The 72089-nt window shown below is 37.4% G+C and overlaps 4 protein-coding genes and 1 long non-coding RNA gene across 9 annotated transcripts in view; 1 reads left to right on the top strand and 4 right to left on the bottom strand.

The window, feature by feature from the left end:
* The window catches only part of LOC149848244 (putative 1-phosphatidylinositol-3-phosphate 5-kinase FAB1D), a 21837-nt gene extending 18822 nt beyond the window's left edge, over positions 1-3015 (bottom strand). Inside the window, exons 1-6 of one of the 2 annotated variants that reach the window (XM_089986230.1) lie at positions 2799-3015; positions 1926-2148; positions 1776-1809; positions 871-1650; positions 636-783; positions 215-553 (exon numbers count right to left, since the gene is read on the bottom strand). In XM_089986230.1, the coding sequence (XP_089842356.1) occupies positions 215-553; positions 636-783; positions 871-1650; positions 1776-1809; positions 1926-1980 (1356 nt within the window). In that variant the 5' untranslated portion in view covers positions 1981-2148; positions 2799-3015. Of the gene's footprint in view, positions 1-214; positions 554-635; positions 784-870; positions 1651-1775; positions 1810-1925; positions 2460-2798 lie in introns of those variants that run through there. The other variant, XM_089986285.1, reaches the window with a different exon arrangement.
* A 20771-nt stretch (positions 3016-23786) lies between these two features.
* Positions 23787-28128, top strand: LOC149848243 (serine hydroxymethyltransferase 7-like). Its single transcript, XM_089984847.1, has 4 exons — positions 23787-25030; positions 26411-26816; positions 27549-27650; positions 27753-28128. The coding sequence occupies exons 1-4, from the start codon at positions 23990-23992 to the stop codon at positions 27974-27976; spliced, it is 1773 nt and encodes a 590-aa protein (XP_089840973.1). The 5' UTR covers positions 23787-23989; the 3' UTR covers positions 27977-28128.
* A 2500-nt stretch (positions 28129-30628) lies between these two features.
* Positions 30629-38619, bottom strand: LOC149848242 (calcium-dependent protein kinase 28-like). 2 transcript variants are annotated; one of them, XM_089985018.1, is made up of 7 exons: positions 37694-38614; positions 37358-37510; positions 37124-37239; positions 31878-32045; positions 31569-31793; positions 31255-31316; positions 30935-31073 (listed from the first exon to the last, which is right to left on the bottom strand). In XM_089985018.1, the coding sequence occupies exons 1-6, from the start codon at positions 38448-38450 to the stop codon at positions 31257-31259; spliced, it is 1479 nt and encodes a 492-aa protein (XP_089841144.1). In that variant the 5' UTR covers positions 38451-38614; the 3' UTR covers positions 30935-31073; positions 31255-31256. The 2 variants fall into 2 exon arrangements, with proteins under 2 accessions (XP_089841076.1, XP_089841144.1); XM_089984950.1 differs by lacking the exon at positions 31255-31316 and having other exon boundaries at positions 30629-31073; positions 37694-38619.
* Positions 38620-40252: 1633 nt separating this feature from the next.
* Positions 40253-67011, bottom strand: LOC149848241 (uncharacterized). Of its 3 annotated transcripts, XR_016427191.1 has the most exons (8): positions 66071-67011; positions 65786-65926; positions 49570-49725; positions 49351-49472; positions 49089-49247; positions 42909-42969; positions 42636-42760; positions 40527-40662 (listed from the first exon to the last, which is right to left on the bottom strand). XR_016427191.1 is itself a non-coding variant. In XM_089984641.1 (7 exons), exons 1-7 carry the CDS (start codon positions 66560-66562, stop codon positions 40477-40479), a joined length of 1317 nt encoding a protein of 438 aa, XP_089840767.1. In that variant the 5' UTR covers positions 66563-67002; the 3' UTR covers positions 40253-40476. The 3 variants fall into 3 exon arrangements, 2 of the variants coding, with proteins under 2 accessions (XP_089840767.1, XP_089840838.1); XM_089984641.1 differs by lacking the exon at positions 42636-42760 and having other exon boundaries at positions 40253-40662; positions 66071-67002; XM_089984712.1 differs by lacking the exons at positions 42636-42760; positions 49570-49725 and having other exon boundaries at positions 40253-40662; positions 66071-67002.
* Positions 67012-70586: 3575 nt separating this feature from the next.
* The window catches only part of LOC149848240 (uncharacterized), a 2132-nt gene continuing 629 nt past the window's right edge, over positions 70587-72089 (bottom strand). The window contains exons 2-3 of the long non-coding RNA XR_016432678.1: positions 71528-71802; positions 70587-70925 (exon numbers count right to left, since the gene is read on the bottom strand). This is a non-coding gene — a long non-coding RNA (uncharacterized LOC149848240). The remainder of the gene's footprint in view (positions 70926-71527; positions 71803-72089) is intronic.

Here is a 72089-nt window from a genome sequence, read left to right as displayed (position 1 = left end):
AGCCTCAAATAACATAGGTACAGAAACAGAAAATGGAGTAGAGAAAAAGCAAAAATGCATACAGGGGGAACCCTCACAGAGCTGACATAGTTTATTGCACACAAAAAATGAACTATATATAACATCTACAGAAACAGAACTGAAATAGAAACATGTATAGATGCAAGAAGAAATTCAGACTACGACTCAGAGAAGATATTCATCTTAGACATACCGTACAGCCCAGGGGTCTTGGACAACCCTCAAAGAACATCAAGGTCTTCTTTGGCGGTTTGCCACCTTCCCCACCAATTTCATGTTCTTCCACAACCTTTTCAATGTGGAATAGATCACAACGCTTGATATCCAAGTTCTTATCAGCAGATGAAAATATCTGTGAGCCAGTACAGCGAGCAATGCGTTCTAGACGTGGAAGCTTCATGTCCAAGACCAATGTTATTCCCTTTTTCACGAGAGACTCCTGCAGATCCCGAGAGACATTCTTCTCCACAAGCACAACATTAGGATGACATAACTCCATCATTTCAGTTACTGACTTAAGATCATCCATATCCTGTTTGTACAAGCAGAAAGTTGTGAGATATCCACTTGGAATATTGGCACCACGGAGCAAGAGAACAAAGAAAGAAACATACCCGTTCCCTAAGGGAATTGAAAGATGATAACCCATTGGCACCTTGTCCAAGCATCCCACGAACCAACAGCAACCTAGGATTTTTTAATGTAGTTGGCATATGTTTATGTGCAGCATTCTTCTTAAAGACGAGGCCCTTGATCAGTTGACTGCACCGAAGGACATGTCATAAATAAGTGACGGACCATATTGGTGATCCAGGCAAATTTGCAGGTAACATGAGCTAGTTTACCTACCTTTGACTCGGAAGGCCTGAGGCAATACATTTCACCTTCACATAGCAACCAGGGTCCATTTCTCTTCCTTCATTTGCATCGGGCTTAACCAGAAATGCAGCCTCCCATGACAGAGAAGTAACTATATCCAACCAGCTGTTGCCTGCACTGTTATTCAATGGAATACCCTCAGATGTAAGAAGTTGGCCTACAAGTGCCCGGAAATGCCCATTCATAACCTCTACCATCACTTTTTGCCTTTCCTCCTTACTTCGGTAGCCGTTACTATATTTCTTGCTAAGCTTGCTTAGGGAGCTACTGTCGTCCCATTTTCCAATAGTACCATTGTAGTTATCATCATCATCATTATTGGCCACACTCATTCCCATCTCATCTTCCTGGTCTTCAGGGTCAGGTGGAATCCAAATGAATTCATCATTTCTAAAATCGAACAATGGAGGAAGCTCTATCCCTTCCCTGACACCAAAAGGCCCAAGGATCCCTCGATTACTACCCTCCGTTCCATCAGACTCCTCCTCAGACCTTACAGATTGTCCTTCAGCAACTGAATGACTACGAGAGAGTGAAGAATTTGCTTCATTACAATCTTCAGCATGTTCCGTGCCTCTTGAAATTGTCACGGAGTCGATCATATCCATAGATGCTGACGAGCTTGCAGCATCAGAGTTTTCACATATAGCATGTCCTTCATCCAGTTGCTCTTCTGAATGCCCCCGATTTGAACTACTGAGGAACTCTTGGTCTGACAACTCCTGAGAGCCTGCTTCTCCATCCTCCATGCTAGATCAATCACCAAGGGAAGGATATATGATCAATCATAAATACAACCAAACAATGAAGGAAGAAAACCAAGTATCGGCACCCCAAAATTCGAAAGACTGCGCTGTTAAAGAACCCCCCTGTACCTGAACCGTGAGATCAGATCCACAGGAAGCTCACCTGAAACAGCAAGAACAAGGAGAGATGAATTTATACACATTTCTCACATGAGGCTATACATATATCCTCATTGTGGATGTACCAATCAGTTGATCTTAAAAGAAAACCTAAATTACCAAGGCTCGATGCACAGCTTGCGTAGCTTGAAAGCGAACTTTCTGAGCTGATCATTGTTGCACAAGGATTTAGATAAATCTCTTCTTCAGTCTTTGACCCTTCTTACTCCATAAAGATTTGGGAAACTTGATTTTTGCCCTTACAATCAAATTCCACACAGATCCTATCAATTCGTTGATCACAGAAACCGGCAACGGTACACACAATCAATCTTTTCTGAATCTGGAACACAAACATGAAATGCTGTAAATATTTCTATCCTAAATAGCCTAGAATCGACTCCAATCAATACAAGGACCAATCCCCACATCCGGCAACACGCTCTCAATTCAAAAAACAATCCGTTTTCCTACTACAGACATCATTTTCAATCTCTTCTCAATAACGTCAGCGAGAAAAGAAAGACAAAAGAAAATCCTTATGGACCCCAAATTTTCAATAATCACATAACCCAGGAATTAAAAAATTTGTGAAACTTTCCCACCAGCAATCAACCAAAACATAAACCCAAAAAAAAAGGAAAAAGAAACACAGTTTTCAGAAATTGCAGATTACGGATCAGAAATTATCAAGAATCCTAAAACTAACAGAAATCTTGGATCCTTAATAATCAAACAGACCAATCTTCTGTATGATTCATATGATTTCAATTCCTAAACATACAGAAGGTCGATGAACTCATGATTTTCAGATAAACCAAAGAGGACAAAAAGGGCGGGGGGGGGGTACAAACCAAAAGTGGGAAACACAACAGATTCTCTTTTCTTTTTTAGAAATGAAAAACCCAACAAAATCTCTGTCCCTTTCTTACAATTTCTTCTTTGATTGGATCACAAGAAACTGGGAGGAAACAATATCCACGGATTGCTTACCAGCAAAGGCAGCCGCAGACCCCACAAACGAACAGACATGAGTCCTCCCTTTTAGGCCTCCGTTCGGTTCATGCAAATCAATCAATAAAGAAAAGAAGAAAAGGAGGGGAGGGGGAGCAGCAGAGTCGAGGTGGAACCGTAGAGGGCAGGCAGAGGGGGTCAATCACCAGTACAAGGACCCACCACCCCCACTCCCTCTTTCTCTCTCTGGAGAGCTCACCAGGATGCATGGTTACTTGTCCATCACCCGTCCATCCACATTCGCATGTATGTATGTATATGCTTATGCATGTGTATGTATGTAAACCACGAAGGAAGCAGACGGCGTAAGATTAACGAGAAAGAGAACAAAATCTGATTTACGCGTTTATGGGGCTGTCAACAAGAGCATATCAGGTGATCTGAAAGTGATTTAACATCTTAACCGTCCATTGCTTCATCCCGTCTTTGTGTACATTGTGGACGGTGAGAATGCCAGATCACTTTTCTAAAAGTGATTTGGCAGATCACTTGATCTGCTCTCGCTGTCAACGGGTCGAGTTTGCATGTACTCCACCATGTACCCGACCTGAACTTGAATTTTCTGGACAGGCTTCCGGTCGGCCCAAATCTGATCCGAGAAATATGTGGGTCAGATTTGGTTCATGATTTTTGCCGAAAAGTCTACCTGGTTTATGGGATTCTGATTTTGTGACCCAACAAAATCCGTACACGGTTATTGGTTATATGGGTAAATCCTAGTCAACCCGGGCCTTGACCCGACCTGTTGACAGCCTTAGGCCCACGGCCATCTATTTCCGGCGGCTCCCTCCCTCCCATATATTTGTTTTTATTTTTATTTTCAAAGGCAAGCTGGGGTTAGGCAGACTCTTACCATTGGGATTCGAACTTACAACGTCCCAATATCCGTATGTCTCTCTTATGTATTACTTACTGTATCAGTCTCCGTCTCTCTCTTATGTATTACTTACTATACCAGTATCCGTATATCTCTCTTCAGTTAAATATGGTGTATACGTACAGTTAAATACTAATTGCGGTTTGAGGAAGGCCAGGCCACCTAGGGATGACAGTGTACCTGGGAGAAACAGGCCCCGCCCCACCTCGCCTCATTTGGACTGGGGATGGAACTTGTTGGAGCAGGTGCAGCAGAACAACTCCTTGAAAGGTAGGCGGTGGATGAAACTCCAAGCTTAAGGGAGAAGAAAAAGAAAAGAAAAGAAGGAGAAGAATATGGGGGTTGTTTGAGGTTTGCTTTGAAGGTCTTTTCTTTTCGCACTTGTATTTTCTGAGTATGTTCATAGGGGTCGAGTCTCTCTCAATTTATAGGCCTCTGAATTTTCTCTTCTCGACTCAACAGTCGGTTGAGAGAATATCGGGGTGTCGAGGTTTTGATAAAGATAAGCTTTGTGCATTTTGAAAAATGGTTATGTGTTTTCAAAAGGGTGATTCTTGCTTATTCATGAGCAGGCATTCTCATGAATAAGCATGAACGTGAGGGCTCATGGCCACACGTGCCAACATCTCTCACTTGGATATGAGGCTGCTCAGTTTGCTTCCACTAGTGTGGGCTTCTTTAAACGGATTACGAATTTTTCGTTAAGAATTTTTTTCGTAATCATATATATCTTAATCTCATACGGGCAACATGCTTGGTAAACAAGTCTTTTGAAACGCCCTTAGTTAAGGGATCAGCTACCATATCCAATGTAGGAAGGTAGTTCACAGATATTTTATTATTTTCAATCATATCATGTATGTAGTACTATTTTACCATTATATGCTTGCTCTTAAAGCTATTAGCTCCATTTTTCATTAGAGCAATAGCAGCTTGATTATCACAGTATATCTATACAGGTTCACATAATAGATCTATCTTTAAGTCTTTAATAAACATGTTGATCCATACTGCAAATGTTGCGGTTGCATTATACGTGATATACTCAGCCTCTTAAGTATGTTGAGTCACACATCCCTATTTCTTACAGGACCAAGCAACAGCTCCTCCTCTAAAGAGAAAGATGTAGTCAGAAGTAGATTTGTTATCATCTTTGCATCCTGCAAAGTCAGCATCAGAGTATCAGATCAAATCAAGGTTGTCAACTTGAAAACTCAACTTTAAGCTTTTAGAACCTTTAAGGTATCGGAATATCCTTTTATCAGCTTGCCAGTGAGACCATCCTGGATTGCTTTGATATCTGCTAACAAGACCTACAATGAAGCTTATGTCAGGTCTTGTATATAGCATCACATACATTAGGCTTCTAACAGCCTGAGCATAAGGTATTTCAAGACTTTGTTGGCCCTCACCAGGGCAATCACTCTTACTTAAGTTTACTCCTTTAGCAACAGAAGTCCTAATGGGTTTGGAGTCATGCATTTTATAGTTTTTCAAAATATAGTCAATATATCGTTCTTGACTTACACAAAGAGTCATTGAATCTCTGTTTCGGGTGATTTTAATTCTCAAGATATAAGAGGCTTCACTTACATCTTTCATTTCAAAGTTGGTATATAATCATTTCTTTGTGTTGACTATCGTTTCATTATCATTACCAGTCAACAGGATATCATCAACATATAATGATAGGATACAAAATAGACTCTCACTTTTTCACATATATACACAGTGGTCTAACTGATTTGGTTCGTATCCAATCTTTGTTATGGCTTTGTGAAAAGTCAAATACTACTGTCTTGGTGATTGCTTTAACCCGTACAAGAATTTTTTAACTTGTACATTTATCATTATTTGTCACATAACCTTCTGGTTAAGTCATGTAAATAACTTCTTTTAAGTTATCATTAAGAAAAATCGTCTTAACATTCATCTGCCATATGTCCAAATCATAATGAGCAGCCATGGATAAAATTATCATGATGGATGTAAATTTAGCAATTGGCGAATAGGTTTTTGTATAATCAATCCCTTCCTTTTGGAAAAAAACTTTTGCAACCAGTCTCGATTTATACTTATCTATAGATCCATGAATGTTATATTTTTTCTTAATAACTCATTTACAACCAACTGGTTTTCTTCCTTCAGGAAGATCAGTTAAATCTCAGACTTGATTTTTTTTTATGGATTCAATTTTTTCATCCATAGACTTTTTTCATTCTGATGTCTTTTTCGAATTAATTGCATCAGCATATGAGAGATTAGCGGTCATTTCATCAAGGTCTACAGAGTAGCAAAGTTCTTCACACAAATACACATAGTAATCATCTAAATAGGATGGAAGAGCTCTAGACCTTTTATGACTACTTAGTCTTTGAGAAGTAGAGGGTTCGAAATCAGTTAGTTTATTGTCTAACTGCTTCATAATTGGTTTGTTACCTAACTGTTTATCTTGATCATCAGAATCATCCAACAAATCAACTGGATCCTCAATTGGATCATTGGATTCATTGTTGAGATTTTCTAGAAACTCAATATATCTACCCTCAATCAATCCCAGTCTTTGGTGATACAACCTGTAGCCTTTTGATCCCTTGGGATAACCAATAAAAATACATCTTGTTGATATGTTATCCAACTTATCCATAGTTGGATATAAGATTTTTACATGAGCTACAAATCCATACCTCCTAAGATGATTTGGATATGGTTTCGTACTAGTCTATCTTTCATATGGAGTTGTTGGGACAGACTTACAGGGCACTCTATTTAAAGTATACATAGTTGTATTTACAGCTTCACCCCAAAAAACTTTGGGTAGTTATGCACCTACCAACATGTATCTAACTATGTTCAAGAGGGTTCTGTTATACCTCTCAGCAACACCATTTTGTAGCGGTGTTCTTGTTATGGTTTTTTACCTATTAATGCCAAGATCTTTACAATAATTACAAAATTTGTTTGAGGTGTATTCACCACCTCTATCAGATCTTATAATTTTAATGTATCTTTCAAGTGTCTTTCAACTTTATTCTTGTATTCTTTAAATTTCTAAAGTGCTTTCGTTTTGTTTCTGATGAGATATAAATATCCATATCTTGAGAAATCATCAATAAATATTATAAAATATAATATGCCACTATGTGTTTAGACTCTAAAAGGTCCATAAATATCTGTATGAATTATTTCTAACAATTCAGTGACTCGTATAACATTAGGTGAAAAGGGTTTTCTTGCCATATTTTCAAAAATACAAAATTCACACTTTTCAAAGTGAGATTCATTAAATGTAGGGATTATTCATTGTTGTACCAGTTTTTTCATTTTCTTTAGGCTTATATGCCCAAGTCTTTTATGTCATTCATTCACATCAATAATTAAGGCACAAACAATATAATAAGAAAAGCTTTCTTTATTATCAAATAACTTGAACATGCCATGTTCCTTGTCAAACTTTCCTTCAAACAGAATTCTACCATGTTTCTCCATTATGACCTTTCTAGGGACAAAACGAACCTCAAAACTTTTTTCAGTCAAAGCTGGTATAGGTACAAGGTTCCTTCTCATTGAAGGGACATGGGGAACATCTTTAAGTAAGATACTAGTTACTCCCACATTGAATCTGTAAGACCCAACTCCCAAAACATCATTGTAGGAGTTATTGCCCATGTAGACTTTGTGCTCTTCTGGTCCCAGCTCTTTGAGATCCACAACTCCATCAGTGGACTTGGCTATGTGGCGTGAAGCCCCAGAGTCCACCCACCATACAGAGAGTTCTTCATTCACGAAGTGACATTCTGATACAACACAGACAAATTCCTTTTCATTGTTCTTCTTGTTTCAGTTGTTGTATCTTCCACTATTCCAATTATTCTTATTGTTGGAAAACTTTGTCCTACAATTCTTCTGTATGTGTTCCATCTTGCCATACTTGAAACACTTGACTTGCGAGCCCTTGTTGCCTTGAGGTTTGAAACCTGCATTTTGCCCTTTATGGAACTTGTCATTACCCTTCTTCTTAAAGTTATTATGTTTAAAGGGTACTCAACTTTGGGATGGTGTGTCTTGAGCCACCATCAACTCAATCTTCTTTTCTTTAGCCATATGTTCTTGCTCTATGGTTGATTGTAAGGGCAGCTCAATCAGGTTTATTTTTTTTTAGTTCAACCCCTATATTACTCGAAATGGTCCCTTATTCTATCATCTTATAGATCTTTGATGTCGTATTGGCTCAAGACAATCTCCTGTATAGTGGATTTCACTAGGATTGTTCCATGATTTTTCTCTTTGATTAGAAGGGTTTTGGGTTTTTCACATAAAATTTAGTCTTGTAGTTGGCTTGATGTTGGTGTATTTTTTTCTATTGTTTTACAACAATTATGTCATTTGTCAACTCAAATGCAAGTCTGAGTGAGTGAAAGAGGTGGTGGTAAATAAACCATAGAAAGCATTGGTCCTTTTGAAAACAAGAGATAAAGATCCAAAATTATAGATTTTTTTCTTTTTACTTGTTAAAAGGGTAGAACAAAATGTAAAATTCTATGAGAAGTCGAGATTTTCTTTATGATTTTTTTTCTTTACTTGTCACGTTTTTTTCTCCATTCTTGATTTTGTAACGAGAGCATAAAACTTTGATGGTTGTTGTATAAAGAACAGGCAAACAAAGGTTTGCTTGCATACCAGAATTAAGCCTCTCTCTCTCTCTCTCTCCTTTGCCCCTCCTTAAGGAAGGGCAGCTTATCTAGTAAGAACTAGATAAATTTATCAATGTTCAACTAATTGAAATAAACAAAATATCCACAAAAGCTAACTTTTACATAGAGGAATTTGTAGGTTTATGCCAATTTAGTCCCCTAATCATCATAACCAATCTTTCAAAACATAATTGTTGGTGTTTCCTTATTTTTTTGAACTTAGAGGTGTATCCTATGTAGTCTACCCAGCAAGAATTACGCATTAGTGGTTTTTGGAGAGGAAAAAAAAAACAATGGCTCATATTGTATTAAACATTTATGATAAAAATCAAGTTTGAGTTAAATAAATTCAACACAAAGCATGTTTTGTAGTAAACATAACTAGATGCTCAGGTCAAGTAGAAAACACCAATAACTAAGCTTTTCAGGATGGTTATGAGAATAAGTTGGATCGACCACATCTCTCTCTCTCACTATATATATATATAGAGAGAGAGAGAGAGAGAGTGTGCAGAAATAGATTATATGCCATCATATAGAGCATTGGATCCATATTGTAACGCTCTAAAATTTTAACCCAAACTTTTAGAGATTATATATATATATATATATATATATATATATATATATATATATATATATATATATATATATATATATATATATAACAGCAGAAACAATCATTTCATCGGGTTAAGCATTCAAGCGCATTATAGGAGTGATCAAGCAACATCATTAAATTTATTTCAAATAGATTTATGACATCAAAGTTTCAAATAATATGAATAATAATAAATTAAAATTTAATCTAAGATGTCCTGAGAACACAATAAATCAATATCTCGATCGACGCCTAACCCGCAATCGCTCATAAACTCTATTCTTCACCTAAAAAATGGTAAATTTATAGGAATTAGACTACAACTGTTTAAGTAGGTAATTACTGTAAATTTGACAAATCTACTGAGTAACAAGTATGCAAGGGTTTTGTTTAATTACAAACAATAAAGCATGACACTAAGCATAGCATGAGAATATGAACATGACTAAACTGCTGCACATTGTCACATTAAGTTTCTAATTAGTATGTATAAACACTAACATGATCAATCAACAATTACAGGAATAAAGAATTTATTTCATGCTAGGTTAACTAATGACAGATGAAAATGCAATGTAAATAATATGAACTTAAGTACTACATCAACAAATTTCTAAGAATCTAACTAACATATGTGAACAATAGCAACCTCAAATCAAATTCACAGATATACTAAATTTATTTTATGCTAATTTAAACAATCACAGGCTAAAAGTAACTATTAACATGTTAAAGTGCAAACTTTCCAACTCCCTGCTCAACTGATGTACATAAGATATTTTTAGTTAGTGTTTTTCTTTAATTATCACGCGGGTACACGCGGGCCAAGACAACCATTTCAGAAGATAATATTTGAAGGTTCATTATTCATTGGTGTTTTATTAACCCAAACACTCTAACCGAAACTGTAATCCTAAAAGAGTGGTCAATGACCGAGAGAACCTCCCAAAGATCCAACACAAATAATATGCATTCCTAACTTCTGCAAAAGAACGTGAAGCTATCGCCTAGGACAAATTTGGTAGTCTGGGTCCCCTAACTCCGAGAACTGGGGACCAATGAGCCGTTGTCGCTCGAAGCCAGAAACACATATCCTCGAAGTTTTGTACCACCTACCCTCTCCAAGGTAAGCCTGAATCTGAGTGAGTTGCTCTTTTATTTATTTATTCTTTATTCTAAAGTACAGGAGTATTTCTTCAAAATTAATTTTCTACTACCATAGTAGTAGATCCCTAACCTTTATTATCTTACAAAAATATACAATCTAAATTTTTTTCTTTTTGATTGCACAGACACACTCAGAGTGCTCTGATACCTTTAAACCAGTCAAGCACGGATGTTTTGGTACCTTTAAACCAGTCAGGCTCACAAATTTTAAATTTAAGTTTCTCACCAGTGTTATTGACATTGAGTGCAAGCTCATCAACCCAAGTACCTGCATCAGGTACCCAACCCATATTGTCCACTTAGGCAGGATTTCCCAAACACTCACTCAGAGTGCTCCAGTGCCTTTAAACTAGTCAAACACGAATGCTTCGGTACCTTTAAACCAGTCAGGCTCGATTACCAGATCATCATTCATTATATATATATATATATATTTCAATAGCAAACTGTCACAACCTACCATTAGGTTTTAAACTTGCAGCGTCCCAACACAGGGTGACATGCACTCACAACTCTTGTCAAATAAACAAAGACCCGTTTGTTTCCTTTAGAGAGTATGCAGTGTAATCTCAAAGATTTAGTAATACAACTATATGATTTTCTCCAAACACACTAACATTTGAACATTCTATGAAATATACAATTTAGTTGGCATTTGATAATTTCAAAAAGAAATTATATGGTTTATTAGGCATTTGCACTTCAGAAAAATATGCAACTTAACATGCATTTGAACAATAGAGAATAAGCAACATAATAGGCATTTGATCAATAGAGAATATGCAGCTTAATAGGCATTTGATCTCCAACAAATATGCAGCTAAATCACAATTGAATATGCGGCTTAGTATGCATTTTGAGCATCAACTTCATATGCAGTTTGAAAATGCATTAGAACCTTCAACTTAATATGCATCTAAATGTTCAATTGAACATTTCAGAGAGTATGCCGCTTCACTTATGTATATCACCTATATACTTCCATAAGCCTACCCTAAACTTTGTAGTAAGAGTATGTCATCACTGGGCGAGAGAGAGACGCAGGAATATAAAGACCTTTAAACATTTAATTGACCCACTGTATATCCTGCACATGCTTATATACTAACCTGTGCAAACTCAAAAAATTTTGTCAATATTCTGAACCCAATCTTTCAAATGGTTATTGTATTTAATAACATCAATAGTATTGGTGTTTGTACCATTTCAAGTTTTATAAATAAGAACATGTAAGGTACACAAGTTTTACAGAATGTTTATTATGAAAACTTCTATCGGCACATAAGCAGTCCGCAGTTGTCATAAAAAAAATATTTTCAAAGAAAAATTAGCAACCACTATCTTATCTATCAGTGCATAGATTAAATATATTTTGACGACAACTCCCAAATAACCATTATGTCCCTAATAAACAGCTTCAGGGGGAAAACCCACAATTTATTGTTGTCACGAAAGAATGATTTTAGAAAAAAAAAATGCAGCCTCGCTCTATCATACAGAATATAATGGTTTATGCTAACGTACAGGCCCCTAACATGTTTTCCATTTAGTGTAGTGCTGAAAATACCTAATAGCAGAACATACAACCTGCTATTTCCACTTCTCTTTTTTTTTTTCATAGACCGTTGATGGCTTCTTTATCATGAATCTTAACATAGGGACCATCTACTGAGCAACAACAACATAGACATCTGTATTGATTAGTGAAGTTTATATAGGGAACCCATATTAAGAAAAAAAAAACACATGCTTGAGACACGGCATAAAAAAAAACAGTAAAATTCTACTATGGGCAATTCGAAAGAGATACAGATAACAAAAGAAAATCAAATGCTAAATCCCCATCAGTTACCGACTCAGAGTCTAACCCCTTAATTATAAATTACAAAAAAAAAAAATCGAAATCCCCTCATTATGTTCTTTGTTTTTCGATTAGGGATTCATAGCAACCGAAATTCACATGACAGTACCAGTTTCAGGGACTTACGCTAATGCTGAAAAAAAAAAACAGTGTTGAATCCTAGTGAAAACCCTTCAACCAATTTTTTTTTTTCGATTTGGGGTTCACGGCCACCTATCCCCAAATTTTTCGATTTGGGGTTTACAACAACCCTAAATCCCAAATTCCTGATTTAGGTTTCACGGCAAATCCAATGCATGCTTAATATTCAATATATATGCTAAAATCATTGTAAAAACCTACCCCTTTTGAAGTTTTTCTCCCTTTTTGCCGAGTTTCCTATTGTTGTGCTCTCGATCAGTCGTGGCTCCGCGTGTTAGGAAAGTTTTAAAATATTAAATGATTTTGTTTACTACCAAAAGTGTTTTGAAAAAGTTTAGTCCCATATCTAAGAGAGAAGTTTTTCAAGAGGTTTAAATAGAGAGTTTGATATCTATTCTTTACTTTGGTAAGACTTGAGTCTTTAGGTGGGTTGCGGACGTTGTTGCGCATCGTTCGTTTTGGATTTTCGGTTTTGAGATATTTGGCCGTTTGAAAGGTTTTAATAGCATTTATATTGAGTTTATGTTGCATTGTGACTGTTGGACGATTTTAAAGGTCTTTGATTGACAATCAAAGGTGGGTGACCGTTCAAGGACCTTTTTGTCCTAATTTTAAACCGTCTGGATTATGGCCATTAATCTCATTTATCTCAAAACGTTTTGGCCTTTCTCACAAGTCTATAAATCTCTTCATTTTCCGTCTTTTGAATTATCGGAATTTCTGACTCTCCAGTTTTCTCCTTTCTTTCTTCTCGGTTTGGCTTGCAGAGTTTATGTGTGGGAGATGTCATCTGTTCTTGCGAAGCAGTGACTCTCTTGAGGTTCAAGCCTAGTTGTATCCTGGGAACTCAGTCGTAACAAAACCCTTTTTCGCATCTTCAAAATTCCCGGAGTGGGGCGATTGAAGTTTGAAAGATAGCAATCTTAAGAACCTGCCTATAGGCTTGAAATCTCTTTTCTGAATTCCATTTTTCACAAGGTTGGAATAACACCGCGGAGTCCCCTTGAATCGTGAACGAGAGAGAGGGAGAGATAAGGAGGTAGTGAGAGAGAATCGGGGAGGAGGTGGTTTTGAAGAGATGAGGGAGAGAGATCATGGGAGGAAAAATCGGGAAAGTCATGGGTCGGTTACCCACCTCACAGCGGCGTGCAACTGCTCTCCTCTCCCTTGCTTAAGAGTGTAAACCCCTCTTAGGGTTTCACGTTCTCTTATATAAGTTTTTTTTTTAACATATGTTTGCTTTCTTACCCTTTTTAACGTGTATTTCTTTTTTTCTTTAATGCATGCCATCTTTCATTTTAACGCACATGTATGCGCGACTTTGGATCGACTGCGACTCGAGACCTGCGACCCATTTAAACTTTGGGTCCAACTTAAAACCATCTGGATCTAAGGATCCAAATCTTTTGATTTGGACCATGCCCTAATGGATGCTATGGGTCCAGGACCCAATACATTCATGGATCCAATTAAGCAAATCTAAATCCGCCCAAGGATCCAAAACATTATAAAATTTTTGGTACGATTTTGAATAAAGTACCATGGATCCAAAAGTAAATATTTATTTGGGCATTATGGTTTCCAATGTGCAATCTCCATTAAAATTTCAAAATATCCAGTATTTGAGATCCATTTAGAATTTTAATTGGACCCTTATCATATTTAAATCTTTGAAGTCCAAGATCCAAATGAAGTAGTGTGGATCCAAATATCGCATAGGCTATTACGGATCTCCATAAGGTGTTATAAATCGAATATAGAAATTTTCTTATTAAGAATCTGATTTAAACTTCATGGATTCACTCTATTCGTCCTAGATCCAATATCAAATTTAATCATGATATTAAGGATCCAATACCAGAGATATGATCCATTTGACCGTAATCTATTATTAAATATCAAATTTAGTGATCCGATATCTAAGATTCGAATGGAATATCGAAGTTCTGAACAGGGTATTATGGATCAAATATTGAAGATCCAAATAGGATATCTGATATCCATTTACGAATAAACAATTAAAATAATAAAATATCCTTGTAACAACCTAAGAACGTAAATTTTAAGTTTATTTATCTGATAAAATTCACGGGTATTATACATATGAAGCCATGCAACAAAGTTATTCCATTTCCCTATATACGAGAATATGCCATAATTTTTTCTCTTTCTTTTTATTTGGACTGCCAACAACAAAGTTATTCCATAATTTCACTGTAAGAAAAAAAAATGTGAAAAGAAATCAACCGTGACTGCAAGTCTGTAAGGGCCCGTTTGTTTCAGTGGGCACAGGGAGAATGCCCCTTTCGTGGGAAAGCGCACTCCGTTCAAAAACATGTCTTTCCTCACAAGGGTGGACTTCCCACCTCTCTTGGCAGAGGACTTTCATGGGAAACAAGTAGGCCCAGCGGGAAAAGGAGAGGCCGACCAACCACCACCATGCCATGCAGAATTTATGCAGCCTTTCCCACTAGGCCCATTTGTTTTGTGTTGGGTAATATGCCTTTGACTTTCTACATGGGACATGGGACCCACTTGGAGTCTCTTTCTCGTGGATTTTTAGGAAAAACACAACTTATCGAGGGTTTCCTTCTTTGTTTTAGAAACTACCCCTACAAACCTATTTTGAGAACCAACAAAAGTGGTGGTAATTGGAAGCCTATAGGAGGGGTGGTTTGAACCTAGGATCTCTTATGAGAGGACTTTGGGGTTCTTGTGTGGAAAAAGAAATCTTGTTGGGACCGACCATTTGGTATGAGTTGATAGTGCACGTCACCATGTGTTGGGATGTTGGAAGTTCAAAACCCAATGGTACATTGTATAACTGGTGGGGGGTTTGTGCCTAACCCCAGCTAAACTATCAAAAAAAGAGAGAGAGAGAGAGAGAGAGAGAGAGAGAGAGAGAGAGATCATGTTAGGGCTTACAACAAGGGAGAAGAAAGAAGGTGCAGTCACGAGTATCACTCGAAGGGTTTTAGTTTGTCAGGTTGAAGGTACTGACTTGTAGGATCAAGGTAATCAGTATTGAGTTGAGCTCCGTTTGTGAAGATCATTGCTGATGTTTTAAAATACTAACTCAGATTAACAGTAAGTTGTAACTGATATACAGTTTTAATTTTGTAGATAGACTCTATAGATTGATCAACAAGTTTTTTTTAGAAGAAGGTGGACTTTTAACCAAGTGGTTCTGATATGTAGGTGGGTTTTTCAAGAGCTTCAAAAATCAACAGCCCACAAAGTTAACAAAATTTCATGACTCAAGAAAAGCATATTTACATAAAAAAAACACCATCCAAGGTTTGATCATTACCAAGCAACCCATACTAGACATGAGATCTATGTGGCCGGATTGAGTCAATATAGCTTGTATGTATGATTTTCAGTTTAACAGTTCTGTGCCTTTATTAATACCAAAAAATAAACCCGATGTGAATCTTTAGCCCACTAGATTGACCTTGTTGATGATTATTTATTTCGACAACACGATTATTTATTAAGACGACATCTAGGGTTCCTTGAACAATGTGATAGCTTACATGCCGCCTCCCCCGGATATGTTTGCGAGAGTGCCTCCAAAAGAAACCTTTCTTATCCTGTTTTTACTTTTCATGACAGAAAATTTGGACTTGAAACAATGAACTGTTAAAGCCTCCAAGAAATTTGATACCTTTCTTTTTCCAGTCAATCAAAGTGCGCATTTTTTGTCAGTATGCCATTAAAAATCTAAATTTTTTGCTTTCTTCCACTATTTCAATCTTGTATTATTCGGGTGTTTGGATGTCCTTTTTGACAGAACATGTCAGGATAAAGTGGGATATTGCACTGTGCTCCATGTTGCAACATCCCAACCTATTGCATATATCAGGATATACGTTGTACATCCAAGGACAGCAATTCGATCAAATATCCAATAATTCAGTTTCTCTTTGTAGCACAAAATTCAAACTTTTGAAGGCCATGAAATTATTATCATTTTCTGGGCATCAAAAGCCAGAGGATTATTCTGTGATTTTTTGGGTAGGTAGGGAGGATTGCAGTTATCTTATAAAATATACTCATCTTGTGATATTTAAAAATGGGATAAGTGGGGCCATCTTGTTGCTTTGATTACAAAAGCAACATGGTTGGTGTATATCTGTTAGGGAAATTTTCATTTAGCGCCCAAGTTTTTGTCCCTAATTTAAAAAACATACCTTACTTTTCTGCAATTCTTAATATGGGAGCCACAAGTTTCCTGAAAACTGCAAATAAAAACCTTAGGTTAACATCCATCATCTCGACAAAATTTTTGGCATTCTCATATTATCTTTCGGAATTGAGAAATACTTGTTTATCCTCCTGAGAAAGAAAAGAGTATGTCTTATTTGATTATGAAGACGATTATTATAATTTGACATTAGACTTAACCTAGGTTATAGATAATAATAAAGGTAGATGTTTGTTTGGCAGTTTAAAGGAAACCAGAGGCCTGTGTCAGGATATTTTGCAATATAAGCCGCATTTTTGAAATTAGAGAAAAATATGTTGGCCTAAATGAAATTTTCCTATTTTTATTCCGATAAGGACCTTATTTGACTAAAAGGAAGGAAAAATAAGGAATGGGTAATGGTTGGTCAACACGCATTACCCAAAGTCATATTCAATGGTTATTAGCAGTTTTTCCTTTTTTTTAGCATGGCACCATTGGCCGGCCTTGGTTGTTAGATGGGCAGTCAAGGTTCGATTCTCATGGGCGTCTCTCCTTTGCCCAAGCCAACACATAGCTTAGGTTCAGGGGTAGGAATCTTAGCTCCAGAGTTTTAGGTTACCGGCACGCTCATCCTAGGCGTGACAGGCTGAGCCAGCGCGGCCAGGTGAGGTTTCTTCAGGTTATATATATATATATATATATATATATATATATATATATATATATATATATATATATATATATATATATATATATATATAAACACCATTGTAGAAAGTTGGAATAATTATTTGAAATTTTAACCTTGTGTGGGGCCCATCAACCGTTTCCATCAGCCTGCCAATTGAAGTCATCCTTGCATTGCTTTCGTTACCAACAAGTTAGTCTTCAGTCAAGTAAAGCCCACATTTCGTGACCCATTGGAAGAAATCTTACTCGTCTAAAATCTAGAAATTAAAATGGAAAACCAATCGGTTGACATGGTGATGATCATACATGCATAGATGGTACATCTTCCATGATTGTGAACACACGAAGAGAGAATTATGGCATTGTGCTTTTGGACATGACAATGCATGCCTATGCAATTTAGGGTTAATGGGTCCGGGATCCAATCCATCAGGGTTTTAACCAAAGCCAACCAAATAACGAGCACTCAGGATTAGGTTATGTCGAGTTGAGAAAATGGCGTTCCAGACCCACAAGGGCTTGGCTCATCTGGTAAGGACAACTCATGAGCATCGCCAAGTTAAAGGAGTGTTACGAGTTCGAAACCCACAAGTGTGCATCCCTTGCGGCGTGCATGGAGGAAGGAAGCTAGGTGCACTTCTTGATAGGCAAGGGGGGCCTAGGGTTCTTGATAGGCAAGGGGGGACCTAAGGAGCCCACAAAAGCTCTGCTCATCTGGTAAGGACAACTCATAAGCATCACCAAGTTAAAGAAGCGTCACGAGTTCGAAACCCACAAGTGTTTGTGCATCCCTTGCAGCATGGACGAAGAAGGCTAGGCGTGTACTCCTTGGTAGACAAGGGGACACCAGTGAGATTGCAAGTAACTGAGGTGGCTTTCTCCAATTATCTTTAAAAAGAAAAACATCCCACATAATTAAAAGGTTCTTAAAATAAATTTTTTCTTAGAACATAAAAAAAAAATCATGTTAGAGAGAACAAATAAGATCTCCAGCAAAAATATAGCTCAAACTCGAACCACATGTTAGTCGTGCGGGTTTCAGATGCATTTTTTATACTCATACATATATGAGGGTTTTGTTTGGGTGAGGTACTCAAGATAAGCCCGACCCATTGACAGCCCTAGCATTGATGATGCCAAAAGATTTGTGCCACACAACTAACTTCTCCAAAAGATAAATAGGATAATCTGGTTTTTAGGAAATAAAATAAGTTTGAGGATTTTGTACAAATTAGTGTGGCTTCAAAATGTTTGTATTCAAAAGAAAGTTTTTTTTTTATATTTACATGGAGAAACCACCTTCAAGATCATAGACCTAATCTTGCCCTACTTACGGTCACTGTCCTGACAGCGTAAAACTCCATGAGCTTACCCCTTGGTCCCTGAGAGTTACCACGCTTCGATGCCCGTAGGATTTGAATCTAGATCACCTGCCTTGCGGCCTAGGTCCCATCCCACTACCCTAAACTTTAGGCGTAAAGCATAAGCTTCAATTTTTTTTTGAAAACTTAAAAACAAAATTTATAAAAAATATCTAAAATTATAAATAAAAAAATATTTATTGATGAAGCAATAACCAACAAGAAATAAAAAATCTTAAATAAATACCAAAAAATATGAGACTAACATGTAAAAATAACATTAATGCAACAACTTGATCTAAGTAAGTATCTAAAAAATAAAATATGAGCATTCATTCAATAAAAAATTACCATTAACAACCAAATGCATAAAAAATTAACATTATATTAACATTATCTAATACAATCTTCTTCTTCTTCTTCGAGTGCCATCTTACATCGTTCTCACTTACCATCCATGATCCAAGTTATTGCTCAGTTAATTGCAGAGAAGACTTCTATGTGAAGCATGCCTCGCCGCACACCTTAAGGCAATTGCACCTCTTCTTGATGCGAGACACACTTTGCAAAAGTGAATCACTGGTGCACTTTTCAGATGTTTTTTAACGGAATATGAATTCCCACCAAACAACAGAACCCACGAGCTGAGCACATTATTCCATGGAAAGTTGAAGTAAACGGCCCATGGTAGAAGGGCGACTCTAAAAATGGGATTAAGTTTCCAAAAAGGGACATAGAAAGGGTAGGTGAAGTTTGAAAATTGACACTGAAAGGGAACATTAATTACCCCAAGCAATATAATGGTAAAAAAATTTGGGATTCAGGTTGCCCAAGCAGCCAGACTGCGGGTCGACTTTATAGCTTTTTTAAGGCCCCGATAGACCCATTGGGTTCAGTGGGGAAGCATGATCCAGTGATAGAACCGAGTACATGGGAAACTGCATGTGCCCACCATTCTCAGCCACACTGTTGAAAGTTAGCTTGACCTCACTAGGACTGGGTTAGGTTAGGTAGGATGCACCCACTCCATTTAGCACACACCTACCCACATTTGACTTAACCCCATCTTTTTGGTCCAAAACGTTGAGGATGCAGGTGGGTTCCACATGCTACGTTTGGTCTACTTTCACAACCTCATCAAGACACTTGAATCAGGGACTGGGCCCGTATTCAACCATGTAGGTTCAGGGTCCATGTCTCTTTGGGCCAATTAAACTGCCAACTTTTTCCCAAATCTAGGTGTGTCAATGGTCCGGGTTTGACACCTGTACCAAACCCTATACGGTCAGGGTTTGGTAATAATAAATGGGAAGGTCCAACTAGAATCGGGATCCGACTGTCAGATTTATATGTGGAGTTGGGTATGGTTTTTGTAATTTCATACCAGACCTCGGCCCGATCCGAGCTTCGACTAAGATCCGCAATTTTTCAATGTAAATATTATTTTACTGGGTATGGTTCATGTCATACTTATAGGTTCCATCAGGGTAGGACCCCAAGTGTCAGATTAATATATGGAGTTGGGTATGGTTTGTGAAATTCCATACCAGACCCAGGCCTGACCCAAGTTCTGACTAAGATCCGCAATTTTTCAATGCAAATATTATTTTACTGGGTATGGTTCAGGTCTGGTTCATGTAATCCTTATAAGTTCTAGGTATGGCTTCTCTTATGATACGTCAGATTGAACCCGGATCCAGACCCGATAGCATAATCTCAAATCAAGCCTGGGTCTGGTTTCACCTGTGTCTAAACCAAACCTGACTCATTGACACCCCTACCCAAATGTAAGCAAGAATTGGGCTAACTGCCATTCTCGCAGCTTTTCCAATAATCTTTTTATTAAAAATATTCTGGTAAGGGGTCCAATGAGATGGTTAGCACCAGGGGTGTCAACGGGTCGGGTTTACCCATACCAAACCTTATAGGGTCTGGGTATGGTGATAAATAAGATGACCCAATTAAGATCCGGGTCCTGACCCAAAGGTCCAATTAATACATAAAGCCGGGTATAGTTTGTGAAATTTTATACCTGACCCGAGGTCTGATTAAGACCCGTAATTTTTCAATGTAAAAATGATAAAAATTATTATTTTACCTGGTATAACCTGAGTCTGATTCATGTAGTTCTTATCAGTTCCGTTCCAATTATGGTTTCTCTTATGATGGGTCTGATTATAATCGGTTCTGGACCCGATATCTCGGGGCCAGGTCTGGTTCCACCTGGGTCCAAACCAAACCCGATGCGTTGACACCCCTAGATATCACTAACACAATGAAGGTTGTTGGGCTAGAATCTGACAAGAGGTTATTCCTTAGCTTCCGTATGAAAAATTGATTACTCGTAAAAGCATTAAAAGCTTTTTTTCTATGATTCTTTTTCATACCCAACAAGTTATATAATTGAAAATAATACCTTATTGTTTTCTGTAATTAGCTGAAGAGTACCTAAGTAATTCCATCAACCGTTCGTTCTCTATATAGACGTCATAAAAAATAATAAAATTACAACCCTAAAAATATTTTTTTAAAAAATTATAATATTAAACCAAATAATTATTTTGTAAAATTAATTTTATACCGAATCGACCGATTCACCACTATTCATAAAACAATGCTGGGCACTATGGGTTCCCATGTATCTAACACCTCTTTGTTTCTGTTCAGGGGAAGATGAGTTGGGCTGTACTGAATGTTGGAATGAAAGGTTTTCGAAAGCAAACCAACAGTTGGATCAGACCATTTGGTAGTACCTGTTTATGCAAAGCCATCATGTGATGGGACGTTGCAAGTTCAAACCCTACTGATAGATGAGTGGTTGAATAACTGCTGTCGCTAAACTGTTTGGGTTCGTTAAAGGTTATTTGTAAAAACAGAGGGTGCCCTAATTCTCTCAGCTCTGTTACGGAAAAAAAGTTTTTTGCGAGCCAAAAATGATCGTGAAGATATAAAGGGTATTTCCTTTTCAGACAGGTAAATGTCTGGTTGACTCAGGTAGCTTGGATAAACTTAAGATAACAAGTATTTTTAAATTACAACAATTTTTGGCCATAATTTGAATTATCAAATAATATTTGGTGTTATTTTGAAAAATAAACTCAAAGAAAAATCTTGCCACAATAACCTTTATGTATTCCAGCCTTTAAAAAAAATGAACAAATGTTGAACTAGTAAAACCTAAGAAGAAAAAAAATAATAACATAATTTTTTGTATTTTATCTGATATTTTGATCTAAGATCCAAACGGATTTCGATATATGAAGAAGCGTTTCATGGGATGAATCCGAATAAGGCTCGAGAAATAGAGTTTTTGGGACTCATGCACTCTGTTTCGACAAAGTCAGTCCAAAAAAAATTTGTGCGCGGCTCGCATGCCTTTCCAACGAATCTGAAATTACCTGATTCAGATCAGAATTGTCGGCTCCACGGACTCGAAACTGGTAGACAAGTCTGTGACAGACTTCTGGGCTCAACGACCAGTCTGTTTGAAGGGGTTTTTGATCTCTCATAGAGCAGAGTTTGCGAAAACTCTCAACGAAAGAAATGTAGGTCAGATTCAGACCTTTTCAACGAGTTATAATATGCAATTTTTGACAAATTTTATGAGCCTCTATAAATTTTTAAACTTTCTGACGAAACTAGTTGGCAACTGTCACAACCTGCGACAGGGGGCTCTATTCGTGCACTCGAACCACTACGGATTCAGGCATTCAAACGTGGGTTTCAGAAGAAACTCTGAACTTCACTAAGGTTCATCCGAGTATTATCTAACCAGACTACCTTTTAGTTTTAAAAAACACGCTACAAATATCTATATATTCATAAATTATGAAACCATATGCAGCATGCTATAACAATAAATATCATGATTCAGCAAAACATGTAAACATGAAAGTTATAGATCTGTATCTTAGCTTTTCACAGGATCAAACAGATCCAATTTTCATGAAGAGAATAGGATGAAATTTCGGAAATACGAAACACTGTTCAGGATATTCTGGACTGAACATTTTCTGAGATTCTTGGTGCAGTTCAAAGTTTGTGTAAAAATTTACTATTTTTCCCCTTTTTTCCACTAAAAACACGTGATTATCTTTTGAAGCACCGAAAAGAACCTATCTCCTATTGACCCAACCTTTGGTGATGATCTTAGGAATGGATCATAGTTACAACTTGAGTCCCAAATGGATCTTACCCATATTCCAGATGGGAACTGAATGAGCATCGGGGTTCCAATATCATAATGCGACGTTATTCTAAAATCGGATATGAGTCGGATCTGTCAGGAACCTGAGAGAGAACTATGATCTGTTAATAAGCTCATCCTCAAAGAGTGGGTCGTAGGATTAGTTTGGTTATTTATATATATTTCAAAAAGGGGTAAGTCTACGGTGGGGATGTGCATATGGTTTCAATGAGTTGAAACAAACAATATCTTATTACTCATATTTTTTTAAACGAATCTATATACTTGGTTTGTTCTATGTAGAACAACTTTTAAATCACCAGAATCAAGCGTGTGTGTGCAAGTCTTTTTGTGATTCAAAAATCAAACAGCCAATAATGTACTGATTTCAATCATAACTTAAAAAATATCATTTTATGTCAAAAAACCGGGTCGATCTCTAACAAATTGACTGTGTTGAACACATCTGCAGGGTCACATTGAGTCAAAACAACTTGCACCTGTGTTTTAATACATCATGACATCTATGACGCCACCTTGTATTGGGACGATGCAGGTTCAAAACCCAATGGTATAGTTGTATAACTGGTCAGGGTCTGCCTAACCCTAGCTGGACTATTAAAAAAAAAAAGTAATCATAAGTTTTTAGTGGGGAAAGACAAAAGCTTCTACCAACATGGCTCCGAGAAGGGAGGTTGCAGGTTCAAAACCCAATGATATAGTTGTATAACTGGTAAAGGTCTGCCTAACCCCAGATTTGCCTTTAAAAAAAAAACTTCCAAAGCTTTGAGGAGTTTCCATAGCTTAAGGCCTATTTGATCAATGTCACCAAAACATTGGACTTTGGAGGGTATCCGGAATTTTAGAAAGAGTGGTGTATGACATGGAATATCAGGTAATGGATGGGTCTTACGAAAAATAATACAAACAAAAAGACCGTGGGGTATTTAAAATCCGATGGTCCAGGTTTATCATCTACTTTGCATCTAATGGGGGGTTTTCTCCATCGCACGGTGGTGATGGTGTCGCATAGAGTGATGTGTAAGTCCGAGCTCGTGCAACATTTTTACTTTAGGGGCAGGTGACCTCCTGGCTCCGGTCTTGTCCGGGATCACATCCAGGTGCATCCTGAAAGTTTCTCGCCTCAGATTCCTTCCTCCTTAAGAAGGGAGTGGAGGAGGAGACCACCGCAAACAACTCTCTCTCTCTTAGGGTTCTGAAGAACCTTATAGATTTTCATGGAAGCCACAGCCACGCTCCGCCGATCCTACTTCCTTCTCGCCCGCTGTTGTCTTTGTTGTCGCCGTTCCGTCTCCTTGAGGCAGAATTAGGGGGAAGCAGGAGAGGGGGAGAAAACAACAGTCGCGATCGAGAAATTTGCTTCCGTTCCGTTGGGGTTTCCGATGGATCTCTCGGATTCGCAGTCGAATCTGTCGCTAGGATTCCAGCAGCTGAGCCCGCCGCCGCAGACACCGGCGGCCGACGAGTCGATGTCGCTGCAGCTCGATTCAAGCGTTTCTGATTCCGGCAGCTCCCGCCGGATTCCGCTTCAGTTGCTCGACCAGCCGGAGAACATCAGGAGCGACGCTGATTCCGATCGGGACCGGGACGGGGAGGAATTCAACATCCTTGGGTACTCGATGTGCCTGAAGCGCCGCAGGGAGGCCGAGCCCTCGCCCCTGATCACGCCGGCTCCGGCCTTGAGGAGGCCGGATTCTGGGTGCTCGATCTCCGCGCCGACGGGCGTGCACGGGATGGAGGCGAGGCGGGCGTCGGTGAGAGCGTGGGCGAACCAGCCGCTCGCGGTTGCGGACCAGGATGTCTGGGAGATCATGGAGAAGGAGAAGCAGCGGCAGTTCAAAGGGATTGAGCTCATTGCATCGGAGAACTTCGTGTGCAGGGGCGTGCTGGAGGCACTCGGGAGCCACCTGACGAATAAGTATTCGGAAGGTTTGCCTGGTGCGAGGTACTACGTGGGCAACGGATTCATCGACCAGATTGAATTGCTCTGCTACGAGCGTGCATTGGCGGCGTTTCATCTCGATCCTGAGAAGTGGGGGGTGAACGTCCAGCCGTACTCGTGCACCTCGGCGAATTTCGCTGTTTACACAGGCCTTCTTCTTCCCAAGGATCGGATCATGGGCTTGGATTCCCCATCTGGTGGGCATTTGAGTCACGGTTACTATACGCCGAGCGGGAAGAAGGTCTCAGGAGCATCGATCTTCTTTGAGAGTCTTCCATATAAGGTGAACCCCCATACAGGATACATCGACTACGAGAAATTGGAAGAGAAGGCGCTCGATTATCGTCCCAAGATACTGATATGTGGTGGAAGCTCATACCCACGAGAATGGGATTACGCCCGTTTCCGGCAAATCGCCGATAAATGCGGAGCTGTATTGATGTGCGACATGGCCCATATTAGTGGTCTTGTGGCTGCCAAGGTATGAACAGAAACTGCAATGCTTATGCAAGCTGTTGGCTTTGTTCTGTTTCTGACACTAGCTCACTGTAACAGTTTCTGAGTGTTCGTGGCATGAAATTAAATGTTAGGATATTCATCTCTGCCATCATATTTTCATTCTGTTGTTCATGGGTTCATTTCTTTGCTGTGTTGACAATTTCTCAAGCTATGCAATTTATGATATGGGATTCAAGAACAATGCGCGATCATATTTTCTGTTGATGATTATTGTTTATTGGATGAATCTGTCATTTGGAGCCAAACGGCTCTGAACTGTGGTGGTAATTGCGACTGCAACAAGATCAGCTCTTGATTCTCATTAGGTTTATTTGTCCCTTTATTATGTTTTTTTTTGTAATATATGTCATTCTTATGTGAACTTCTCCATGAACGCTTACGTTTTTATAATCTGCAATTATTCTATCACTACCGAGCATATTTTACTCTTTTCTTTCATTTCCTGTATATGAGGCAAGTTATTCTATTTCAGTTGTACAGAAAGACAGTTTGCTGCAGAGCAGTGATCCGAGACGTCAAGTTTGCATGTTCCAACTTTTTCCTGTCATTTGTTTGTATTAGCTGCCAACTTTAGCATTGTTGTTTTGCTAGTGCTTTGCATGTGCACTAGCGAACCATAATTCTAGTGCTTTGCATTGGTAATCTTGTTATTTCCGTAATCCAGGATGTCACTGACTGCAGAGCCGTAATCCAGGATGTCAAATTTGCATGTGCCCAAGCATGCTCTCCCACATGCTTGATCACATGTGAGATTCACCTTAATCAGTTTATGATTTAAGGAAAGGAAAATTGAGGAAGTGTCCACTATGTTCCATTTGCTTTTTTGGCATTTTGTTGCCGATGTACTTCACTGGTTATTTAGGATTTTATTGATGATGAAGTCAGTTAGGGCGCGCTGAAAATGCTTGAGAATTTTCTAACGAGCTTTGTCGGAACTGTACATCTTGTTCTTTAATAGTTTGTGATAGTGATAATTATGGAATTGATGAACCCAGTCATAATGATCTTATCTCACTGGCTTTGACCTTTGCAACATCCTTGTTTTTGTCTATTGGTGTTGTACTTGCAAGCATTTTCAGACTGATTGACCTCAAATGTATATAAAGCTAGACTATTGTTTATTTGCATGTCTGTTTTATCTGTGTCCCTTAATAATACTGTATGCTCCTGTGTTGACAACTTGAAGAATCTAATTTTGTATGTAACGTTATAATTTTTAATACGGTTCTATCTGTTTAGTTGCTATGATGACTTCCTTTGGCAGACTTTTTTGCCATTGGCGTTGGCAACCTGCAAGTTGCTTCAGTAGTTTCTGATCTATCCTATATGCCATTGCTTGCAGGAATGCTCAAATCCGTTTGATTACTGTGACATTGTTACTTCAACAACTCACAAAATCCTCCGTGGTCCACGAGGAGGAATAATTTTTTACCGAAAGGGCATGAGACCGAGGAGAAGAGGGTTGTCTCCTTTTCAAGTGGATGAAAATGATCATTTTGATTTTGAGGAGAGGATAAATTTTGCCGTATTCCCATCGTTACAGGGTGGACCTCATAATAACCACATTGCTGCTCTTGCAGTAGCCTTGAAGCAGGTTGCCAGCCCTGCGTACAAGGCATACATGCAACAAGTGAAGAAAAATGCTCAGGTTTTGGTAGCTGCTTTGCTTAGAAGAAAATGCCGACTAGTTACTGGTGGCACAGACAATCACTTGATATTATGGGATTTAAGGCCTTTGGGTTTAACAGGTATTCAAAACCACCAACATAATAAGGCCTTTGGGTTCCGACCCCATAAATGTGTTGGGCGTGGTCGATTTAAGAGGAATTGGATCATGTGTTTTCGATGAAAAAACTGATATTTGGAGCCTTGAAAATTTACAAAGATCTTATAAAAACACACCCATGTGTCAGAAATCAAGTGCATAGATCATATCTGCATGGTCAGAATTTATAAAAAAAATGAAAAAGACTGAAAAACCCATTTAGCACGTTCATTTAGTGAGCAGCTACCAATCACTCTCTCTCTCTCTCTCTCTCTATATATATATATATATATAAACTTCCTTCCGTACAAGCTCTCTAAGAGGTATGGGCGGGGCCACACAATATAGATTCTCTTATAATTTGTGTATTTGAAAGATTGTCCTCACGCTAAGAACTGTCCACATTATCCCCTTGAGGTATCCTTTTAAGTAGTTTCTGCTTTGCCTCATACCGAAGCTTCACCTTCTTTAGGTCATTGCCTTACTGGGTGACCAGATGTGGTGGCCACTCGATGTGATAACAATATTCTTGTGGTCTTCAGTTTACAGAAGTTGCACTGCTTGCTCTAATTATTTGTGCAACTGTGAGATGCATGTATCACTGTGGATAGTGTACTTGGTCAAATTTATTCCATTGATGTCACGTTGATTGGCAGTTGGAGGTTTGTATCTGCCTTGCAGGTTCTGACCTTTCCGCATTTTAACCCTGTTTCAGGTAAGAACTATGAGAAGGTTTGTGAAATCTGCCATATTAGCCTAAACAAAAGCGCTATATTTGGTGATAATGGTGCTGTATCCCCTGGGGGTGTGAGGATTGGTAAGATTATCGTCCTGTGAATTTGAATGTGCTTTTGCATGCTCGTTATGTCATCCAAATGTTAGATGTTTCTTAATTTGTCTTCCCTTCCCCTGTGGTCAGGAACCCCTGCAATGACGTCGAGAGGTTGTTTGGAGAATGATTTTGAGACGATTGCTGAGTTTCTTCTTAAGGCAGCCCAGATTGCAAGCGCGATACAAAGGGAACATGGGAAGTTGCCAAAGGATTTCTTGAAAGGCCTCCAGAAGAACAAGGATGTCCTTGCCCTTAGGATGCGTGTGGAGAATTTTGCAGGGCAGTTTGCAATGCCTGCATTCGACATGTGAAGAGAGTTTCTGTACTGCGCCAAGACTAACAGCATGTATAGAAGTCCCCATGGCCTTGTGCTTTTCCTTGTCATTTGTCTTTGTTTGTATATAACACATGAATTGCATTTGATTATAGTTTCCCATGAGTGATAAATATACATATTGATTGATTCATTTTGGTTTTCTTTGACCACTTTCAAATGTGTACTTTTTAAAAGTCTGTCTTTAGTATGCTCTCAATAAATGAAAATAACTGAAAAGTCTTCAGTAGTAGCTTCCCTCGTCAAGGAGTAATTTAGGAGCATAGACAGGACCCATTCTTAGTGGGTTTCCAATGCAAGCTTTACATTGTCAATCTGACCCCACAGGTGTGTTTGACATGATTCGATAATCAGGAAGTTCAGTGATGTTTACGTAAATTTTCAATTGTAAATTTTTGTTTGCATTGTCTGATTGTTGATTTTTCGACGCTCTTAAAAAATCTGCCTGTTAAACACAACGGCAAATTCTTGCACACCCGAGGTATATGGTATCTGTCAAAAAGCGTGTAACACTCGATATATCAGTTACAAGCTCTACTTCTATGCAGCTCTTAGAGAGATATCCCCAAGTTGATGGGATGCCACAAATTTAAAACCCATGGGTAGCGTCCCTTGCTGCAAGGTCAAATCTGGGTGTTTGGGGGGAGGGGGGTTCTAAAATGTAGCTTACTGGTTTGAACAACACCTTTATCGTAGGCATACTCCCATCTTCACCAAAGGCTACTTTAGAGTCTCCTCTGGTGTAGCAACATTTTGTTTGCTTTGGTGGAGTGATTATGTTGGTGTGGAGAACTTAAAAGCCTGAACGAGCATGAGCAGCCCTCCAACGCACAAAAAGGCAGTGAAAAGAGAAGATAAAAAAAGGAAGACCATAATCAACCCCAACTAACCGGTCTTGCTCATTTCAACCACAAAGACCACCCAGAATCTCATAGCTTCTCGGATGCCTGATTCTTTAATGATTAAAAGAGCAATTTACATAATATGTACCTAATATATGGTATAAAAATTGAATAATCTAACAATCATAAATATAAAATAATATGGTACATATAGCAAATTAAATGAAAAACCGTGGCCCGAATCATGTGGCCAATCCAAGACTGTTCTAAAATTGCCACCCATGGGGAACTCTTCTTAAATCATCCACTCAAATGATTAGATTGTCCAAAAAGCCCAACAGATTTTATACTAAATTTGCTTAACAAACCAACGGGTGTTCCGCTTGTCTGTTAGTAGCAGCTACTACACGTGCAGGTTCAAAACCCAATGGTATAGTTGTGCCCATAAAAAAATGGTTTGCTTAAAAAAACAGGTCTTGGATCCACATTGACAAGGTCATGACCCCGCTCTGTTTCAAATTGTTGCCTTCCATCCCCTCTTTCATCCCGGCATGGGTTTTGATTTTAACCTCCATCCTCGGTTTATTTTTCATTTCATGTCTTCCATCCCCAGTCCAAAATGAGCGAGGCGAGGCAGGACCCCATTTCCCTGGTGCTTTCACCACTGCCCACCATTAGAGGAAGGAGAAGAAAAATGAAAGTTCATGCAGCTTGTTAGAATGAAAGGAAGAAGAAGGGAGATTCAATAAAGGGTTTTATAGGGTTAAGAATATATATATATATATATAATAGCAATTTCTTCAGCAAAGATCAAGGACAGGGCGAGGTGGGGCAAGGCAGGGAAAGAATAAGTCCACCTCTGCACGGGTTTTGATTTTAACCTCCATCCACGAACCATTCTCTGTTTCACGTCCTCCATCCCCAGTCCAAATAGGGTGAGACAGAGAGGGACCCCGTTCCCCCCCACCCACTGCCATCCCTATATAGGGTTAGGGTGAGAGAGAGAACCATCTAACCCATCTTCAAAAACACATTTTTAGAAGCCTTTTCTGATGTGAATTCCATGTTTTTTTTCATGAACAGGGAAACCATCCCCTGAAGCAGAAACCTAGTCACATTAGCTATGCCTATTGTACTGTTTGTACATATGGTCGCTGTCCCAACAGTGTAGACTTGTGGTGCACCCGTCGCCCCCAAGGAGTCACCTTGCTTCGGCATAACACAAGGGGGTGATGCCTGCCGCCCACCTAGCGGCCAAGGCCCCCTCCCACTGCATCAAACCCCTTGGGGTTTGTGAACTCCATGGTTAAAAACCTAAGAATAAGCTTTTAGATCTACTTTATAAAAAAGCTTATTATGCATCAAAATTTTGATCCAAGTACCTAGACAAAAAGATTGCTCTAGGTTTTTGACCATACAGACGTGACCTCAATGGTTAAAAACCTAAAAATAAGCTCTTAGATCAAAATTTTTTATGCATAAATAGGATTTTATAATGTGCTACAGTATAAACAGTTTGAAATTTACTAGATTCTAAACCTTGCTATGTGGCAAAAAAAAATTGATCCAAGTACCTAGTCTTAGGTTTTTAAACACAGATAATATTTGTATGATTAGATTTGCTGAAAACTACCTCTACAAATTATTTTGAAGGTGGTTTGGACGGTATGTAACTTTCTTGGCCTGGCCAGCGTTGTAGTTCAGTGATCAATTCGTTTCTCCATTAAAACAATCATAATCACAACCACAATGGTTCAGAAAGGGGAGAAACATTAAATAAGAAATAAGAGGAAAAGAAAGACCTTTAGTACCAGAACTGTTTGTAAGAGATATAATACATTCTGAGATTAAGATCTTTTATACTTTTCAATAGTGAAGATAAAAAGTTTGTCAGAAGGGAAGAAACGTTAAATAAGAAGTGAGAAAAGGAAAAGAAAGAGCTCTAGTACCAGAAAGTCTGCAAGAAATATAATACATTCTGCAATCGAGATTCTACCTCCTTTCAAATAGTGAAGAAAGATCATGAAGACTGTTGCTTTACCTTGTCATCAATCCATGGCTAAAGTTCAATTTTAATGTAAACGTTTTAGTTGTGCTGGGTTTTCACTACTCTTCAATTTTCAGTGCATCCCGAAAGCTAACATGCAAACTGTTTCTCATGGTTTTCCTCCCAACAACCCCACTGCCTTTTCTCATCATTGCAGCAAATTCAGCATAATCTATACGACCATCCTGCAAGTGCCAACAATCAGGGAAAAAAATCAAAATCAAAATCAAGGAAAAATAATTGGAAACCAGTAGAATTCATGACTTGGTAATCATCCATAAACATCATAAAGGAACATTTAAATCAGTGTCTACAAATTTTGCTTTCAGAGCCCCAGAATTTCCCATTCATGAGGTTTTCAATCACCATCAATTTACAGCAACTTTGAAAACTGTTTGTGTGGATATTGCAACACTGATCGAACAAATCTGTGCACAATAGACAAAGAGAATAGTGACAAAGGCAGAACTATGATGCCTATCCTTGCAACTTCAGTGCATGCATACCAAAGTAAAAGACAACGAGAATCATAACTCTTTACTCAATTTTTCTACTTCACTAAAGGGATAAAACAGTGTTTGATAGCAGAAAAATAAACTGGATCAAGCACTAGTCTGAAAGCAATGATGACACAAAATTATGACACAGAACAGAAATTATAACTTGGAGAGAGAGAGTACATTGTCTTGATCAATTTCTTTAATCATTTCATCAAGGTGAACGTCAGTCAAACCAAATTGACAGCATGCTTGTTGAAGCTCATCGATGGTGATGTAACCACTTCCATCCTTGTCAAAGAATGAAAAAGCTGAGAATAAAGTTTCTTCTCTCTCCATCTTGTTCAAATGCACAGTGGCCGCAAGAAATTCTCCATAATCAATGGTACCATTATTGTCAATATCAGCCTGCCACTCAACAAAAAAGAGTTAATATGGCTTGATGGCAATTATATCTCAGCTGTAATTTTGCCATTTCACAGTTTGGCTCACCGCTTCCATCAGAGACTTTATCTCCGATTCCATAAGTTCAGAACCTACTTTTTTAAGGCCCTCTTTCAATTCATCAAACGTGATGCTGCCACTATGATCAGTATCTATCATTTCAAAGATCTCTTTTAATCCACCAATTTCTTCTTCTGAAAGGCTTTCAGCTATAACCTGGCATACAGCAGCTCATAAATAAGTTGGGAAAACAAGCTACTCTACATAAGAACAGAAACCACCAGTCACCGGAGGTTCTAAACCATTAACAGCACAGTGACATTAAGTAAATATTGAAAAGAATCTATAATAGTTTCTAATACTTAAAAGAATTTCAAAAACCTGACTATAGGTCTTTACAGTAGCATGGAAATCGATGTTGACATTACGTAAAGAAAGAGATAGTCATCTACAAATTATCTAGCATGAGGAAAAAAATTTGTGGTTTGACATCGCTTGGAACTACTTGTTTATCCTTCTCTGATTACTCATTGGTTCTCTTCCAATCAAATGTCTACTTCTGTGGCAAGTGTTAAACTATGTCACAGAGACACATCACTTGGGCTTTGTGCATAGGGGACAAGAATGATTGTAAATTATAAGCATATGTTTTCTCATGTCTCATTTTTAAAAAAATTCACGAACTTGCTTCTCGAACTAGTGTCATGCATCAGGTTGAACCCATATCTTTGTGACGTGTTAAGTTTAGTTTCCTATCTCTTGGTCTCCACCAACGTACTAATACTTTTAAAGAAGTCTTAACAAATTTTTTAACTTATGGCAGTCTTTTGCATACTTCACTAGACTATGATAATCTTATCTCAATATAATTTTATGTTAGCCTTATTATTCATTTCTTCAGATGGTATCAATTTACACCCAATCATCCCAAACATTATCATAGTCCCTTTTATACTAGTCTTTAAATCACATAATCCGGTCATAACCTCAGTCAATTACTTTTATTTTCAATTATTCAGCATGCATCACACCAAATTATGCCCACCTCAAGCATCTCATCTTAATATTATGATTCCTCTCTAGAGGAGAGAAAAGGGATAATAGCAACAATTTGTAACCATCTCTCTCTCTCTCTCTCTCTCTCTCTCACACACACACACACACACACACACATGAAAACATGGATGCTTTTTTCTCAAGAAAATCTAATTTACTTGGGAATATATTGGGAACGTTCTAATTAATAAACAAAACTCTAATTAAAAATAAAACTGTAATTCTCAAAAAAATGTTGTGATATTAATGCAACGATTTCACTTATAGTTTTCTTTTAATTCATCACAATATTTTAAAGTCTACATCCTTTATGAGAAAAGCTTTAAAAACTTGAAAAAATCAAAATCTCAGAAACATTTGGTGACTGGTTTGGATATGGGCAAGGGTGCGACCATGCATGTGTTGGCGAAATCTTCATCCCCCATAGAGTTGTCTTCTACATCCATAAAAGATCATGCCTAGATTCACAAAAAGCTTCCTTGCACAAATGTGAGTTCTATCTATTCATCTAGAGGAATTCATGGTAGGACATCTGTGCAGCAGAGAGACTAGGGTATGAGCTGGAGCTATGTACATAATCAGATCCTACCCAATTGGATGTGAAGAATTATTAGATCTATGTAATCTGGTTGAGGTTTCAACAGATAAATTTTAAAAGCAGATTAGGATTTGAAACAGCCCACATGACAGAACAGACCTAACAGCAGCTATTAATCTGGTAGAGGCTTAGCATTGGTAGAACATATGATCCGAACCTAGATAATTGACATCACTAACTGTGGTAGGTCTTTAACTTTTACAGGAGAAAATGATAATGATGCTCACCTGAAAGCACTATTAGAGAGAGAGAGAGATGATATACATAACCCAAGGTGAACGTATAATAACCACATGACCTAAACCTTACACACTGAGGTCCAATAAATTTCAGATTCACAACTTATGAGCTACGGATAATAACTCAGTAAGCCCTATTTCCAAGTCTGATGCATCATGAGATAAATCCAAAAACGCAAGCAGCAGTCAGTCTATCATAAAAGTCCCGCTAAGTTTGGGGAATGGAGAGAGAGAGAGAGAGAGAGAGAGAGAGAGAGAGAGATCCAAACTTGAACCTAATATGTTGGTTGTGTCCATCCTTTGTCCCAAGTTCTGACGTTTGAATTCCTTCTAGAACATGAAACCTAAAAACCTTATGAAGCATCTAACAATCTATGGCCATTGTTTGAACTGTGCATGCTCATTGTGGCTCCTGTCATGGTTGTATTATCAACATACAAGATTTTTACATTCATCCACTGCAAACTGTGTCTGTGTTGGACAGTTTTATGAAGAGCATTTGCATTGCATTGCCTCTACCATGTTCATTTTGCATATTGATGTCAAAACCCTCAGCCACCAACTGATGCTACATCAATTTAAGATCACCATTATTGCACACTCATGCTTTCAATAAAATAGGCATTGTCATGTCGCAGGAAACAGCAGCAATTGAGCCAGTTCTACACATTACAGTGCTAAGGAATCATTTTGATTTATATGAAAATAGCTCCTGTCTGTCATGTTGAAGCTTCACCAATCTGAATCCCACTTGGCAATTTTTTCTCTTCCATTCATCCCACGTCACCAAAAGTTTAGCTTTCATTCCCTGATCTTCAATACTGCCTATAGTACATACACGGTCCTATATTTTCTTAAAGGACTGCCATGGGACATTTGCAATTGGGAACCACCATAGTTAGCTCGACTGTTTGGAAGATGAGTCCAAGGCAAGTATGAGCTATCCCAAACCCTCATCCAAGAATGTCATGGACCACTTGTTCAATAATGCCATCACCAAATTGTGCATCAATGATTAGGCTACCCTAGTGTTTTTTCTATAAAATTGTTTCTTAGCAATGACAAGTTCATGTTGTACCCTGTAATGCCAAAGAATCAATTGTGCATTTTTTTTTGTAGTACATCACCAAATTGTACATCAATGAATAGGCTATCTTACTTTTCTTTCTACAAAATTTTTTCCTTGATAATGACAACTTCGGTGTTATAACCTGCAATTTCCCATGCCAAAGAATTGTGTATTTTTTTAGTCACCAAGAGCAGGGCTGGGATGTGGAACATTCAAACATGAGATCTAGGAAGAGCAAATTCAAAAAACACATGTGCATACATGCAGTTATGTGTTCATTTGAAGGGCATTAAACTAACATGGTTAACTTCACATTATAAAATGAACATCAGAACACATTTCAAATAAAAGGATAAAGTTAGAAGATTGTCTCCAAAAGCATGAATGCTGATTTTGGACTTTATGATGCAGTGTCACAATTGCACTGCCTTTAACAGCTGCTAATATTGAGTTGCTTTAGTGGCTATCTAGGTTAAGACCTCACATGAAGAAATGAGTGTGGAGTTTACTTGATAGCCACATAAACAAAGAATTTCCTCACAAACCTTCCACAATATAGGAAAAAAAATATAGATATCCCCAAAATAGGAAGAGGACTACTGCGCACAGTAGAGGTTTCACTTTAGCAGCGCATATTGTCCTTGGATGTCCAAATGGAAGTTGTGAACAAGTAATTGGGGAACACACTCAGATGGTTAGTAGGAGGTAAGCCATAGAGATGGAAAGAGGTACTTCCTAACAGACAAAGGCCACTACAACAATTTCCAATTTATAAAGATAATGATACTGAAGTGTTAAACAGTGCACAACAGCTCATTTATCTAATTGTTAGGCAATGTGGGGCGGTCTTGCCCATTTTCTTATATAAATGTCAGAGCCACTAGAATATTATATTGTTCATTAAGCATGGATTAACATAAGTTTATTATTCAAATATAAAATTTAATCTCAAAAAAATATTTTGAAAAGGCATGGGTTGCTCTCTCAATTACATGGAAGCATCCTCCAACTTCCTCATGGACTTATGTCCTTTGTGTTCTTTACTACATGTTCCAACAATTTTAGAAATTAACAACCAGTTCTAGGTAGTGAAAGTCACAACCTAATCTTTATCTAAGAATCAAATTAGTAAATCTCGTCAAATATGTGTTAGGAACCTGCTGGCTTAAGGGCTTGACTTTATGCACTTTAATCACCCCAAGGTTTTTTGGCGTACATTTTCAATTGAGTAGAAGCAGATATGACCTGAGAGCAAGTGTATACTACTTGGTCTTGAGATTATACATGGTATATATTGCCATTCTCCACCAACTGAACCAAGGTCATTCTCTAGATACATGATTATAGTATCATTTCATATAGATTTATTTCATGAAAATATTGCAATGTTTAATATAACTTTTGAAGTTTCTAATTCTTAGTCACTACCCCATCTTTACTCTTCAAAACAAACTTTAGCTGCTTCCATACACAAAATGAGGTATCGGTAAGTGTTGATGATAGTTGCTTTCACACACTGGAATTAAATTGTGTGGATACATGTAGGTGCTAGCCATTCCTAAAATGTCTATATGCAAGACAATGCAAGCAACAGTTCTAATCGATTACAAATAGAAACATATAGAACCATCATTCTCACCATGAACCAATTAACTTTCAAAGTTTGGAATGGCTGCACCTAACAAATACTTTATGGCTAGCCAAAACACTAATAGAAAATGAGAAGTTTTTTAGTTGTAACCATATGTGTATGTCAGCAAAAGGTTGAAGAAAACTTTTAGGGTTGATTCTTTGGCTTACAGTGGCAGGCACAAAGAGATACACTTACTATTCCCTTTCTGCAAAAAATATGATCTTACATGGGCTGGGATGTCTGGTGAAAGGTGTTTCCTCATTAAGTTATACTCCACCATAAAGATGGGACTAACACCTCTTTCAAGGTATCAATAATCACTGGCTGTCACTACCGGAAGATGGAAGTCAACCAAATCAACAACTACCATGCATAAAGCTTCCAGTTATTCCATGTGCACAATTGATGCAACGTAAATGCTGAAAACCAGAATTGAATTGCTAGGTATATGCTCTTGTATCTGAAGTCATGTGTAGCGCCAATTCATTTACATTATATATATGATATATATATTATCCATATAGGACTACCCGGGGCCACAGGAGCTCAGCCAAGATGAAAGGTTCTTGTTCAGTTTTGGCTCATTTGGCCAAATACCAACTTTTTTTTTCTATTTCACAAGCACAAAAGAGCTCGTTTATCAGCAATTCAGGCAAATATTCTGTTTGGCAGGAGAATGGGGCTGATGGGAAAGCTTACCCTTAAAGCCATCTTCTTAAGTTTGTTCATGGCGGAGAATTGCTTGAGTCGCGAAATCACTGTCGAATCAAGAGGCTTATCCAGAGCAACATTATCATCAACGATCCATGGGTGGCCTATTACAAGAACAAGGCAACATAAGAAGAAGAATCCTATAAACCATAAATTGCAACAATCCAAAATGGATTAAGGTGGTCGCATCGCACAGCTGAAAAACAGAGGAAATCTGCTCACATAGCACTTGACGAGCAGTGAATCTCTTCTTCGGGTTTCTATTAAGCATATTCCGAATCAGATCCTTAGAACTTTCAGAAAGGCCGGGCCATGGCTCGGACTGGAAATCTATTTGGCCTTGCAGAATATGTCTGAATATCCCCTGTTCAGTATCTTAAGATACCAACAACAACACAAACACAAGAAAAAAAAAATAATAGCAACAGATGACTATAAGTTGATCAATTCAAAAATCAACAAACAAAACAGGAAAATCCTAACCAAAACTCCTAATTTTTTTCTTCTCTCTTTCTGGTTGCTTGTTAGAAGAAGAAACTGAAACTATTGTGAGAGTACCTGCCCAGAAAGGCGGAACTCCAGAGAGAAGGATGTAAAGGATGACGCCCGCGCTCCACACATCGGACTCCGGCCCGTAATGCTTCCTCAGGACCTCCGGCGCAACGTAGTACGGGCTGCCGACGACGTCGCAGAAGACGTCGCCGGCCCTGTAGAAGACGGAGAGGCCGAAATCGGTGGCCTTGAGCGGCGCGTCCTCGCGGGCGTCGGCGAAGAGAAAGTTCTCCGGCTTGAGGTCGCGGTGCATGACGCCGGATGAGTGGCAGGCGTCGACGACGCCGACGATGGTCCGGATGAGCCCCGCGGCCTTCCTCTCGCTGTAGTGGCCCTTCTGTATGATGCGGTCGAAGAGCTCGCCGCCGGCGCACAGCTCCATGACGAGGTGGACGAACAGCGCGTCCTCGTAGGCGCCCCTGATCCGCACGACGTTGGGGTGGCCGCAGAGGTGGTGCATTATCTGGATCTCACGCCTCACGTCCTCGTAGTCATCGGCGCATATGAGCTTGCGCTTGGGAATGGACTTGCAGGCGTACTCGGCGCCCGTCGACTTCTCAACGCACAGGTACGTCGTCCCGAACTGCCCTTGCCCTAGCTTCTTCCCTATCGCGTACACGTCCCTCACGTTCTCCGTCGCCCGCAGAAGGACGCGGCCCCGGACCAGAGGAGCTGTTGATGGTGCTGGTGCGGTAGTGGTGGCCGTAGCGCCACCCCCGGCGCCGAAGTTGCTGCCACCTGCGGCGGTGGATTTCTTCGTCATTTTTTTGGCCTCTGGCTGGTCTCTCTCTCTCTCTCTCTGATCGATCTGATTGGTTTGGTTGTCTAGTTTTTGGGGTTTCTGTGCGCGTACACAGAAAAAGAGGAGCGTGAAGAGAGAATCAGTGGACCTTTTGGCGTTTCATGGCCCTCGCACACATTCTTTCCTTCCCAGGGAAGCTGCTCAGAAACTTTAGGCCCGCTTTTTATTTTTTTATTTTTTATTTTTCTGAGTAATTTTCTAAAAGCAGCACAAATTTCATCTATTTGCAAAAAAAAAAAAAAAAACTACAGCCTGCTGTATTTGAATGCATTTTCAAAATTTTCAGCATGCGGTTTAAAGTGACGCTTTTGTGCTTACACCAAATTATCGTCGCCGTTGACCGAACAAGGTTCAACAGAATGATCTTAGGATCAAGCTTTCTTTGGAACATGAAATGACAAAATCAGGTTGCTAAATGTAATTGATCAAGTGTTAGATGGCTTTGTAAATAGTAATTAAGCTAAGAGCCTTTTTTGTGAATTACCCTTCTTTCTTTTCCTTTGGTCTTGCATCATCGCTGCTGTGTGCATTCATTCGTACCTTTCCTTTTTTTTTTCACCTTGTCTGTTTTTATTGACAATTGCTGCATTTTTTACCAGTATCCGCATGAAGGAGGCAGCAAGTAGCAGCACCCTATTCAAGTAAGATCGTCAACCGATTTGTATTGTGATGTGTTTTTCTTTGATTTTGCAACATTCTTCTTTGGCCATTCTTTCAGTATGATTGATGGTAATTTATTTTATTTCAGTATTTATCTCTATATTTTGCTCAATTCATACTTTGAAGGGTTAAAAGAAGAGGTAACAAGAGCAGGTCATCTAAAAAAAAATTTTTTTTTATATAATGAGAAGAAACCACCGTTATGGTTTAGACATCCCATTATGGGCCAAGAGGTGTCGCGTTGATCGTGGCCAGATTTTGGAGATTATAGGTAAAAAAAGTTGTTGTTGTTGTTGTTATAGGTAAAAAAAGTCAATGAATATTCGCCGCTACCCCCCCATTGGTGGTAGTTTCACATTGGTTTCTTGCAGCAATGGATGCACACCCTGGGTATCAAACTCGCAACATTCCAACTCAAGGTGACAAAAACCTAAGTTGCCAGCAAGAAAACTAGACCAATTTGTGGCCTAATCCTTCTCCACATCATCTGTTCTATAGAAAAGAGGCCCACTGGATTGCTGAGACAGCGCTAAACAGGATTTCAATATAAAGGACATACCAATATAAAAAAAAATTAATACAAAACTCGAAAGCCACACAACACTGAAGGGCCAATGAAGACCGAGGATTTTTATGATATCATCCAAGATGATGGTCATCTTCCGAGATCGAAGTTGAAAGGAAATGTGGAAGGACTTATACACACGGGTTTAATTTTATAAAACAGAAAAAAAAGAACATGAGGGAGACATTAAAAAAAAATCACACATTCATACCTCTAATCCATATCGCGCATCTGTGTCCCTGTTCATTATCCATGAGACAGACAGATTGTAACGGAAGAGTATCACATAAAGAAAGAAGAAACACCTTCTGAAACTCTCTTGGACTCCAACCCATACATAAAGTCAGGATTCCTTTACCACCTAATCATCTAAGTGATGACCACAATTATTCGCCAGGGAAACCATTTACGGGGTCTCCGACTATGATTTGGGCACTGATTTTGGGTTTGTCCAACAATACTAATGCATTTTGTCCACATGAAATGACAAGCCACTGGGGATGCCATAGAACATATACTAAAGGTATGACAATATTGTTGCATGATAAAAACCTGCAACCAGCATGGGTATCAGGAATTCTACTTTGCAAGTTAATTTAGCCAATGCAACGCTCTGCCAACAGGAAACGAGCAGTCTGCGGCCATGACAATCCTAAAAATGTGCCAAATGGAAGGATAACAACATTGCAAAATAAAAAACATAATTAGCACAATCAACAAAAACCCGCAAAGATTTAGGAAGGATTCTTGACTAGAGACAAGCTAATCTGAATCATTAGCAAGTCCTTTTGTTGCACCATCTAGATGGATGTATCTCCAAATGAGACCTAAACTGCTTCCCATGATGTTCATAATGACGGCAGAAAGAGCAGGAGGTAAGACCACAAACTTGGACGCAAAATGGGAGGTTGCAAGAACAACACCAAGAGATGAATTCTGCATCCCAACCTGCATAATAAATCTCATTGGTCAATTCAACCATGAAACAATTGATTAACTGAAGATAGTAAGACACATCCAAATTGGTAACATATATAACACTAGCAGCATAATTAAGTAATTCAAAATAAAAATAAAAATAAATAATGTTGACATTTACATAATAATTTAAAATTAAACAAATAGAAGGCAAAAATAAATCAGTTTCTTGATAGAAGTTGCATGAAGCAGCAAGCATCAAGATTTTTAGGTTAACCACTTGAAAATTTTAAGTAATTGCTGCTATAGCCTTGTATTTGGTTCAGAATTTTTCTCAATTTGTCTTTTTGTTAAATGGAGTTTAGTGGACTTCAAAAAATGTATGAATAAGAAATTTACTTACTACTACTGTTTATAGATTTTAAGATCAAGATTATATTTAGATAGCACGTGTGACGGTTAACAACTTAAATTTAGTTCAGCATAATAAGATTAGCATATCAAACCAAATAAAAATCTTGTTCAAGTAAAGATGGAATACGAACAGTAATCTAGCATGAAGAACTTCCAGCATTAGCTTCTTGCTAACTCATGGGTTAGAATCATGACTGCTTCAAATTATAGGCTATCCTTGGATGAGAGGACCAGATATCATCATTTTCTTAAGATGAACTGGGCACAAAGCCCAACGTGTTTCCTTGCCCACTGTATCACTTTGGATAACTTAAGAGGCATCAAGTTATCAGCAAGCAGCTATATTTTCCCATATGTACATGCTACGAAGAATACCCAATATGAGATCATTTTCATATTTCTTTTTTGGGTTGTGTTCTTTTACAGTTGGCAGCCATAAATTTGAGCCCAATGTGAATCAATTTCAGGTTCTGCAGTAGGCCTCATGACAGAAAAGCATAGTTAAGGGCAGAAATGAGGACTTCTCTTTTCTTTTTTTGATTTACAAATATGATCTTAAAGTTTTTTTAATTTCTTTTAACTGAAGAAATAAGATAAAGTCAATGTGCTTACCATCATAGTGACAATTAATCAGCAGTGAATTTCATGGGATATTTCCAAAACTTTCATTTATCATGCTTCCATCAAGGAAATTTCAGCAAGAATAAATAAATTTAAGATTTTCCCTAAATGCCAATAACAAGAACAAAACAAAATATCATTCAACCATCCTTTTGAAAATCATTGAAAGGAAAGCATGGGGACTGTTGCACATTTTCCTACAAAGCATTAATATACAGTAATTAATCTCTCTCTCTCTCTCTCTCTCTCTATATATATATATATATATATATATATACAGCAGGCTATTTCTTGCGATATTATAGGTTTGGTGATAAATCTCAGGGCTTAAAAAATATAAAAATAACAAAAATAAGAGAATATCATGTTTAGACAAAAAATACATAAATAATAAATGAAATAAGTAAAAAATGTAAAAGAAATAAGAAAAACATATTTTAGATGTAAAAAATGAACAAAAATAGTAAAACTAATTGATAATATCACGAGAATATCACGATATTATCAAATTAGTGATATTTTCAAAATAACACGATATTTTAACGATCTTATCGTGTGTTGAATTTACAGCAATAATATTGCGATATTTTCAAAATATCGCTGATATCTGTGACTATGATGAAAATATAAACATCACAATAGAAACACAACAATTTCATCTAACCGAAAAATATTACAAAATTTTGAAAATTCCATGACACTTTAAGCATTTAAAAATGTGGGTTACAAAATAGTGTGATAGTTTCATGTTATCTTTCAAAAATACTGTGATACTTGTCACTATGCTCATGCTCAAGTGATGTAAGAGCCGATCCAGAGAAAATTATCATATCGTTCAATGTTAGGGAGGAAAGCCACAAGCAATGCACCCTCAAATGTTTAAGCTAAAGTTAGCATAGTCAATAATGGAATAGACTAGCTAGGATATTTTCACATTTCTTACATGATACAATTGATAAAAAAACTACCTTTTTCTTTCTAGTCACAAAATTTCACTTGGTAGTCTTCGCTAGATCATGCCTTGTCTCTTCACATTTTGGCACCTCTTTACACTTTTTTTTCTTGAAAAAGATTTACATCGCTATATCTTGAGCTACATCACACAGATATGGCAAAAAAGACATGGGATATGGCATTCTTGTGTAATTTTTTGCTGATAAGCAATATATAAGGGGACAGCACACGGGGGTAAGTTGGAGTGTTCCTGTGACATAGATCATAAGAAAGGGCTCTCAGATTACCTCAATTGAAATCGCTCTACGTTGTGATTCTCTAAATCCACCTATAGATGCAGCCATGTACCTGCAACATAACACACCCAAATCTCATGGATCACATAGAGGATATTAAACAAAGTTTTTTTCTTTCAGTTTGCATTTTTTGTGCATACTGACCATTAAATGAAGGCTCCTTATTTTCCTTAGCTTTACAACAAAAATGGAAGTGATAATAGAATGTGTCTATTCTCTAATCAAAGAATGCATGAACAAGATAGCAAACACACAATAATCAAAACCATATTCTGGAACAAAGCATTGCTAGTGCACTATTCTCATATACCTCTACCACCATTAACATGTTAAAGAGGAGTGTCATTTTAAATAGAATCTGCAAAACACATCATAAACCAGTTCAAAACACATGAAAGGACTTTTTCCTGTACTTGAAAAAAGAAAAGGAACTCCATCTCTCCTTTATAGTCTCTGTTTATTTTATCTTTGCCATCACTTTGCAGTTGAAAGAGATGATCGGATTGGAGAAAAAAAAAACTCATAGACAAGTTGGGTTCAGATCCTGCTGTGATATTACCCAGATCGCCTGACTAATAAAGAAAATAAACTTTTGAACTCCATCCAACACTTGTTGATATCATAAAATTGTAACTTGTGAGAAATCAGATGTGGGAGTCACCTTACTATCGTAGCAAGAGATAGAGAGAGAGGTAAGAGGGAAGAGAGAAAAAAATGTTGGGCGGCAATAATGTCTTCTCCCCTTTCCATTGATATTTATATGTTGTACGAGTGGTACAATACAGTATAGTATGTTGTACAATACAGTACAATACAGTACAATAGTACAATACAGTACAGTATGCTGTACAATACAGTACAATACAGTACAATAGTACAATACAGTACAGTATGCTGTACAAGTGGTACAATACAGTACAGAAATATATTCATTTACATATACATATTTAACAACCTCCCTCAAGTTGAGGATGATCTTCAATCATGCTCAACTTGCCCTTAAGTAACCAAAATTGATGACTAACCAATCCTTTGGTGAAGATGTCTGCTACTTGGTCTTCTGATCTGACATACGAAGCCTCAATTTCTTCTGTTTCAATCTTTTGTCTAACAAAATGCTGATCAATCTCAATGTGCTTCGTGCGACAATGATGAATAGGGTTAAAAGAAATATTAATGGCACTTTGATTATCACATAAAAGCAGAGAGGAAGAGATAGGTTCATTCAACTCTTGAAGAAGATGCCGTACCCAAGTGACATCAGCTGTCCCTGCTGCCATTGCCCTGTACTCTGCCTCAGTGCTGGATTTAGCAATGGCCTTTTGTTTCTTACTACTCCAAGTGACAATATTTGGGCCAATAAAAACATAATATCCTGAAACCGACCTACGCTCATCAGGGTCCCCACCCCAATCTGCATCACAATATGTAAGTAAACGGTGTCCTGTAGTGAAGCTTTCATCTTTGTGATAGAGCAATCCATCTCCAATAGTCCCTTTCAGATATCTGAGAATACGCTTAATACATTCCATATGACAATCAGTGGGAGCATGCATAAACTGAGATGCTTGATTTACAGCATAAGCAATGTCAGGTCTTGTAAATGTAAGATATTGCAACATACCAACAATGCGGCGATATAAAGTGGAATCATGATATAATTGGCCTTCTTTTGCACTAAACTTATGATTTAAGACAGATGGGGTGCTGAGAGGTTTACAATTAATCATACCAGTGGTGTGAAGAATGTCAAGAGTATACTTGTGTTGACTTAGAGTGAGTCGATCATCTTGTCTATCGACTTCAACTCCCAAGAAGTATCGCAATGGGCCTAAGTCCTTCATCTTGAATTTGGCCATGAGTAAAGACTTGACCAAGGCAATATGTGCATCATCACTCCCAGTGATAATGATGTCATCAACATATATAAGAACCCAAGTAGTAACATGATCATTCTTATACATAAATAAAGAATGATCAAGTATACTCTTAGAAAAGCCATGCTGCTGAATTTCCATGGAGAAACTCTCAAACCAAGACCGAGATGCCTGTTTTAAACCATAAAGAGACCTTCTCAATTTACAAACCCATGTAGCCGCATCATGTTCACTATATCCAGGAGGTTGCTCCATATACACCTCTTCCTTCAAGTCCCCATGTAGGAACGCATTCTTGACATCCAACTGGCTAAGAGACCAACCATGCTGAAGTGCCAAAGTGAGGATCACACGAATGGTGCCAATTTTGACAACAGGGCTAAAAGTTTCCTCATAATCTTGCCCATATTGTTGTGTGAATCCGCGTGCAACAAGGCGAGCTTTATATCTTTCAATGCTACCATCTGGTTTACGCTTGATCTTGTAAACCCATTTGGAACCAACAACATTTCTATCAACAGGTCGAGGAACAATATCCCATGTATGACATTCATGAAGTGCTGCCATTTCTTCGTTCATAGCTTCAACCCAAGCTCGAGAATGGGCTGCCTGATGGAAAGTAAACGGCTCTTTCTCTTTGGCCACATTGGTTAGAAACAACTGAAAGTCAAGAGAAAAATTGTTGTAACTAACCCAACGATGGATAGGATGCCTTTCACGTGTGGATCGTCGAAGAGGGGGAGCCTCGTGAGATGGAGTTGAAGGGGCTCCTCGACGGGCATAAACCAAACCTGAAAACCGTGAAGGTGCATCCTGGATGATGGAGTTGTCTGCTTCAAACTGAATTGGTTCATCAACAACAGGATCTCTGATAGAGTCATATAGCAAAGTATCACAAAGCCATGGATCATAAGTAGTTTGCTCATATACCTGAGAAGTATCACAAGTGCTGAAATGGTCATCATCAAAAACAACATTTCTAGACACCTTAATCTTACCCAAAATAGGATCATAACATCTATATCCTTTATACCCATCGGCATATCCCAGAAATCTGCACTGAACTGCTCTGTCCTGAAACTTGTTACGTAAAGAATGATCCACATGGACATAACAAATGCATCCGAAAGCATGCAAATCATCATAAGAAGGGTGAGAACCGTGAAGCAAATAATAAGGAGACTGATCTCCTAATAATTCCATAGGCAACCTGTTAATGATATGCACTGCAGTGTGAAAGGCCTCAGTCCAAAGAGAGAAAGAAATATCAATATTGTGCATCATACTTAACGCGGTTTCAACAATATGCCGATGCTTACGTTCTGCTACTCCATTCTGTTGTGGAGTGTAAGGACAAGAGGAGTTACGTGTGATGCCATGGTCCTTTAAATATTCACTAAAATCATGAGATATGTATTCTCCACCACCATCACACTGGAAATAAGTGATATTTGAATTGAAAAGGTTCTGAACAAGAGCATGGAATTGTTTGAAAAGTTTGAACACTTCAGATTTAGATTTCATAAAGTAAATCCAAGTGTAACGAGTGAAAGAGTCAAGAAATAACACATAATAACGAGAGCCAGATAGAGATGAAACAGGAGCTGGGCCCCAAACATCAGAGTGAATAATTTCAAATGGCTTGGAAGCTCTTTTATTGATACTTTGAAAGGGAAGTACATGACTCTTGCAGACATTACAACTAGGACACTTATGATCTAATTTGACTTTGGGAATAAAACCCTGAGAAGACAATTTGTCAAGAAACCCTTGACTACAATGACCTAACCGACGATGCCAAGAAACTGGCTTATTACATTGCATAACAGAAGAAGACTGACTCAAATAAGCAGGAAAAGATGGAGACACGGTAGATGACGTCTTCAAAGTCCCAGGGGCTGCTTCGAAGACGTACATGTTTCCGCGTCGTTCACCCTTAGCGAGCATCTTCTTGGTTCGAAGGTCCTTAAGACAAACAGAAGACGGAGTAAATTCCATGGGTGAATTTGTTTCATCAACCAATTTAGAAACAGATAAAATGTTTTTCTCAATGGCAGGAGTGAGTAAGACATTTTTCAATGGTAGTGTAGATTGTGACAAAGAGAGAGATGCATTTCCAGTATGAGAAATAGGGTGGTGGGAACCATCTCCCGTGACAATAGTGACAGTGCCAATATAAGGAACCATGTTGGAAAGTTTACCTGCATCAGAAGTAACATGTGCGGCTGCTCCAGAATCAATATACCAAACTCCATCATCATTCTGACGCAAATTCATGTTGTTAAATGCAGTCATCAGAATTTGTTGCACATCATGTGGCAACCCTGCACTCTGTCCCTGATCAGTACCCTGATGTGCTCGAAAATTTCCCTGCGGCTGCCCTTGAAACTGTCTAACATTCATCTGTCCAGCTCTTGGTCCTGGCCTCCCTGCCTTGTTGCGATTCTGTGGGTTGTGCCAACAATCTGCTTTCACATGGCCACGCTTGTTGCAATGGAAGCAAGTAGGGACACGGGTACCTCTAGTGGCAGGTGGAGCAGTAGGAGTAGGAAGGAGTCCTCCACGGCCCATATGAGCAGCAGGTGGACGAAATGAGGTAGACCCAGATGTAAACATGACAGGATGAGGATCATCAATAAGATGATCTTGAGTCAAACTAACTTCATACTGTAGGAGTTTGGCCTGTAAATCCTCAAAGCATGAAAGTGTAGAGGCAACCTGTAATGCAATGCAAAACATACGATATTGGGGCCCAAGGCTTCCCAATACCTGCTGAACAACATCTCTGTCAGAAACAGGATATCCAATAGCGGCCAACTGATCAATGATAATTTTGATATCCCCTAGAAATTCAGTAATGGTCTTAGTTCCCTTTCGCATAGATTGGAACTGTCATTTCAGTTGAAGTGCACGTGATTCAGAAACCTGTGAATAAGAGTGAGCAAGATGTCTCCATAGTTCTGCAGCAGTAAAATGGTCAGAGATAGTTTGTAATATACGATCAGATAACGTGGCAGTCAAATAGGCAACCACAGATTGGTCCTTCTGAAACCAAACATCATACGCAGGATTTGGAATAGCAATGCAACTCACCTTCCCATCATTACCAGTTACCTCTTGCGTAATAGTCATAGGTGGGGCGGGTGATCCCCCATCCAGATGCCCGGAAAGACCATGACTTCGGATAAACGGCAGAATTTGGCGTTTCCAAAGTAAGTAGTTATCATGAGTTAATTTGTGAGAAACAAGTTGAGAAAGAAATCCGGGGTTGATTTTAGAATCCATAAGGAAGAAGATCAAAGATGAATCAAACAGCACGACAGAAATTCGTAGGTTGTACGGACATAAATTTTTGAGTTTTGGAAATCACGATTTTTTAGTTAATCGTGCAGAATGTACGATTTATCAACTATATTGCAAGAAATAGATAAGAAATCACAAGAAGTTTGAGAAAAGAGGCACTTTTGAGAAATGAGGGTTCCCAAATTTGGGGAAAACAGAAATTAGGGTTGATAAAATTGGGGATAACAGAATATGTAAGAAGGAAAAGATGCACGATATGAGGAAATCAAGAAACGACGTCGAAATATAGTGATTCAACGGAGAAACAACAGAGAAAAGATGAAAAAAAAAACACTTTCCTTGAGAACGCCCAAAAACGCACGTCAAGGTCCTTAGGGGCCTTCCAGATGATCGTGATTACCACGCCCTTGGCTCTGATACCATGTGAGAAATCAGATGTGGGAGTCACCTTACTATCGTAGCAAGAGATAGAGAGAGAGGTAAGAGGGAAGAGAGAAAAAAATGTTGGGCGGCAATAATGTCTTCTCCCCTTTCCATTGATATTTATATGTTGTACGAGTGGTACAATACAGTACAATAGTACAATACAGTACAGTATGCTGTACAATACAGTACAATACAGTACAATAGTACAATACAGTACAGTATGCTGTACAATACAGTACAATACAGTACAGTAGTACAATACAGTACAGTATGCTGTACAAGTGGTACAATACAGTACAGAAATATATTCATTTACATATACATATTTAACATAACTGTCATGCAATCACTGTGCCTTTTAAAAAAAATGCAATCACTGTACCACCAGGAACATCTTTTTAGACGGAGGTGGCAATTGTATGTACCATAAATTGCAGAAGAAAAACAAGAATATAGACTTTTATAGACTTCCAGAAACTTGAATGGTTTTCTGCAGTTCAGCAAAAATGCATGAAAATGAAACTATACAATTTGTAAACTACCAAGAGAATTTAATGCAACTTACCCAACCAAGAAACCACCAAAATGCAACAAAAGAACAGAGAAAAGAAGGAGACCCAGTTCTGAAGATAAGATAGCTTCAAGTACCCAAGATTGACTGAAACTGGTAGTCATTGATGCTCCGATTGATGAAAATAAATGGGCGACATTTTCAGAGAAAACACTGGCATAGAATAATATCAATTAGTATATTTATTAGAAATTGTAAATTAAACAAAGGAAAAAACCATGATGGCGCAATCAAACAAATGGCATCAAATCTAAACCTGCTTGCAAGTAAGGAAGAAGCTAAGACAGCAAGAAGAGGTGCAAAAGGTACTACTGCTTTTACTAAAGTTGGGAATGCTCTTTGCATGCACGAACCAAGAAGAACAGGAAGAACAACTACCTGCAACCAAAAGCACATGGTAGCAGTTGATTGTTTGTCGTACAGAACTTCATCAAGCCAGTATAAATATAAATAATTATAAAGCAATCAGACATACTTGCAGAGTGCTTGCTGAAAGTGCAGCTGCATCTACAGGGACATAAGTACCAGCCAAAATTTTAGTTAGTAGAGGAGTGCAGATTACTGCACCTAGAGTAGTGCATACTGTCATTACAACTGATAATGGCACATCTCCTTGAGCAATTAATGTCACCTGTAACACTACTTTAGAGAAACAGATGATCACAAGGAAAAATTTCTTACACAACAAGCCTGCAATGCATCAAGTATTAATCTAAATTAATTATACACATGTTCCCAATGAAACGATGTGAATATCGTTGTACAAAGTGTGGGCTATCCAACAAGGATGACTAGAAAATTAAGCTCATAAAACTTCAGGGAAATTAAAAATAATAATGAATTATATATAAATTTATATTAACAAGACTGATTTTCTCTCAACAACCATATCACAACTGAATATTGGATATTGCCCTTGGAGGCCTTCTCTAATGATCACAAATGTTCAAATTATATTGCCTTTGAAATCCATTGGCATGCACACTTGCAGCTAAAAATTCAAGTAACATTCATTAATTATTGTACTGCACTTGACTTACAAACAGAAGAACGGCTCCCTTATTAGGTAATTTTAATATCACGATAATAAGATAATTTATTTACAACAGAATCGTATATAAAGTGAACAGGTCTCAAACAATGTATGCAAGTGACAAACTATAACATTACTCCATCAATGCAGAACTGTCTATCATCTTGAAACACAGGATGAAAACTGCCTTTGACATTGACAGGTGCTGGCCAACACTAGGGTGACAAACTATAATGGGTATCCATATAACACATGGTATACAAAGCTTGCATTTTTGCTGGTCATTGTTTATTATCATGTACGACCAAATGGTTTCAACCTTAACTCCTACAAACCTTGTTTCAGTCAACAGAAAGTTCGCATATGTAATTACAAATCAAACCAAGGACCTAACATCAGATTTGATTATTGGATCCACCACCTATCTTGGGGACATCCCCTGTCCTTCCACGCAAAAAAATCTCCAGTCCCTCTTCCTTCTCTTATTAGTGGTTGTTAGCATTCACTAAACCATTCCCTTATCTTCAACAATTTTGTTTTAAAAAACTCAGAAATACTGATTTCTTGACCTAGAACAGCATTTATTGGAAGTCATGTCTTCTAGGCCGCCTACACAGACCTAATCTACCGCTTGTGGAGCAGATTCTATAAAAAGCAAGAATAATATACTCACTTCTACTATGGCTAGTTGGAATTTCAAAATATATGACAAAGATGAGAACAGATTAAGTTAGAGTTAGACATATACATTACCTATGCACTTGCTTGAGCGGTATGGACTAGTATACCTGATGACTGCACTATTATGGACATATGGGCCTGATTATTACAAATGTATTCCCAAATTTCAATCTCTATGGTGAACACTTGAAGGTGGAATTTCAAGATCCAAGGAAGAACTCCATGTGCATGATGGAACATCAGAATAAAATGAAGATCGCAATTGATTCACTGGCTGTGTTAGTGAGAAGATTCTAGAAAGAGAAAGCAAACCATAAGATATATGGTAACAGACTAACATGTTTGAGTGGTTGCTCTAGCGTGTGGTCACAGTTACTATCTTTTTTAAGACCATGCAGAGTTATTGTAACATGAAGCGTTTACACCTCTTTGGAGGTTTAAACAAAACATAAGAATAGCAAGATTCACATGATGTGATAGATATGGGTATAGAAACCTCTATTTCACAAGGACGTGCATGCAAAGGCAATTTTCAAGCAGGAAGAGCACATACAAGAATTCATAATTAAGGAGGGTGTGTCTCTTGCTCTCGGTCTAATGCATTCTGTTGATTGATCATCAAATCCTAATAAACAAAGGAATATGTCATTTCACCAACCACACAAAGGAAAATCATTGTATAAGATGGCCCCAATTCAATCCACAAGGTTGGAAAATGTGTCTTAGAGTATTCGCAGGATTCTGGTTATTACTGTTAGAAAATGACTTGGAATACATTAGGTTCAACAATGAACCCATACACATGCACATGAAGTGCGAATATACCCATTAAAGGGAACAACACAAGCACATAATGTGCTAACACATAAACCCACAAAAGGGAAAAATGACTTAAAGTCATAAGTTGAATATTATTGAAGAAAGAAAGAGAAGGGGTGAAAACCCCATTACAATGGAGCAAGAGCTCCCTCAAGAAGTGATAAATACAAAGGGGAGAGCCCCTATTTATACACCTCAAAAGGACCACCTTGGGGGCTCCCAAAGGAGACGTTGGAGAGCCCCCAACGATCACAAACGTCTTTATTGGGAGGCCCCCAATATGGTACAAAAATGAAAAATAAAAAAACAAAAAAAGGAAAAATATTACAATGCATATTCCAATTGGAATATGCGTAAAATGACAAATTACAAGAATACCCTTGAGGGTATTTTAGGAAGAGAAAATATATATATTTATATATATATATATATATAAATAGAGATACGTATACATATATATATATGTATATGTATCTTTATATATATATATAAATATATATATGTACATTTAAGGATTATATTTCAACATACATATATGTGTACGAGTACACATATTTTAACACCGCCCCTCAAACTTTGCGGGAAAACGAAAAGGTTGAAAAAGGCGCAAGACTCCAAGAGGCTTCGGTAATGATGCTATTGAAACTGGTAAATGCCTTCCTTCAATTGCTTTCTAATGGTGAACACATTTCCTGATCCATCCGGGGTACTTCCTTTTATCCTATCTCCAAGATCCTGTGGAATAACAACAAAGAACAAGTAAAGAATATCTTTGCACTTTACTCAAATGAAATATTCCTAACAAGATTAATCGAAACCATATCGGATGACTCACCCGCAAAACAATGGTGCAAAGTTATAACTTATGCATAGAAATTTGAAGCACATAATAGGATAATTAGTTTAGCATGAAAAAAAATTTAAAAAACCAAAGTTTCAAAATCATATATTATGTTAAAGAGTAAGCGGAAACAAAATATGCAGAAATGAAATGCATAATGCATTCATAAGGTCCAACATTGGATACACACAACCCCATAATGGAGAATAACAAAATGGTTCACTAAGGGACACCACAATAAGCCTACGAAGAGGCATAAGTTACATATGCTTTATTGAATGAGGACAAAAAAGGCCAAAATGAGCATATGCATATACAAGCATGAAATGAATTAACACTTAAAGGAATCACTAATGAACATGCTCCAAACAAACTTTAGTCAAAATGAACACAAGAGTTCAAAAGTTTTTTAAATCCATTTAAGAGGCAAAATAATGAGTGTTATTTGAGTAGAGAACCTTATGCATTTAGGAAAAACTCACTCAAATGACAAAAAACTCATTTTGCATATTAAAAAGTGGCAAGAAAAACCATAAACACTTAATATATAGATTAAATGCATATCAAAGATATGATTCACTTGTATCTAAAAGAAAGCAACATATGAATGAAATTTCATAAATTTCAACAATAGTTCATCCCTTACAAGCAACTACCTCATTAGTCCTTCAAAAACCCATAAATCAAGTGTATAGGCTACTAGATCAAGAATAAATATAATGTCATTAAAGGCCAAAGACACACACAAAGGTGTGCAAAAGAACCTCTTGTCTACATGTAATAATACTTGAAAAGAGTGCATCAATGACAAGAACAAGAGAATACACGCCAACATGGACCAAAAGCATCTCTTGTCTACGTAAAAATACACTCAAGACCAAGTATGTTCAGCTACTAGAACAAGAGTATCAAGCCAACCATGGGCTAAAACACAATACATCTCTTGTCTACATAAAATGGCACTTGAAATGAGTGAAAGAATCCAACCATGGGCATACATCTCAGCGACTAGAACAAGGACACAAATGCCAACATAGGCTAAAAACACACACCATGGTGTGAATCAACGTGCCTTGTCTACATATAATAACACTCAAGACAAGTGTGTTCAGCTACTAGACCAAGCCAACAAAGGGCTATCAACACACAAAGGTGTAATAAAATTCTTGTCTACATATGATGACACTTAGATAAGAGTTATAAAAGGAGAAGACCTTTGAGGCAATAAAACTTGTAATGATAAACATATAAACACAACCTTGAAACAATATTATTAAAAAAGAATACCCATAACAATAACATTTTGGAATAAATGTGTGAATATACACACACCAAGAACACTTGTGCACAAAAGCACAAAACATAAATATGCAATTGCACTCATAGGATTCATAAACAATAAAAGGTTGGGCAATAATCCCCAAAACCTTGATTTTAATATACCTTAAAACATTTAAGGTTTCAAACACCATATATCCATCACATTTACATATAAATAAGAGCATTCATAAGATCAATGGCCAAAAGAGAAAAAACGAGTCTCACACTCATAATTAGAGATCATATAACAAATCATTTTAGAGTCCCAAGGTGCCCATAACTCACCTCAACAACCATCTTTAATATGGCAAGTGGACAATCTAAAATGACATAACACGAGGTGCCCATAACTCACCTCAACAACTATCTCTAATATAACAATAAGGCCATAAAAGGATTGATGCATCATATAACAACTTGTGATGGATAAAATAAGTGTCATAAAAGGCAAAAATACCTTTTCAACAAACATAATGACATAAAGAAATCATCTTGGGATAATCAAGAGAAAATAATCAAGCTTTTAATAAAGAAATCACAAGAACCGTAATGGTTTGCAAAGAGAGCTTTAACACAATATCCAAGGAAAAGATAAAAAAAAACTTGAAAATTTATAGAGTTGGGATTAAATCCCATGCAACAAGTTTTAATATTCTTTGATTGTGATATGCGGAAACGTATAAAGTGCCATAAGCACTTACAATGATTTATAATGATTCGATAAAAGAATCAATATCTAAATTCATTACACTTTCACCAAAAGAAATGTGCACAAAATCTCCACAATGTAAAAATGTCTACGAAGAGACAATACATATGTAAGCACAAAAAGTTTTACAAAAAGATGTGCACGAAGGCACTCATACAATACTTGAACAAATACACACCAAGGTGTAAACAAACATGTACTAAGGCATGTATTTCATAGAAAAGAGGGAATGCATACAAGCGCAAATATTTGAGAAACAAATGTGCACAAAATACAACAAATACACAAAATTGAGCAAGCATGCACTTTATAAAAAGAGCAATGCTTGAGACTCTCAAACTTTAATTATGCAATTATATGCTTGACAAATGCAATTTAAGACAAAGAAGATAATATTACGGCCAACGTAGACATCTTTAGAGATATAATCAAGAGGTTTTGAACCCTTATGTGAAAAATACAAACCAACAAGTTTATAAAGTTGCATCATTAAAATTAATGAAGTTTTTTTTTATACCAAAAGATGTAATAGATACACTATGCATTCTATATAGTGTGAGAAGTTCTTTTAAAAGATCTTTCCTAATGAACACAGTGGTTCATACAACCTATTTATCACAAAAATATTTTTTTCAAAATCCTTTAAATAAACCAAAAACATTGAAAGACCTTTAGGAGTTCTCATTTATCATTAACAAGAACTACTTAGGATTCATAAAAAAGTAAACAACAAAGATTTAGATGTGAAAGATTCTTATACAAGAATTATATTAATTTTTTCACAAAAAATGCACTAAAATCCATAAACAAGAGAGGAGCTCAAAACAAATTAGGCTTTATATGAGAGTCAAGAGTTTTTAAGAAATCATATATAATTTTTAAAAGTTAATTTATAGGTCAATCATGAAATACTTATGTAAAAATCATAAATCCCACATAATTGAAGACAATTTTGAAAAATATAAATTACTATTATATGTGATGAATAATCGATAAACATATAAACAAGAATTATATATTTGAATAACAAACAAGTTTACCAAATTTAAAAAGAGATATTTTTTTTTTTAAAATATACGAACACGCGAAATGTGAAAAGAAATGATTCCACTATCATAAACACTACATGTACATAGTATATGCAAGAAAGATAGTTTATGCATAGTATGTTAAGAAAAGAGATACATACCGAAAACTTAAGAAAAAAGAGAAGGACAATGAATACTTCACCATTTCTTGAGCAACACACATTCCGTTGCACCAAAAGACAACCCCATCGTGACCTTGCTCTGATACCATGTTAGAAAATGACTTGGAATACATTAGGTTCAACAATGAACCCATACACATGCACATGAAGTGTGAATATACCCATTAAAGGGAACAACACAAGCACATAATATGCTAACACATAAACCCACAAAAAGGGAAAATGACTTAAAGTCATACGTTGAATATTATTGAAGAAAGAAAGAGAAGGGGTGAAAACCCCATTACAATGGAGCAAGAGCTCCCTCAAGAAGTGATAAATACAAAGGGGAGAGCCCCTATTTATACACCTCAAAAGGACCACCTTGGGGGCTCCCAAAGGAGACGTTGGAGAGCCCCCAACGGTCACATTTGTGACCGTTGGGGGCTCCCAACGTCTCTATTGGGAGGCCCCCAATATGGTACGAAAATGAAAAATAAAAAAACAAAAAAAGGAAAAATATTACAATGCATATTCCAATTGGAATATGCGTAAAATGACAAATTACAAGAATACCCTTGAGGGTATTTTAGGAAGAGAAAATATATATATTTATATATATAAATAGAGATACGTATACATATATATATGTATACGTATCTTTATATATATATAAATATATATATGTACATTTAAGGATTATATTTCAACATACATATATGTGTACGAGTACACATATTTTAACAATTACGAGCTTCTTTACCACACTTTCTAGTTTGAACTTGAGACAAGATAAACATGTAAGATTTTCAATACGAATTCTTGCGGAAATGGACGGACCCGGGGTCTTGGGCGTGCGTTGTTACACAGTAAATCTTCACAGGCTTGTTCTTTAGATCACAACCTCTAAGCCTTTCAGTGAGATTTTCTTTCTCCAGAAAATCGGTAACACAAGTAGAATCACTTTGTAATTGATCACTGCACTTTGGTGTATCACCACTGACAGTGTATCAACTCTCTCAAGTGTATTCTTTTCTTCTATTGGCCTCATACGGCCCTCTACTTGTAGTCCCTAAAAGGGGGTTGGAATGGTTATGCGTAATGGTGAACTGTCCCTTCAACCCCAAGGGTCACAACCCTTGAGACAAACATGAACAATGTATTTTTCTATAACTTGCTTATCTTGTATATTAAGTGAATATTAGTGCAATTATGTTATAACTGTACATGTTGTGATGGACCAACCATTGGAAGGACACAACCATTGGGCTGGCTCCTCCCAACGGTTGAATTATGGCCACTAAAATCCTTACATCTCCCACTTGGACATAAGGGACATAAGGGACAACCAGTTTTACCAAATTGGTTCATAACATAAACTATGTATTGGCATACAACTTTGAGTACATTATTTACATAGTTATATGTATACTTACATACTTAACCACATACCTGAGTCCCATCTGACTCACATATCTAATATAAACTTTTCAGTGACTGCCTTGGTTGATGGATCTGCAACATGTCACCAGAAACAACATAATCAATTGTTATTTCATTTTTCATAAGCATATCATGCACAAATATTTAACTTCTATGTGCTTACTCTTACAACTATCAACTCCTGTATGAATCAATTGTATAGCACAATATAATTGAACTGAATCTTTTGAAATATCCAAATTCAAATAATTTAAAAAGTGATTTATCCAGACACCAAAGGTGGCCGCTATGTTACAAGCTATATATTCAACTTCGTGAGTATATTGTGTCACACACCCTTGCTTTTTACATGACCATGCAACTGCCCCACCTCCTAACATAAAAACATAATCAGACATGAATTTTGCGTCATCTCTATCATCAGCAAAATTTGTATATGAATAACCCACAAACCTTAGCCTACCAGCTTGATAGCATAGCTTGAGTATGTTAGTTCCTCTTAGATACTGAAAGATTACACTGCTTCTCAATGAGGAAGCCCAGGATGGTTCTGGTACCTGCTTACTAGACTCACAGTAAAACTTAGACCACGTCTAATGCAAAGCATAACATACATCAGGCTTCCAATTGCATGAGCATAGAGAACATCTAGTTTTTCTTGTCCATCTTTTGGACAATCATTTTTGTTTAGTTTTAAGCCTTTAATTATTAGAGTACCTTTTGCCTTATTATTTTTCATTCTAAATCTCTTTAGAATATGATCAAGATATTTCTCTTGACTTAGACATAACAACCTCGATTTTTTATTTCTTTGGATTTTTATTCCAAGGACATATGAGGTTTCACCCGTACCCTTCATTTCAAATAAAAAACTCAACCAAGACTTAGTCTCATTTATCATGTCTATATCACTTCTTATGATTAATATGTCATCAACGTAAATGGACGAAATAATAAAATTACTCTTACTTCTCTTGGCATATACACAGTGGTCCAAATTATTTACCTCGTAACCCAACTTGATTATGACTTTATGAAAAGTGAAGTATCACTACTTAGGTGATTACTTAAGCCCATATAAGGATTTATTCAACTTATATACTTTATCTTTTTGACCTTTAATTTCAAAGTCTTTTGATTATTGCATAAATATGGTTTCTTTTAATTCACTATTTAAGAAAGTTGTTGTCGCATCCAATTGATATAGGTCAAAATCGAAATAAACCATCAATGCCAAAATAATGCGAATAGAGACCAACTTTGCCACAGGAGAATAAGTTTCTTCATAATCTATACCTCACGTTGATAATAGCCTTTCACAACTAATCTTGCATTGAACTTATCAATAGTTTCATCAGTCTTAAGTTCTCTTTTGAAAATTCATTTACTACCAATTGCCTTACAATCCTCAAGCAAAATAGCCAGTTCTCAAACTCCATTCTTTTCTTTGGAATCCAAATCATCTTTCATTGCTTTTATCCAATACTCATATTCATTAGAAGCAATTGCATCATTAAAAATTAGGTTATTAAGTGTTTATCCAAATCCATGAAGTAACATAGTTTTTCGCTAAAAAAAAAGGTAGTAATCACTAAGATACGAGGAAGGAGTTCTCAACCTTTTCTGCCTAGTTTTAGGTTGTGAAGACTTTTGGTCATTCATAATTGGTTCAATATGCTCAAACTCTTGATTAGGTATCCCAGAATCATTTATGATATCAAGAGAGACACCATCATCCTCAGGATCAAAGTCACCTTATTTACCTTTAAGGAATTCTACTTCTCTGCTTTCTATATATCAATTTTCAAGATTATATAATCTATAACCTTTTGATCCCTTTGGGTACTACACAAAAATGCACTTGATAGTCTTGTTGTCTAACTTGTCCCTCATCTTACTAGGAATCAACACATGAACAGACGACCCCCGACTTTCGCAGATGACTTAAATCTGGCTTTCTGCCAGTCCACAAGTCATGAGGTGTCGGTACTATAGCTTTAGAAGGAACCATATTAAGAATGTACATGACAATACTTATGACTTCTCCCCAAAATTTTTTGAGAAGGTTTGCATGTGCCAACATGAATTTGGTCATATCCATTATAGTTTTATTCCTTCTCTCAGCTATATCATTCTATTGTGGTGTATAAGGCATAATTGTAAGAGTGGTTATATTATTATTTTTGCAGTAAGATTTAAACTCATCAGACTTATATTCACCACCTCTATCATATCTAATTATTTGAATTTTTTTTCCTAATAACCCTTCAACTTCATGTTTATATGCCTTAAACCTTTCTAGAGCTTCAATTTTTTTAGAAATTAGGTAGATATAACTACATCTAGAATAGTCATCTATAAATGTGATAAAATATAATTTCTTTCATGTGTTTCTACTATTAAGGGTCCACATATATCAGTATTTACCAAAACTAGCAGTTCATATGTTTTGCTACCCTTAGAACAAGGTTTTCTAGTCATTTTTTTAGATATGCATAGTTCACATTTTTCAAAATTTATATTTTTAAGTAAAGATAGTAACCTCATTCATCGACGGTGACCTTAATGGACATGTAGGCATTAGTAGGGATGGATTTGAGAGTATCCATGGAGGCTATGGTATAGGAGAAAGAAACGAAAGTGGATAAAGGATTTTAGATTTTGGTTTGTCCTATGATATGATCTTATCAAACACTTGGTTTAGGAAGAGTGAGTCTCACCTAATAACATTTAAAAGTGGGCTTAATACGAGTCGGATAGATTTTTTCCTAATTAGAAAGAGAGATAGGGGTTGTTGCATCGATTGTAAGGTTATACCGGGAGAAAGTGTAGCTACACAACATAGAGTCTTAATTTTAGATCTTAGAATTAGACAATGCCGCAAAAGGGATAAACATAGGATAGATCCTAGAATTAAGTGGTGGGCACTGAAAGGAGCTAAACAAAAATGTTTGTAGAGAAGGTAGTTAAGGAAGCTGATTGGTGTCTCGAGGAGGATTCAGACTCAATGTGGAATAAGATAACGGGTGGCATGAGAAAGGTGGCTAAGGAGGTATTGGGTGAGTCTAAAGGCGGTGCACCGCTAGGTAAGGATACATCATGCTGGAACGAGGATGTCAAATTAGCTATTAAGGTTAAAAGAGAGTGTTATAGAAATCTAAGTAAGAGTCGTGATAATGAGAATTTGGAGAAGTATATGATAGCAAAGAAGGAAGCTAAAAAAAGTAGTTTGAAACACGAGGGATAAGGTATATAAGGAGGTTTATGACAAGTTGGATACCAAAGAGGGCGAGAAGGATATTTATAGGCTTGCAAAGATGAGAGATAGGAAATCGAGGGATTTGGGTATGATTAGATGTATCAAAGATGAAACACAAAGGGTTTTAGTCAAAGATGAGGAGATTAAGGAGAGATGAAAAGATTATTTTGATAAGCTATTTAATGGAAGTCATGCTCAGGATCTTGGAGACTTCTCCATTCCTTTTCATGAGATGAATCGTGACTTCATGTGCAAGATTCAAAAGAAAGAAATTGCAGAGGTTTTGAAGAAAATGAAATCAAGAAGGGCAGTTGGCCCAGATGGTATACCTATCAAGGCTTGAAAATGCTTGGGAGAGAAAGGTTTAGAATGATTGACAAATCTTTTTAACAAGATTTGGCGGACAAATAAGATGTCTAATGAGTGGAGGAAGAGTACTTTGGTGCCTCTATATAAGAATAAGGGTGATATACAAGATTGCACAACTATCGTGGTATAAAACTCATGAGTCATACTATGAAACTTTGGGAGAGGGTAATTGATTCTAGGTTGAGGAAGGCTGTCATGATATCGGAGAATCAATTTGGTTTTATGCTTGGAAGATCAACTATGAAAGCTATACATCTTCTTAGACAACTTATTGAGAGAAATAGAGAGAGGAACAAAGATTTGCATATAGTTTTTATTGATTTGGAGAAGGCATACGATAGAGTACCTAGGGACGTTCTCTGGTGGACAATGATGAAGAAAGTTGTTTCTCTCAAGTACATTAATATAATTAAGGATATGTATGAAGGAGTAGTAACCAATGTCTGCACTTGTGGAGGGGTGACAACCAATTTTCCTAAAACGGTTGGGTTACATCAAGGATCTGCTTTAAGCCCTTTCCTATTTGCTATAGTGATGGATGAGCTTACGAGATCAATTCAAGAAAATGTGCCGTGATGTATGTTGTTTGCTGATGATATTGTTTTGATTGATGAGTCTAGAGCTGGGGTTAATGCTAAGTTAGAATTATGGAGACAAACTTTGGAAGCAAGAGGTTTTAAGTTGAGTAAGAGTAAGACAGAATATATGGAATGTCGGTTTAGTAAGCAACAAAGTAGTGATGGGAGTGTAGTGAAGCTTGGTGAGCAAGAAATACCAGTGGATGACTGTTTCAAATATTTGGGATCTATCATTCAGAAGGATGGAGAAATTGATGGAGATGTAAATCATAGGATAAAGGTTGGGTGGATGAAATGGAAAAGTGCAACTGGAGTGTTGTGCGATCGTAGAATGCCATTGCGGTTGAAGGGAAAGTTTTATAGGACGACTATTAGGCCCGCTTTACTATATGGTACGAAATGTTGGGCTGCCAAGAGACATCATATTCAAAAAATGAGTGTAGCTGAGATGCGTATGCTTAGATGGATGTGTGAAAATACAATAAAAGATAAGATTCAGAACGAGGAGATACGTAAGAAGGTAGGCGTTGCACCCATTGAAAATAAGATGAGAGAGAATCGTTTACGGTGGTTTTGACATATTCGGCGAAGGCCTAATGATGCTCCAGTTAGAAGGATGGAGAAATGGGAAAATATATTAGTTAAAAGAGGTCGGGGTAGGCCTAGGAAGACTTGGATGGAGATGATAGGAAAGGACATGAATGCTTTGAACCTCACCGAGGACATGGCATTGGATAGAAATGATTGGAGGAGAAGGATTCATGTGGAAGACCCAGAATGATTTTCTTTTTTGGTTCATATCGCCGACCCCAGTTGTTTTGGGATGAAGGCGTAGTTGTTGTTGTTGAAGATAGTAACCTCGTGCTAACTATTTTTTTTTATTTTATTTATATTCACATGCCCTAACCTTAAATGTCATAAATATGCATCCACTTGCATAATCAGTATAACCAAAAATAATCATTGCATTAATTTTTGAAGGAATTACATTAATACGAATGAGACCATAGTCTATACCATAGTGACCCCAGAGCTTCACTTTTCCACGTTTCCCAATTGTGACCTTCTCGCCACATAAACAAACTTTAAAGCTCTTCTTGACAAAGTCTGCTACAGATAAAACATTTTTTCTCATAAAAAGTACATAAAGTACATTTGTCGATAACAAACTGGTCTCTCTTAATTGAAGCCTATATGTTTCAATTCTGATAAATTATTTCTCGCTTTTCAGCTACCTGCTTTCCAGGGTTTTTCTTCTTAGATTTGTTAGGGCAATCTTTCTTAAAACGCCCAGGTTTGTTTTTTACAGGAAAAACATAAACCCTTTGTTGTAGTCTTTTGATTCTTATTCTACACATGACACCCCTTGAAGTTCTTGAATTTCTTAAAGAATGAGCCCTTAGGTTTAAGCCCACAAAAGGGTGCAGAAAATGACACTTGTGCATTCATGACTTCTCCCTTCTTATCTTTATTCATGTGCTCTTACTCAAGAGCCAGTTGTAGGGGAAGTTATGTTAAGGTGAAAATCTTCTTATTTAATCTCATGGCTATTGATGAAAATCTTCTTATTTAATCTCATGGCTATTGATATCATTTTTCATGATAGAGGGAGACTGTTCAGTATGGTGAAAATTTGCATACGTTCAGGGATTTCATTCTCAGTTATGGCCAGGTCCTTGGCTATCACCAACATATGATTTACATGATTGACAACATTGTCGGACTCCTTCATCTTGCACGAATTGTATTGTTTCAGGAAAAATTCGATGAGTTTCAGAGGTCATATCATACTTCTCCTTTACTGCCTCCATCATCTTCTTAGTGGTGTCAAAATTCTCAAATACTTATATAAGATCATCTTGCATGAATCTGAGGAGAGTAGTTTGAGTGAGTTGGTCAACTTCAATGAATTTATTATAAACCTTCTTTTCATCTTCAGTAGATGTTTAGGTCACAAAAGGTTTTATTTTATTTAATACATGCAAGGTTTTGTCATGTGTCAGTAGGTATTCCATTTATCTCCCCCACATCTCAAAATTTGTTTTATTCAATTTTGGACAATTCAACCATGCTTATCTTGTTTGTCATTTTCCTAATCTTAAAAAAATATTAGGATTAATAAAATTTTAAACTAATATTAAATTTCAAGTTCTTATGATTTTATTCTAGTTTTAGGCATGCAACAGGACTATAATAAGCAAACCACTCTTAAGAGGTTTTCTGAAAAGCTTAACAACTTTTCTGAAAAATAAAAAAAGTTAAGGACTTCTTTTGAACAGATTATTAACTTCTGGTACTTCTTTAGTAATTTTCTGAGTTAAACAAAAAAGGTCAAAACACTTTTCTGTAATATCAGAAAACAAAAGCCTTCTTATGAAAGAAAAACATAACTGAAACCTCTCACAATAAATATCAGAAACTTTCTGGGTTAGACAGAAAGTTTTAAAGCCTCTTTTTGTAATTTCAAAAAACAGAAAGTAACCGTTCTGAAAACACTAAACTGTAATTTAGTTTCTGCAAAATTCCAATGTGTTGAACCCCTCTTATGGAATTTCAGAAATAGAATCCTTTTAAACTTTAAGGAGTCCTGTAAATGGAATTCTCTAATAAGTGAAGGACTTCATTAACAAAAACATTAAATAAACAAATGTTTTAACAAAAAGGGGGTCGCTCGACCCTTCCCCTCTTTGAAAAACATAAGGGCTTAGAAACCCTAACCCTTCCATAACAATTGCCATTGCCGCTGCATTTTCCAGCGAAGCACCACCGGTGGGGAGGTTCCAGTCGTCCGACCACAATGGGAGTCGGTCGGCGCCTAGGTGGACATTGATTGAGCCGTTCTGCTTTCTCAATGCGTTTTGGGGTTTCCTCCTCTAAAACAGAGAAATCCGGCGAGGGAACGCCGAAAGAGGTCTCCCTAATCGGCCGACGATGTGGTCCAACCACTACAAGCATCAGACAACACTTTAGAGAATGTTTTTTCGGGCCAATTTCATCTTTCATGAAGTATTGAGGTTTTTCGGCAACAAGAAGGGAAAAAACAGTGGTTCCGGATTGTCACCGACTGCTGCCTCTAGACAACTCTTGTCCTTGGATTAAAAATAGTGAGAAGAACCTCTGGTTCTTTCTCCGCACTTTCCCCTTTTTGTTTCAGGGTCCGATTGTGGTTCGTTTGTACGCCGGGCAGTTATAGCAGCTTCCGGCAACCAAAAACGGGTATTATCTAGCCCTTTCCCAAGTTTTTTTCTTTCTTTCTCTGTATATATATAATATATATACTGCAACAGAAAAGAAAAAAAATTAAGTTTTCACAAATAGTGATTTCTATTCACTGTTTGTTAACTCAAAGATAGAAATCAAAATTAGAATCGACTGACCTCTTTTTCCCAAAAAATCCGTGTTAGTTTTGACGAGGTCAATTTTCTGAATTTCTATGCACACTATCACAGCTACAGTGAAGGAACCACCTCACTCTGATACCAATGTAAGATTTTCGATACGATTTCTTGCGAAAATTAACGGACCCAGGGTCTTGGGAGTGCATTGTTACGCAGTAAATCTCCACGCGCTTGTTCTTTAGATCACAACCTCTAAGCCTTTTAGTGAGAATTTCTTTCTCCAAAAAATCAGTAACACAAGTACATTCACTTTGTAATTGATCGCTGCACTTTGGTGTATCACCACTGTCAGTGTATTTGGAATGATCATGCCTAATGGTGAACTGTCCCTTCAACCCCAAGGATCACAACCCTTGAGACAGACATGAACAATGTATTTTTCTGTAACTTGCTTATCTTGTATATTAAGTGAATATTAGTGTGATTATGTTATAACTGTACATGCTGTGATGGACCAACCGTTGGGAGGACACAACTGTTGGGGTGGCCCTTCCCAACGGTTGTCTTATGGCCACTAAAATCCTTACACAACATTGATGATGTGTTGATCAAGAGCTGCAAATCACACGCTGGTGAGCTTCATGCTTTACTTCTACAAAATTTTGATCACTCCAGCATATACCATGGCATGTTTAAAGAAAACTTGTAAATGTTCAGTTCAATTTTTAAGGGTTTAATCAAATATGCATCATGCGTGCCTTTTGAGCAACTTATCTCTACATACCAACAATGTTTTGCCAGATAAACCTCTAGATTGGGAGGGGTCCTGACATATCATATATTTGATTCTTTTTCTCTCTCTAATTATCAAAGGAGAGGGGCCATGATTGCCCGGCTTACTTATCAAAAGCAAATAATAGACACCATCATGATGAACTTTTGTGACGGGGAGGGATTGCAGCGTGAGAATTAGGGAAAATGGCAGCAATTCGTGCAATCACAACAGCATGAACATGACCGTGAATCTTAAAGAAAACACATTTGCAATTAGAAGAACGGCAACAAGGTCATTCAAGGAGAGTTAAAACTTAAAAAGGAATGGAAACTCTTACCACATTGGATGCGGTACCGCCAGGACAACAGGAGAGCAGAATCAAGCCCACCGAAAGATCGGGTGGGAGCCCAACCAACTTGCTAATAATCGCTCCAAGGGCAGGCATGACGGTGAACTGCGCAACGCACCCAAAGAGCACCTGCAAGATTTTCCCTCTTTCCTTTCACCAACCCGTCAAGATCACCAATCAACAAAAAGAATTGCGAACAAAAAAAAACACAAATCTAAGTCGTAAGTGAAAGAAGCAAGAGATTAGCAACATAAGGAAAAGGGAAGAGCTGACGGAGCGAGGACGCCGAAACAGGACGTCGAGGAGATCCCGGAGCTCGATCGTGAGGCCCATCGCGAGCATTATGAAGGCGAGAGCGAGCCTGTAAGAGTCGGGTCGTCTATCCACAAAGAAGGAGAAAGCAGATGGGTTGATGCATGCCACTAACCCTCCCACCGTCACGTAAATTGGGTAAAGGCTGGCTGCCGTCTGCAGCGCTCGGTGCCACCACCTGGTTGTATCTGCGGTTGCAGTAGTGAGGGCTCCGTCTGCACCACCACCAACGTCGTCTTTCGCGGCCGCGGCGAGGACGACCTTCGGGCGAAGGAATTCCGCAGCTGCCTGCCTCTTCTTGTTCTGGTTCTTCTTCTTTTGCGGGGGGAGATTAACGTCCAGCATCATTACACATTGAGTCGGCTTCTTCCTCCTCACCAGCGTCAGTTGTCTGGTGTCACCGAGATTTAGAGAACCACATGGTGCAGAAGCAACGGCGCTTGCTACAGACATCGCGATTTATTACAACCACCTTATTTACTTGCTCAGTCGCCTCACTTCACGGAGAGATCTTCTTAAGCCAACTTCTACGACATGGTTCTGGAGAGACTGTTCAGCGAGAGATGGGGAGAAGGAAACGACGCCCCATTTCCACTGGAGCGACCGACTGTGAGAAAGAGTTGTAAGTGGGATTGGTGATATTGAATTGTCACCGCAGGTGTTGTTTTGTTTTGCTGCTGTGCTCTCCCTCCTCCACGTAATGGGAAGGTCTTATCTGTCAGTTGGAGAGAAACGTGTATGGTTCAGATTTAATATCATCGAGCTTTTGGTGATAATGAATATGAGTAAGCCTTTTTGGGAAGCGGTGGTGGTGGTGAGGCGAGACGCACCATGAACATAACTAACTACCTGTATTATTTCCCTCCCTTAATGACATATAAGCTCTTGTACACAAGAACCATGTGTTGGGAGGTTTAGGCTTGGCTGTTTGGGATTGGCATATCTAGTTGGTATAAACTGAGTCAAGCTCGAGCTCATACAAGCCCGACTCAAATGAGTTGAGCCCGACTCTTTTTATTTTTATTTTTTTCCTTTATTTTATTGCTTGAGTACTTCTGTTAAATACTTTTGAGATCACATTTGACTATCTCTTCCTTTTTTTTTTCTTGCCATGTATATTGGCAAGTACTACTAAATTCAAACATGCATCTCGTCTCATGCATGGGAAAGTGAAGTTTATATAACATTAGGGGTTGTTCGATCCCTTGTTCTAGTGTGATTTCAAACAGAATTTGGGAATGAGAGATATAACAAAATGAGGACATGGCGGACATGCGGTAAGCGTTCACCGCATTCATTTTACCAAGCTATTTTTGTTTCACCCCCTATTACGATTAGAACGAGGATGGAATAACGTTTAAAAAAAAGTTGGAGGGGTCCTCTGTATCTCTCTTTCTCTCTCTTGCCGCCATGGGCGAGGGGGGGTGAGGCGGTGCCAATGGCAAGGCCTCTTCCCCATGGCAAGGCCTCTTCCCCTTCTTCATCATTCTTTCCCCTTTTTCGTTCCGGTCTTCTTCTTTTTCTTCTTTCTTGGTTCTTCTTTTTCTTTTTCATTCTTCGTTCTTCCCCTTTTTCTTTTATTCTTCGTTCCACTCTCTCTCTCTCCTCCTTCTTTGTTAGGTTTTTGTAATTAATTTGATTAGTTTTTTTTCTTTGATTAAAGCTTTGAATTAAAGATTTTTAATTAAAGATTTTTATAGTTAATATGATTAGGGTTTTCTTTGATTTGATTAAATTATTTTAATTTAGGGCTTTGAATCAAATTTTTTAATTTAAGGTTTTTTATATTTAATTTGATTAAGGTTTTTTTATTTGATTTTCTTTAATTAGGGCTTTGATTCAAATTTTTTAAATTAGGCCTTTTATAGTTAATTTGGTTATGGTTTTTTTTATTTGATTAGAGTTTTTTTCTTGATTTTCTATGATTAGAGCTTTGGATCAAATTTTTATGATTTATTTTTCTTATAGTTTAAGGTTTTTTGGTTTATTTATAATTTATTTTCTTGCACTTTAAGATTTTACAATTTAATAAGGTTTGATAATTTAATTTTTATAGTTAATTTGATTTTAGGGCTTGATATTTTCACGATAAACTTTCATAATTAGATGCAATATGACATTGAATCATATATTTAATAAATATAAATTCTTAATTTTTCTCAAATTACTCAAATTTTAAATATTTTTTAGTTTTTAGATCCAATCCAAGATCCATATTTGGGGCTAAAATCTATCATGTGTTTGTTAAAACGCTCATATGGTCAGGCGGATCGAGTGGTAGGATCCAAAATGAAGTTATCCATGTTGTCCACTTAAAACAAACGTTCAACACAAGGAGTAAGTTTTTGTACAATCAAAACAAACATTTGTCTTAGTACAATTATTACAACACAGACAAAACATGAGTTCTGTTTATTATGTTAGTTTGTGCTGTCCAATCTTGGATAAGCCATCAAACAAACCCTTAAGAGACAATAATAATGTTAATACTTGGCATCAGGTCACTGTGGCAGGTGTCTTAGGTGTCTTTGTACTTTAAGAGATAAATTCTCAAACTATAAAATTTTGTTAATTAATCATGTGTTTTTTTTATGCTTGAATGATGAAAGAACTTTAGCTTTTGAGTTGACACAAACAGAAGTGTGGGCTTCCTACTGCTCCTCTTATAGAACTTGTTACTATATTAATTTCTTTAAATACATCTAGTTGCCATTTCTCAAAAATAAATCCCAAGTAGTTGAGACTTCTTGGGATTTAAAATAAATATAGAAAAACATCATGGAAGGGAAATTTTCTCTATTGGAAGTGATGGAGGCGGAGTATATTTTTTAATTTCTTATGTTGTGGATTTTTCGATAACTAGAAAAACTTATGTTGAAATCGAGCTGGTCTAAATGCTGATTTGCTCTGAACGAACCGTGTAGATTGCATTTATATGGTTGGATTTACAAAAAAAAAAACATATGAAATGTTGAGTAAATTTTGTATGGAATGACCATAAGGGGTGCACACGCACACAAACACACACTCTCCATGCATTTTTGGAAATTGCATTATCATACCCTTTGTTACTTCTCAGGGCAACTGGTAAGCTCACAAAGTGTTATGCTGCCAGGACAGTGACCCTAAGTATGACAGGTTGAGTCAGAGCGGCTAGGTCTCTGTTGTTAGGGGCAGTTTATAAAAAAATACCCTTTATTACTCGAATCTGCACCCATGTCTATGTGACTAGATTCATTTTAATAGAAAAAAATAGTTTTCAATAACCCTCTATATTTTATTAGGCATTTCCATGTCTTACACTGCATCTGCATCCATTTCTACTGCAATCTTGTTGCCAAGTTATTCAAACTATCATGCATAACATTTATTTGTGGGAGTAGGAATTGCTTTGGGGTTTTGTCTCAAAACTAATGGGTTAAAACTTAGGATTACCTATCTAATTTTTTAGATTTATCTTAGTTAATGGGTGTTTATTTATTTCTAAAAGTTTAGTTTTAGATTGAAGAGTTGAGGAACTTCCCTTGGGTTTAAACAGTGTAAATTTGCATTTATGAGCAAGGCCCGTTTGGGGGCAATTTTAAATGAACTTTGAACTTAGAATCTTGTCTTTTGGACTAAGTTTAGGTTTTGGTTCGTCCAATTAAGCTTGGCTCGATTTAGTTTGGTTTGATTTGGTCACGATCATTCTTGAACTTTGACAATTCTTTTTAATTCCTAAGACAGTTTTATCCTCAAGACCAACCCTCTTTAGCCTTTGATCGACTATTTTTTGACCTTGACTTTATCCAATGGACCATTTGAGCTGCCTTTGGCCTCAACTTGACCCTACCCAACATTCCTGCATGCAACCATTAATAGTCCAACATCCTTTAGTCGCTTGGTCTTGTTGACCATTGATTATACCTCTTTATTTGAGCTTTTTTGGACCTCATAAGGTTATTTCTGACCCGTTGACTACCATTCTCCTCCTTTGACCTCACCCAAGTAATAACTCTCCGTCTCGAGCTTTTATGGCCAGTTTAGACCCTTTTATTGCTAGTTGTTGAGTTGAAACCTATGTATACCCCGATCGATTCTCATTATTCTTCATCAGCGCTCTCCTCTCTTCTTTTCTCTCTCACAAGCTTCATGCTCTCTCTCTTTAGTGTTCTTGTTTCCCTCTAGTGAGTTTAAAGACTTACTCAATGATCTATCTAAGTTGAGCTAAGGCCTACCTAACCTAATAAAAAAAGGCTATTCTTGCTCAATCTCACCCAGTGCAAGGCATGGTCTGACCTTCGCAAGTAGGCAAAAGCTCGATTGCATTTTGAGAGTGAAGTTGCACGAATACCTACTGCACCAAGGACTTGATCCTAAGTGGGGCAACTATCGCTTGAAAGATAGCACATCTAACATGTGCTTCCGAGCACACTTGGTTTAAGCTCACTTATTTTACCACCGAGTGAATAATTTTCCAACAAATTATACCACAACTAGCAAAGAAATTAATGAAACCAATTCGATTACTCTACCAAATCCATCTCTCTCATACTGCTAAAAGTATTCGTGACCATGCACTACATGGAGCTCACATCACACATTTGTTAAAGAAGGATGCCTTAAATACATTTAGGGTATGCATCTCGGGGTGGCAATACACAATTATCACCATTGAAATATATGCGGCGAGGGAAGGCCCAACCATATGTGGATTTTTGTGTTGTTTGGTCCTTTAAGAAGAGAAACTCTAAATCCACATGGCCTGATCCAGTGGCTCCAGCCTCAAAAATCACATCATTATAGCCTTTGATCCCATAAAACATGGCTGTATCATCTGCACGACAAACTCAAAGCATTCAAGACATGAAGACAGCATAAACTAGTCACAAGTTAATCCAAGTTGTACTGTTTACGTTTATTACATGAGCATCTGAAACTGAAATAATACTATGATAGACACACCAAGTAAAACTTAGAAACACAGAGATGAACTCAAAGCCTTAAAAGAGCTAGTTAGCTAAAGGGTTGCTCTACTGACTATTGGCAGATCTACTAAGTCTTAGTAGTCAACTGTATTGAATGATAGCACTAAGATGGTTTTTAACATTAGTTCAAGATATGCCAATTTGAGATGAGTATGGTTTGAAGACTTAATTAATTAAAGCAATATGACCAAGAGGAGGACAAAAGTACATGGAAGCATAAGAATTGTTCATCAATCATGTCGATGACTGTAAATTGTCATTATAACTTCCAAACATACAACAGTTTATGATTAAACAAGTTGGAAAATCGATGCTATGGAAACGGTTTAGCAACAGCATGGCTTTTTAAGCTATCACACTTTTAAGAGGAGAAACAAACGCTTGTTTAACTTGTCTGCAAGAGAAGTTATACAAAACATGAATGATAAAAGAAAAATTAGAAAATACTTACTTATTCCTATGTAAGGAGCCAATGACTTATAATTGAAACCAGATATCTGCTTGAGGTTCTTCAAATCTGGATGCTGAACAACAAGGTTCCACGGTGAGTAATTCATTAAATAATTGAGGTTGATTACCGTGATTTTTGCTTGCCAGTGTGCTCTCTCATTCAACTCAACATGCCAATGAATACGGATTGGACACATATGGTTGCTACACTGAATCAAAGGTGTAAGGCTATTGTGGCTAATGCCTTTTGCAAGCGCTAAGTTCGGAGAATTTTCTCTGTAAAACAGACCAAGAAAGAAAATGTGTTATATCCAGGGCAGCAAAAGGAAAATTGCTTGGTGAAATACTTTACACAACTTCCAGGATGAAGTTCTGTTGTTGGGCAAGGAACAGCAGTTTTATTACAGAATGCCGATAGTGACACACAACAAGTTGGGGCTTTTTGAGCTAGGAACTGAGAATATGTGCAAGTAACATCCCATGTCACTGAAAAGAATTTGAAAGGCCATGATTATATAATCACTCCGTATTTGATTATTCAATTATTTAATATTACTATACAT

The sequence above is a fragment of the Nuphar pumila genome, chromosome 1 (assembly GCF_984573655.1).
Source record: "Nuphar pumila chromosome 1, dmNupPumi1.hap1.1, whole genome shotgun sequence".
Taxonomy (NCBI): domain Eukaryota; kingdom Viridiplantae; phylum Streptophyta; class Magnoliopsida; order Nymphaeales; family Nymphaeaceae; genus Nuphar; species Nuphar pumila.
Note: the sequence above shows the minus strand (reverse complement) of the source record. Positions and strands in the feature narration are given on the sequence as shown.

Excerpts from the sequence above, each read along its gene's own strand:
- LOC149848243 (XM_089984847.1), top strand. The coding sequence starts at position 23,990 with ATGGATCTCTCGGATTCGCAGTCGAATCTGTCGCTAGGATTCCAGCAG. Across the intron at positions 26,817-27,548 it reads AAGGCCTTTGGGTTTAACAG|GTAAGAACTATGAGAAGGTT; the intron begins GTATTCAAAACC and ends ACCCTGTTTCAG. Across the intron at positions 27,651-27,752 it reads CCCTGGGGGTGTGAGGATTG|GAACCCCTGCAATGACGTCG; the intron begins GTAAGATTATCG and ends CCCTGTGGTCAG.
- LOC149848242 (XM_089984950.1), bottom strand. The coding sequence starts at position 38,450 with ATGACGAAGAAATCCACCGCCGCAGGTGGCAGCAACTTCGGCGCCGGG. Across the intron at positions 31,794-31,877 it reads TAAAGTCTCTGATGGAAGCG|GCTGATATTGACAATAATGG; the intron begins GTGAGCCAAACT and ends GTTGAGTGGCAG. Across the intron at positions 31,074-31,568 it reads AAGAAATTGATCAAGACAAT|GATGGTCGTATAGATTATGC; the intron begins GTACTCTCTCTC and ends TGGCACTTGCAG.
- LOC149848241 (XM_089984641.1), bottom strand. The coding sequence starts at position 66,562 with ATGTCTGTAGCAAGCGCCGTTGCTTCTGCACCATGTGGTTCTCTAAAT. Across the intron at positions 49,248-49,350 it reads TCTTCCTTACTTGCAAGCAG|TGTTTTCTCTGAAAATGTCG; the intron begins GTTTAGATTTGA and ends ATTCTATGCCAG. Across the intron at positions 40,663-42,908 it reads GTAGAGCGATTTCAATTGAG|GTTGGGATGCAGAATTCATC; the intron begins GTAATCTGAGAG and ends TTTATTATGCAG.